The sequence below is a fragment of the Stegostoma tigrinum genome, unplaced genomic scaffold (assembly GCF_030684315.1).
Source record: "Stegostoma tigrinum isolate sSteTig4 unplaced genomic scaffold, sSteTig4.hap1 scaffold_70, whole genome shotgun sequence".
Taxonomy (NCBI): domain Eukaryota; kingdom Metazoa; phylum Chordata; class Chondrichthyes; order Orectolobiformes; family Stegostomatidae; genus Stegostoma; species Stegostoma tigrinum.
In genome coordinates this window covers 1,601,407-1,673,495 of record NW_026728643.1, presented here as the reverse complement: position 1 = coordinate 1,673,495, position 72,089 = coordinate 1,601,407, and the positions used below count along the sequence as shown (strand labels likewise).

The 72,089-nt window shown below is 45.1% G+C and overlaps 2 protein-coding genes and 1 long non-coding RNA gene across 4 annotated transcripts in view; 1 reads left to right on the top strand and 2 right to left on the bottom strand.

The window, feature by feature from the left end:
* The first annotated feature begins 19,552 nt into the window (after window positions 1-19,552).
* On the top strand, window positions 19,553-36,090 carry LOC132209184 (uncharacterized). 2 transcript variants are annotated; one of them, XR_009445278.1, is made up of 4 exons: window positions 19,553-19,716; window positions 21,076-21,149; window positions 33,060-33,147; window positions 34,082-36,090. It is a non-coding gene; the product is annotated as an uncharacterized LOC132209184 (long non-coding RNA). The 2 variants fall into 2 exon arrangements; XR_009445277.1 differs by having other exon boundaries at window positions 19,553-19,726.
* A 1,284-nt stretch (window positions 36,091-37,374) lies between these two features.
* On the bottom strand, window positions 37,375-60,219 carry LOC132209180 (uncharacterized). Its single transcript, XM_059644328.1, has 3 exons — window positions 59,989-60,219; window positions 49,246-49,759; window positions 37,375-37,819 (listed from the first exon to the last, which is right to left on the bottom strand). Exons 1-3 carry the CDS (start codon window positions 60,125-60,127, stop codon window positions 37,375-37,377), a joined length of 1,098 nt encoding a protein of 365 aa, XP_059500311.1. The 5' UTR covers window positions 60,128-60,219.
* A 10,839-nt stretch (window positions 60,220-71,058) lies between these two features.
* The window catches only part of LOC132209187 (uncharacterized), a 7,996-nt gene continuing 6,965 nt past the window's right edge, over window positions 71,059-72,089 (bottom strand). The window contains exon 2 of the mRNA XM_059644331.1: window positions 71,059-72,089. This exon is cut by the window's right edge and continues 914 nt beyond it. The gene's annotated coding sequence lies outside the window, so the exon portion shown is untranslated.

Here is a 72,089-nt window from a genome sequence, read left to right as displayed (position 1 = left end):
CTGTGGTGTGATATCACAAAATGGGACTCACTTGAATTTGTGTGGCATCAGGGAACACTAGTAAAACTGAAATGAATGATAATACAGGATTAAACTAACAAGTGGCTGGTCCATACTGGACATTAAAGATGAGGTTCGTAATTTTGAAGACCAATTGCCTGAGATAATTGCTTCAGATGAACCTAAGGGCAGTATAGTGAGGAAGGTGTTTGCTGCACTTGCTTCTATTTGTCATTGCCTTGAGTAGAAGACTTGGGAGGTCATGTTGTTGCTTCACAGCACATTGGTTAGTCCACTTTTGGAATACAGTGTGCACTTTTGTTCTCCCTGCTACAGGCAGGATATTGAAAGGGTTGAGAAAAAAAAATTGCAATGATGTTGCCAGAGTGGCTAGGTTTAAGCTATAGGGAGAGGCTGAATAGCCTGGTTGGTGGGGTATGTTTGTCAGAGAGGCATCAAAGACTGAGGGGTGACCTTATCGAGGTCTATAAAATCATGAGGCGTATGGATACGGTAAATAAACAAGGTCTTTTCCATGGGGTGAGGGAGTACAAAACAAGAGTGTATACGCTAAAGGTGATGGGGAAAGAAATAAAAGGTACATATGGGGCAATTTTTCATGCAGAAGGTCTGAGCGTATGAAATGAGATAGCATGGGACATGGTAGAAGCTGAGGCAAGTACATTCAAAGGCATCGGGATGGGTACATAAGGAGTAAGGGTTTTGTTGTGGGCCAAATGGGGGTAGTTTAATTTAGGATATCTGATTGGCATGGATGGGCTGATTGAAGGGTGTGTGTCCATGCAGCACAACTCTATGTCTGCATCCAAACAAACCAAAGGCATTATTTACTTCACCCAACCTGTATTTACATGCATTCCAGGCACCAGGAGGGTCCACTACCTGAATGGACACCCATTTAACTTTAGCAGGTAGCCCTGTACAGTGGCTGTTGCCCACTGCACCTTGGCAGCAGTTCCCCCCAAGCTTTATTGAGTCCTCATCATGAAGTCCTAGACTTTGAATGTGCCAGTCTACAACGTTGTGTGGAGGTCAACACCCTCTTCTGGAACACCAGTAAGTACCAATCAGACCAAGACCTCTTTGCCAGAAATCAGTGACAATTTGTAAGGGCATGATACAGTACCTGTTATTAACACAAAAATAGAATTTGCTGGAAAACCTCAGCAGGTCTGACAACATCTGTAGAGAGAAATCATGCCTAAAGTTTCGGTTTGACTGACTTGTCCTCCGAACAGTATCCATCACATTGTTTCAGGCAGCAGACACCTCCTGTACAGCTGTGGCGTCTGTTGCAGTTTCTCTAAACTCCTCCGGCCTTAAGACCCAATGAGTTCCTGGCACCCCTCCAGGCACACTTGCTACAAACATTTTCCGAAACCCTATTCTAACACAACATTCACCATTTTCAGCTGTGGAGACTACAAGCTCTGGAATTCCCTCCTTAAATCTCTTAAAACTTCTTTAAGATAGACAATGTAAAATAAACCTTTTTATTCAATGCTTGAAACATTTTAGTTTGATAAATATCTGAAACTTTCCATAATAATGCAAATCGTTGCTGTTATTGGCTTACACTGAGAGGAACAGGATTATCACTCAAAGGCTTTACATTCTCGGACCATCATGGCCACAATCATTTTCAAACTGGAAACTTAATCTTGACAGCCCGTTTTCAGCATTCCCGTTGTTCTAACTGACTGCAGTGTTCCGAGTCTAGGAGCTGTGAACCATGGACGAGAGCAGCTGAGACACATTTCTTCCCTAACTCACAATGAACCATCACTCCTGAACAGAGATAATGGGAACTGCAGATGCTGGAGAATCCAAGATAACAAAGTGTGAAGCTGGATGAACACAGCAGCCAAGCAGCATCTTAGGAGCACAAAAGCTGACGTTTTGGGCCTAGACCCCTCACAGAGGGGGATGGGGAGACGGTTCTGAAATAAATAAAGAGGGGGAAGGCGGACCGAAGATGGATAGAGGAGAAGACAGGTGGAGAGGGGAAAGTGGAGGTGGGGAGGGGAGAGGTCGATCTGGAGAACAGGTCAAGGAGGCGGGATGAGGTTAGTAGATGTGAAATGGAGGTGCGGCTTGAGGTGGGAGGAGGGGATAGATGAGAGGAAGAACAGGTTAGGGAGGCGGGGACGAGCTGGGCTGGTTTTGGGATGCAGTGTGGGGAGAGGACGTGCTGGGCTGGTTTTGGGATGCAGTGGAGGAAGGGAAGATTTTGAAGCTTGTTGGGATGCAGGGTTCCCAAGCGGAATACCAAGCATCCCAAAAGCAGCCCAGCTCGTCCCCTCCCTACACTGAACCCCAAAACCAGCCCAGCCTGTCTCTGCCTCCCGAACCTGTTCTTCCTCTCACCCATCCCGTGCTCCCACCTCAAGCCACACCCCCATTTCCTACCTAGTAATCTCATCCCACCTCCTTGACCTGTCCGTCTTCCCTGGACTGACCTATCCCCTCCCCACCTGTACTCTCCTCTCCACCTATCTTCTTTTCTCTCCATCTTCAGTCCGCCTCCCTCTCGCTCCCTATTTATTCCAGAACCCTCTCCCCATCCCCCTTTTCTGATGAAGGGTCTAGGCCCGAAACACCAGCTTTTGTGCTCCTGAGATGCTGTTTGGCCCGCTGCGTTCATCCAGCTCCACACTTTGTTACCCTCACTCCTGAAGCTGAGCTACAGCAGGGAAAACGGGAAACTCGAAACATTCTTCTCCCCTCCCCAAGCCCAGCGCACGTGTGATTGGCAGCGGGCTCGGCCAATAGAAAGGAAGGGGTGGGACTGGAGGACAGATCTGGAGCGGCGGGGTGGGGGCGTTCGGCGACACGTGATCAATCTTAACCGAAACAACTGCGGAGACTTTATCACCGCTTCTGTACAACTGTAGATCCGAATTAGAGCTTCTTGGTCATGCCTTTTCAGGAAACTGAAAAGGGCTGCAGGCTTCAGGCCGCGAGAGGCCCAGGTTACCGCCAGAATATTTATTGGCCCCAAAGCCCCGCGTGTTTCGGACAGAATGGTCCCTGCTTTGCACTGAGGACCTGGGGGTTGGAAGCGTTTTCTTTCTCAATGAACTACCACAGTAAATCTGTACTCCACAACTTAAAGGGCTCTCGTATCTTTTCTGACCAGAATTGGATGCAATGATTGACTGTGACCTCACCAGATCTTTATCAAGGTTCAGCATCTTTTCCGTGAGTGTGTTCTCATTACCTCTATTATTTCTTAAAGCCAGAGTCATAGAGCCTTCAGACCCTCTAGAAACAGACCCTTCAGTCCAAGCTGAACATAATCCCAAACTGAACTAGTTCCATCTGCCTGCTCCTGACCCTTCAAACTTTTCCCATTCATGTAGCTATCCAAATGCTTTTTCAATATTGTAATTATACTTGCATCCACCACACCCTTATGAAGTTCATTCCACACACAAACCACCCTTTGTGTTTTTTTAAAAAAAAGCCTCGTGACTTTTTAAAATGTTTCTCCTCTCACCTTAAAAATATGTCCCCTAGTTTTGAAATTCCCCACCTAAAGACAACTACCATCAACTTTATCTATAGCTCTCATTATTTTATAAACTTCTATCAGATTGCCTTTCAACCTGCTACACTGCAATGAAGAAAGTTCCAGCCTATCTTTATAGTTGAATTGTTCCATGCCAGGCGACATCCTGGTAAGTGTTCAGAACAATGCACAGTTTGATAATATCCTTCCTATAACTGGACACAGTATTCCAGAAAAGGCCTCACCAATGTCCTGTACAACCTCAAGATAACATCCCAACTCTTTATACTCCAAGGACTGAGCAATGAAGGCAAGAATGCCAAATGCCTTTTAACCACCCTGTGGGTATATGTGATGCAATCTTTTAGAAAGAAATGTACCTGCACCCATAGGTCCCCTGTTCTCAAACACTACCTAAGGCCCTACCATTAATTGTATAAGTCCTGCCCTTGTTTGTTACACCAAAATTCAACGCCTCACATTTATTCAGATTGAATACAATATGTTTTTTTTTGAGCCCATTTGATCAAGATCCCTTTGTAATCTTAGGTAACCTTCTTCACTGTCTATTATGCCCCTATTTTGGTGTAACCCATAAACTTACGAACTGTACCTTCTATATTCTCATCCAAATCATTTATATAAAATGACAAAAGAGGATCCAGAATTGATCCTGCTGGAACCCTGCTGGTCACAGGCCCCCAGTCTGAAAAGCAACCCTCTGCCATTACTCTCTGGCTCCTGCTGTTAAGCACACACATGCACACAGACACACACCCTTTCTATTGTTCCTACATCACCTAAAACCTAGAACAGTGAGCTGCCGTTTTGTCCATCTCACAGACAAGTTTCTGTCATAGCTATGAGTTCATCAGCTTTAACTTTAAGACTCGTTGCATTGAAAAGAAAAGTTCTTCAGAGTTACTACATATTCTGATTCTCTCATCTTTCTTTTGTAATTGCTGTGCTCTCCTCACATTCAGAACGTTCCTCATCAATCCTTCTGTTTACGCTGCTACGTATAATTCCCCCACTCCCCATCTCTGTCAATATAAAGTCTCCTTTAATGGAATGAGCAAAGCTCCCTGCTGAGATCTTGATCCCTTTCCAGTTTACATTAGACCATTCTTTGTCTTTTCTACCCCGAAAGACATTCCAATTGTCCAAAAACCTGAATCCCTGAACAATTCACGAGATCTTCACCATCGATTTGTCTCCTTTAACCTTGTTCTCCCTACCTCGTTTGGCATTGGGAGTAAACAAGAAAGCACGACGCATCAAGTTTTTTCTTTAAATATTTTACCTAACTGATCAAATTCACTTTGTAGTGCTTTTAATCTTTTCCCTAAAAATGTCATTGCTATCAATGTGTACAATAATTTCTGGCCTCTCAATCTCACCTTTGACAAGAGATTTGACATGTTTCGAGACGTCCTTAATCTGAGCACAAGGCAATTAACAAACCATCCTAAATTTACACTCACTGCTATAGAATTTCCTGTTTAAGCCTCTGACAGGAGAGTCCCCTACAAAAATAATTCTGTTAAATCTCCCGAAATTCTGCATAACATAAGAATCATTCCAAGTGTCGAAAAAGTGACTGGCCATTCCGTTTTCCTCAGAGAGACCACGTCCTTCAACAGTTCCAAAAGCTGAATATCTGGCAGAGGGATACCACCGGAGACATTCTTACTTATCCTAACAGTCACACATCTCTCCTAACAGTGCTGGGTCGTACAGCTGAACACATGTCGAACTCTGATGAAACTGCAGGTTCCATTAATGAAGCCCAAGATCCCATACAGTCTCCTCAATGCATTTTAGTTATGTTCTCTCTTCGATAAAGATTTGTACAGAGTAACTCCCCGCTCCATGCACTTTGCGTCTGTGCCATTCAAATATATATTCCCCTTCCACGTTGTTTCCCTCAAGATGCATAAACTCACTGTGTGTTCTAAAGAAGAGATGTTTATTCAAAATATTAACTGTGGCTCCACTATTCCTGCCACTTGGAAAACAGGACAGTACAGCACCGGAAGAAGCCCTTTGGCCCACCACATCTGTTCTAATATTGATGCCACTCTGAAGTGATACAATCTGCTTGTACATGATCTATATCCCTCTCTTCCCTGCCTGTTCATATGTCTGCCCAAGTGCCTCTTAAATGTCGTGATTGATCGTTTCTGCTTCTATCACCTCCCAAGAGAGTACATTGTGGCCGCCTATCACTTTCTGGACAAGAAACGTGCCTCATACGACTCTTTTTAACTTTCTGCCTCTAACCTTAATCCATTTGCCCCTAGAATTTGTCATTTTCACCTGAGGAAAAAGGCTCAGACTGTCCACTGTCTCCCTTTCAGGTCGCCCCTCAGCCCCTCACTCTGTGTAGTGATAACGATCCAAGTTTGTCCAAGCCAGGCAAAATCCTGGTAAACCTCTTCTGCAACCTTTCCGAAGCCTCCACGCCCTTTCTGTAATGTAGTGATTGAAACTGCACACATCACTCCAAAGGTGGCCGAATTACAACTTTCTATTCAGCCCCCTGACAGAAGAAAGCCAGCATGCCATAGTCCTCCTTTACCACTTTATGCATAGGTGTTGCCACTATCAGAGAGCTATGGACTTGGACCTACAGATCCATCTGTATATCAGTGCTACTCAGGGTTCTTCCATTTATTGTTTACGCTCCCCTTGCAATTGGCCTCCCAGAATGCATCACCTCACAGTTACGTGTGCGTGTGTGTATGGTCTCAGGTCTGATCCTTGTGGGACAGTGCTAGCCCTGACCTCCAGTCAGAAAAACACACTCCACAACTGTTGACGGGTGAAATATCAAACAGGAGTCTTGTGTTCTGTGTTCAGCAGCGCGGGCAACCTTTATGCGGAGCTCCTTAGCAATTCATTGTGGGAGATTTTCTGGTGCTGTCTCACTCCACCCAACCAAGTGTAACATTTTTATGCATTTCACATTACAGCAATGACACGCAATGTTATCATGTAATTGTTAGCCATATTTGCCTAAGCGATACATCCAGTCCAGTAAACGCATGGTTAATGGCTCTACAGAACTTGGTGCTCCCACAGTCTGTTGATGTTTAACTGATTCCTTTATTATTTGCCTTTAGAATACCTGTTGTTAAATCACATTTCAATCCTGACAGTTTTGTACTCCTTCCCAAACATTTACCAGCTGCACCACATTAATTACGAATAACCTCAATGCTCCGTTATCACTGAGGGCTCTTCCAAATTTGGTTGGGCTTTATTTTCGCTGTTAACCCAAATTCATAAGATTAGAAATGATATTAATTTCTACTACTTATTGTAAGTTCTTTAAAATAAACTCTAACGTTACTACAGTTCTGTGACAGCTGACAGATTGGGAACAGCCGCTCTCTCACTTGACCTGAGAAATCAAACAAACAGTCTCTCTGAATTGCAGTTCCAGTTACACACTCCAGCACTCAGATGTGGCCAGTGAGTTTTGAATCAGTATTTAACTCATGGATAAATCTTTACTGCCTCTTCTCTAAACACTCTGCATCACTAATTTTCTTTACTTAGTGAGACAGCATCAATTTGAATTTCACTCTCATCTGTGGAATTCAATCTCTTCACAAATTGACCATGTCATTAAAAGAAACTTGTTTATATTCTTCAAATTTCTAGGCGCCATAACCGCATCTTCACTCTATTTTGTAATCTGTTTCTGCCACTTTTCCGTTGATCACTGGGTGGCCCTTCTGCAGTCCTAATTCCTGCGTTTTTACAGCCATCTTTTGTCCCCACTCCTGGCTATGTAATGAGAAGGTTAAATTGTGAATTGTGTGCAGCACATGACTCTAGGAGTGATAGTGATAGAAATGGGCTTCGTGGCAGCATGGAAAGGGAAGGGGTGAAGCTGGCTGTGGCAGGCATGCAGCAGACTGAAATAAGAATGAGAGTGAATTGATTAATATGGACCCCAATAAGTATTACATATAATCAAGCCTGAATTATGGGCTTAGGACAAAGGCCAGTGAGGTTTGAATATGAATAATTCCCAAAGCGGGTGATGGCGGTGGCCACCAGCCTGTAAAGAACAGGAACCCAACACAACTTGCCATAAGGGTGAATGGTTGTGTTTGGACTTTGTATGTCTTCACTTGGGACCACTGCTTCCACTTTGGCCCCCACTTTTTCATATCTACAAGAGCGCATATCTCACTGTAATAATCACCGAGTAGGGGCTGACCCATCGTGGTCACAGTGGCACATGATGGGATAATACTTTCACCAGGACCTGATCTCCTGGATTAGGAATGCCAGCTCAGATGTTGCTATGCTCCCTTTCTAAATCTCTGATTCTCTGTCCGTCTCCAACTTCCCCTCACCGCTCATGCAGCTGTTTTGCCAGTTCTCTCTCAAATTGTTTCACCCTATTATTTCCATCGCACGTTTCCAGTTGTTCTCCTACCACACCCTCCCGCAGCTGAATAGCCTGTCTAGTCACAAATTCAAAAGGGGGTCAACCTCAGTTTCATTCGAATAGTGGGGTGTACTCTAAACCATCCTTGCCTTGTCTCTTTCAGGGTCTTAGACCAGTTTCCAGTGTTCGGTTAATTTGTTCGACGTGAACTTTGGGGCTGGTACGGGAGATGGAATCTCCATTTAGTACCTAACAGCACACGTACTGTTTAATTACTTTCCCTGTAAATGTGTCCCTTTTTGAGAATTTGCAGGGGAATGCCTCCACCCACCCAATAAATCTCGGGTGAGGCGGCCATGTAAAATTACTGATAGCGTGCGGGGATGTGCAGGCTCAATCGGTTAACCATGGTAGTTGTGGGGTTACAGGGATAGGGTGGACTGGGTCCCTCTTCAAAGGGTCTGTGTGGACTTGATGGGCTGAATGACCCATCCCAAATGTAGGGATTCTACAATCTATGATCTAAGAAAAGACTGGATCAGCTGTATTAGAGACCGGATCGACTGGGTGTGTACTCATTGGAATTTAGTAGAATGAGGAGGGTATGGCATAGAAACATAAAATTCTAATGAGCCTGGATGGGTTAGGCGTAGGAAGAGTATTCCGGACGATGTGGAAATCTCAAACTGGGGGTCACAGTCTAAGAATAAAGCCTTTGGGACCGAGATGCAGAGCAATCCCTTCACCAAGAATGTGAACCTGTGGAATTCTCTCCCACAGAAAGCTATTGGGGCAAATTAATTAGATATATTCGAGAGGGAGCTGGTTGTTTCCCTTATGGCTAAAGGAAGGAAGGAGTATGGAGAGAGGGTAGGAATGTTATGCTGAGATTACACAATCAGTCATGATCATACTGAATGGTTGTGCAGGCTCAAAGGGTCAAATAGCCAACTCCTGCATCTACTTTTCTGTTTCTGTATGTTTAGACATTCAGCATTTATTTTTCTTGGGTAGGGAACCCGTTGAATCCATCTGCAATTGTTCCCATTAGCCCCCTGGGTTATGGCTACTGTCTGCATTTAATCTTTTCCCTGACACTGTGTGTGCAGAGTCTTCGATAACACTTTATTATATCATCCCCTACTCCAGGCCACCACCAGCAATGAGGCATCTGATATTGCATTTTATACCACCCAGCATGGGCCAGCCGATGGTATGTGGTGGCACTGTCTGATCCTATGTCTTCCTGATTCCATCTTGTCCTCTCATTGCCCCACCCTTTTCCCATTCACATTTCTCGTGTTGTGGGGCTGTTTCTTGAAATGTCTTCAAACTTACTTCTCTTCCTCCAGTAACTGCTGCCACTGCCACTTCCTCAAATATCTGTACTGTTTCAGTAAGTATTTTAGCTGCCTGACCCGCATACTCATTGCCCTGTTGTTGTGGGGTTTCTACTTTCCTGTGAGCTCTAATCTTCATTACTGCTGCTTCAGTCACAAAATTAGCTGCTTCCATCAACTCTTTAATCTGGTCTTCGTGCTGTATGTGGCCTCCAGACAAGGTGACGTACCCGCGCTGAGGCCAGGCCAATATATGGTCGTGAACTATACCAAAGTCATCAGGACTGTCTGTGTATATGTTGACTCTCTGGCTCCTGACTGATGTCAGGGCTTTTAGTAGTTGTGCCAGTTCTGAACATTTTCCGCATAATTCCTACAATAATTAAACAACCCTCAAGTTTGCCTTTTTCCTTTCACGGTGTGTGACTGGGTAGTTTAAAATCGCATTCTTTTGTTTTTGCGGGACTATCCTGTGTCCCTACCTGACTGATATCCCAGACAAATCACTCCCTGTCATTCCAATTTGCTTTCTGTGGTTTAATTTTAAGCCCTGCCTGGCACATGTGACTCAATACTCTATTGAAGATCCAGATATGCTCTTTCTGACTGACTGAGGTGATGAGGTCTTGGTAAGATCAGTTTGGCTAATTCCGTGAACCATACGTCAGTGGAATATGGCTAGAATATTGTGGAATTGCCAGAACAACTGGGAACATGTGTGCTGTTTTCCTCAGAGTATTCTTATTCTGGGATTCCAGGTCCACAGGTACGGATCTGGACTGAGATAGTGTCCTGTTGCGATTTCAGCCTGTTAAGTACAGTGTGCTTTTGCTACTGTAGGATACTGTTCAGAGACAGATGTGTTCAGGGAGGTATAATCAACAGGGAGGCAATCTGAGTCATCAGGCTTCAGTGAATTAGTTTGGGATGCTATAGTATCAGTGATAATGGGAACTGCAGATGCTGGAGAATCCAAGGTCATAAAATGTGAGGCTGGATGAACACAGCAGGCCAAGCAGCATCTCAGGAGCACAAAAGCTGACGTTTTGGGCCTAGACCCTTCATCAGAGAGGGGGATGGGGTGAGGGTTCTGGAATAAATAGGGAGAGATGGGGAGGCGGACCGAAGATGGAGAGAAAAGAAGATAGGTCGACAGAGTTTAGGTAGGGAGGGGACAGGTCAGTCCAGGGAAGACGGACAGGTCAAGGAGGTGGGATGAGGTTAGTAGGTAGATGGGGGTGCGGCTTGGGGTGGGAGGAAGAGATGGGTGAGAGGAAGAACAGGTTAGGGAGGCAGAGACAGGTTGGACTGGTTTTGGAATGCAGTGGGTGGAGGGGAAGAGCTGGGCTGGTTGTGCGGTGCAGTTGCGGGAGGGGACGAACTGGGCTGGTTTAGGGATGCGGTGGGGGAAGGGGAGATTTTGAAGCTGGTGGAGTCCACGTTGATACCATTGGGCTGCAGGGTTCCCAAGCGGAATATGAGTTGCTGTTCCTGCAACCTTCGGGTGGCATCATTGTGGCACTGCAGGAGGCCCATGATGGACATGTCATCTAAAGAATGGGAGGGGGAGTGGAAATGTTTGGTGACTGGAAGGTGCAGTTGTTTGTTGCGAACTGAGCGGAGGTGTTCTGCAAAGCGGTCCCCAAGCCTGCGCTTGGTTTCCCCAATGTAGAGGAAGCCACACCGGGTACAGTGGATGCAGTATACCACATTGGCAGATGATCCCCTATTCTCAATTCCTCCGCCTCCACCGCATCTGCTCCCACAATAAGACATTCCACTCCCGCACATCCCAGATGTCCAAGTTCTTCAAGGACCGCAACTTATCCCCACAGTAATCGAGAACGCCCTTCACCGCGTCTCCCGTATTTCCCGCAACACATCCCTCACACCCCGCCCCCGCCACAACCGCCCAAAGAGGATCCCCCTCGTTCTCTCACACCACCCCACCAACCTCCGGATACAACGCATCATCCTCCGACACTTCCGCCATCTACAATCCGACCCCACCACCCAAGACATTTTTCCATCCCCACCCCATCTGTTTTCCGGAGAGACCACTCTCTCCGTGACTCCCTTGTTCGCTCCACACTGCCCTCCAACCCCACCACACCCAGCACCTTCCCCTGCAACCGCAGGAAATGCTACACTTGCCCCCACACCTCCTCCCTCACCCCTATCCCAGGCCCCAAGATGACATTCCACATTAAGCAGAGGTTCACCTGCACATCTGCCAATGTGGTATACTGCATCCACTGTACCCGGTGTGGCTTCCTCTACATTGGGAAAAGCAAGCGGAGGCTTGGGGACCGCTTTGCAGAACACCTCCGCTCGGTTCGCAACAAACAACTGCACCTCCCAGTCGCCAACCTTTTCCACTCCCCTCCCACTCTTTAGATGACATGTCCATCATGGGCCTCCTGCAGTGCCACAATGATGCCACCCGAAGGTTGCAGGAACAGCAACTCATATTCCGCTTGGGAACCCTGCAGCCTAATGGTATCAATGTGGACTTCACCAGCTTCAAAATCTCCCCTTCCCCCAACGCATCCCAAAACCAGCCCAATTCGTCCCCTCCCCCCACTGCACCACACAACCAGCCCAGCTCTTCCCCTCCACCCACTGCATCCCAAAACCAGTCCAACCTGTCTCTGCCTCCCTAACCTGTTCTTCCTCTCACCCATCCCTTCCTCCCACCCCAAGCCGCACCCCCATCTACCTACAAACCTCATCCCACCTCCTTGACCTGTCCGTCTTCCCTGGACTGACCTATCACCTCCCTAGCTCCCCACCTATACTCTCTCCACCTATCTTCTTTTCTCCATCTTCGGTCCGCCTCCCCATCTCTCCCTATTTATTCCAGAACCCTCACCCCATGCCCCTCTCTGATGAAGGGTCTAGGCCCGAAACGTCAGCTTTTGTGCTCCTGAGATGTGCTTGGCCTGCTGTGTTCATCCAGCCTGACATTTTATTATCTTAGTTTGGGATGCTGTCGGTCTGACAATTACCTGCTTCGGCCAATTGTTCATGATCACAATTGCTGCCTCCTCAGCCCCAGCTTTGATGGGGTATTGTTTTTGTGGTGGAATGAGAGGGCCCTTGATCTTTTCCAGGGTTTACAGATAATAACCCATGTTCCTGCTTGTGATTGGGTCCCAAGTGTAACTTCCCAGATTGCCTGACTGTCCCAGTCTCCCTACAGTGTCGCTACTCTGGAGATGCAGCCTTCTTTTTCCTCCTTCCCATGTCCTGCTTGGAGGGCCCCCCGTCGTAGTTCGGGAATCTACAACGTGAGATGCTCCTCATTGTTTTCAGAAATCAACCCCCAGAATGTCACATTCCCAATCTGCATCTGAAAAGGTTCACTTCATCTATCACTGAGTCATCGAGATGTGCCGCATGGAAATGGACCCTTCAGTCCAAGTCTTCTATGCCAAGCAAACATCCTAAATTCATTTAGTCCCATGTGCCAGCATTTGGCCCACATCACTTTAAACCGTTCTTGTTCATATACCCATCTAGATGACTTTTAAATGTTGTAATTCTACTTTCATCGACTGCTTCCTCTGGCAGCTCATTACATACATACACCACCCTCTGTGTGAAAACATTGCTCCTTTAAATCCCTTTTAACTCTTTTCCTCTCATCTTAAACCGATACCCTCCAGTTTTGGACTCCCAACCCTGGGAAAAAGATCTTGACCATTCACCCCAATCCATGCCCATCATGACTTAGAAGCCTCTGTAAGCACTGCCTCCCCACCTCTTCCCCCCCCCCCCACCCCTCCCCGTGCCCCCCAGCCCCAGCCTACAACATTGCAGGGAAAATAGCCCCAACCTATTCAGCTTCTCCCTTCTGATCAAACCCACCAATCATGGCAACGTCCTTGTAAATATTTTCTGAACCTTTCAAGTTTCACAACATCCTTCCTGTAACAAGGAGATCAGAATTGAATGCACTATTCTAAAAGTGGCCTAAGCAATGGCCAATATGTCTGCCCCGTGACACACTAACTCCTAGATTCAAGACTCTGACCTATGAAGGCACACGTACCAAATGCCTTCCTCCCTCCCTTGTCGACCTGCAACTCCACTTTCAAGAAACTATGAACTTGCACTCCAAGATCTCTTTGTGCAGCAACACTCCCAGGGCCTTCCCATTAAATCCATAACTTCTGCACTGATTTGCCTTCCTAAAATGCAACACCTCACATTAATCTAAATTAACCTCCATCTGCCACTCCTCAGCTTATTGGCCCATGTGGTAAGGATGTGATTGTACTCTGGAGATAACCTCCTTCACTATTCACTACACCACTGCTTTTGATGTTATCTGCAAACTTTACCTCCTATATTCACATGCAAATCATTTACGTAAATGACAATAAACAACGTCCTTTTGTCCGTCACTGTCTGTCCAAGGTTTAACTTTGATCCACAACGGTGCCATAGGCACTGCCTTCTCACACTTCCAGGTCATCCCATCCATTGTTGTCCCTCTGCCCATAAATGGGTGTTTTGTCATCCAACCCATTTGAGTCAGTGTTATCATCCTTCCCTTCCTATAACTACCGTCTTGTCCTTTTGCTTTAAGCCCTCGTGTAAGAGCTGCCACCTTTGCTTGTTCCCATTTCTCATTGGTCATATTTCTGATGGAGGCTGTCAGAGTTACAGCTGCCTTCTCATATTGACATATTTTTCTTGTCTATTCCACCAGGGTCTCTGCTCTGGTTTTAGGGCGCCCAGGTCTTAACCCTTCCTGATCATCTTCATGATCAGTTTCTTTTTGCAATCCAATACAATTTGTAACAACCACCCCTCGAGGCCTTTTTTTTTGTTGTCCTTAGGTAGGGCCCATTCAGAATCCGTTTTGGCCACCTTGGGCTTATGCTTGCCCTCGTGCCCCACTTTTCCACCACGATGTCCTGCTGTGTGGTTCAACCCCTCCCAGGTGTGGATGAGGTCTGTCAATTGTCCACTGAATTCAGCACAGCTCCCTTCTCCCTCATTGTTCTTATTATATTGCCAAGAGCGATTCTGGGGTTTACTGTCTGCCTAAAGTGTGGTAAATATTGAAGATACTTACGTGATTAGGATCCACAGCTGATCACTGACTGGTTTAATATTCTGCTCACAGAGCAGAATGTTGGAGGAGAAATATAAAAGAGGGGCTGAGAGACAATTAGTCGATATTCATGGTGCCTGTTAAACTGTACAGTGAAATATATTTACTTTGATTCATGGATATGATAATAATGAAACATATTCTGTGATTATTAGAATACAGAAGAACAAAGTGTGACATTTTAAACTTCACTTAATAATAACTTGACATTCATTTTATATATCTACAGAGCTGAACGTAGACTGATTATTAAAGTGATATTAATGTGATCACAGCAAAAAAAATCATTAGGAGCTAACAATAATTAACAAAATAAGCAATATGATTATTTGCACTAATTCTTGTATTGAAAATCCAGCCTTGTTTAATGCTTCTAAAATACTACGCTAGTCATTGTAATTCAAGAATACAGTAACAATGATGTCAACTAAAAAGAAGACTTTAATTTTAGCTTCACTGTGATAATGGACCAATGCAATAATTGGATGACTGCACTGTAAACTGTAAAGATATATAATATCGGCTCTGAGAAAAATAATTTGGTTTACAAGGTGTTCTGTACTCGGAATAATTAGAAATTAATTGTGATTATGAATTAGCCATTTAAAAGATCATTACTGTAATTGGCTAAAAATATTTACATTTTGCTAAGATAATCGGACCAAGGAGCATACAGGTTGAAAATGTGTTTATTCAACAGAATACACAAGAGAGAGTTTTCCCCAGGAACTAATTGTAAATACACAGCTCAAAGTAGCTTGAAAAATATATAGAAGCCAAATGATCATTGAATTGAAAAAGATTACATAGTTATAACTGACAGTTTAAAAGTCCAAGTATTTTGGCTACATGTTCATGTTGTTCATAGAGGCAACATGTGGATCAAAGTTAAACCTGGATGGACAGTCGGGGACAAAAGGATGCTGCTTTTTGTCATTTACATCAATGGTTTGACTGTGAATGTCGGAGGTAGGTTTGCAGATGACATCAGAATAAGTGGCAGATTTTCATGTTGGGATTCTTGTCTGTTTAACTATAATCTGTTCTGTTCTCAGTGTAAGAGGCTCTTAGAACATAGAACATAGAACATAGAACAGTACAGCACAGAACAGGCCCTTCAGCCCACAATGTTGTGCCGACCATTGATCCTCATGGATGCACCCTCAAATTTCTGTGACCATATGCATGTCCAGCAGTCTCTTAAATGACCCCAATGACCTTGCTTCCACAACTGCTGCTGGCAACGCATTCCATGCTCTCACAACTCTCTGCGTAAAGAACCTGCCTCTGACATCCCCTCTATACTTTCCACCAACCAGCTTAAAACTATGACCCCTCGTGCTAGCCATCTCTGCCCTGGGAAATAGTCTCTGGCTATCGACTCTATCTATGCCTCTCATTATCTTGTATACCTCAATTAGGTCCCCTCTCCTCCTTCTTTTCTCCAATGAAAAGAGACCGAGCTCAGTCAACCTCTCTTCATAAGATAAGCCCTCCAGTCCAGGCAGCATCCTGGTAAACCTCCTCTGAACCCTCTCCAAAGCATCCACATCTTTCCTATAATAGGGCGCCCAGAACTGGACGCAGTATTCCAAGTGCGGTCTAACCAAAGTTTTATAGAGCTGCAACAAGATCTCACGACTCTTAAACTCAATCCCCCTGTTAATGAAAGCCAAAACACCATATGCTTTCTTAACAACCCTGTCCACTTGGGTGGCCATTTTAAGGGATCTATGTATCTGCACACCAAGATCCCTCTGTTCCTCCACGCTGCCAAGAATCCTATCCTTAATCCTGTACTCAGCTTTCAAATTCGACCTTCCAAAATGCATCACCTCGCATTTCTCCAGGTTGAACTCCATCTGCCACCTCTCAGCCCATCTCTGCATCCTGTCAATGTCCCGCTGCAGCCTACAACAGCCCTCTACACTGTCAACGACACCTCCGACCTTTGTGTCGTCTGCAAACTTGCTGACCCATCCTTCAATTCCCTCGTCCAAGTCATTAATAAAAATTACAAACAGTAGAGGCCCAAGGACAGAGCCCTGTGGAACCCCACTCACCACTGACTTCCAGGCAGAATATTTTCCTTCTACTACCACTCGCTGTCTTCTGTTGGCCAGCCAATTCTGTATCCAAGCAGCTAAGTTCCCCTGTATCCCATTCCTCCTGACCTTCTGAATGAGCCTTCCATGGGGAACCTTATCAAATGCCTTACTGAAGTCCATATACACCACATCCACAGCTTGACCCTCATCAACCTTACTAGTCACATCCTCAAAAAACTCGATAAGGTTTGTAAGGCATGACCTACCCCTCACAAAGCCGTGTTGACTGTATTTGATCAAGCCATGCTCTTCCAGATGGTCATAAATCTTATCCCTCAGAATCCTTTCTAACACCTTGCAGACGACAGACGTGAGACTTACCGGTCTATAATTGCCGGGGATTTCCCTATTTCCTTTCTTGAAGAGAGGAATTACATTTGCCTCTCTCCAGTCCTCAGGTACGACTCCAGTGGAGAGCGAGGATGCAAAGATCTTCGCAAGTGGCGAAGCAATTGCATTTCTCTTCTTGTGCATGATGGGCTGTCACTAACAGTGTAATTTACCCGAGAGTCCTGGGATCAGGTTTCCTTTGCCTGCAAATCAGGCAGCCAGTAAACTATGCACCGGCTTTTCTTTGGCGCAGCAGAGATTCATTTCTCAGTGAATAAGTGTTCGATCACAAAGTTATTTCACTCAGAATGGTTTCTAGCACACACCATCCACCAGTGTATCTGGAAAGTTTTTTTTTTCTGAACAATTCCAATCTCTACCTGTCGATCTGATGGTACTTGTCAGTTTTATGAGAATTCAACCCTTTGTTGCTGAGCTATTTTTGTAAATGATTCGGTAAATCTATTGCTTCACTGTGGAGTCTGAAGTCGTTATGAGCCGGTTTCACCAGTTAGCCACACTAACTTACCCCGTCTGTCTGTATTCTACTTTTTTTAGTATTATCTTATCAGCAAATTCTTTCATTAAAGTGACGAGGAGTGATTTTTTTTTACGTGACTTTTTTTTCTGTTTAGCATTTTGATTTAAAACATAAGACAATGGTTTGTATTTGTGAGGGGGTGATATTGCTGTGTGCAACAGCCTGTCATTTATGGGATTACGTTGCCTAGAACACAGTGTTCTTTTGTCTCCAAATGACACATGATGTTACTGGAGCACCTGGAAAAAGGATGTGTTCATTGCCGTGTGAATTCCATCAATGTACTTTGTAGAACCTTCTGAAGCCAGAGATACACACATGTGTGTAGATTTGTTTTCCACACTTAAGGAAGCAATCATTAGCATTTGAGTGATTGTAACACAGGGGTACCAGACTCATTCTTGCAACTGGAGATTATAATGAGGTGCGACTGAGTAGGCTAGATCTGGATATCCTGTATTGCATGTGAATAAAGAGGTGTTCTGTTTGCACTGTATGTTATTACCAAAGACAGTGACAGGGTACATGTTGGCAGCTATCTTTGCTGATAGGAATGTAGCGTTATGGATCAGTCTGAAAGTGGTAGAACAGCCTGAGTGCCTGAGATAAGCAGAAATATCTTCACTCAAATACCTGTGAATCTGTGATCATTTCCACCTCAAGAAGTGAATCTCTGACTACATTCCAGAAAATGGTTTGCAATGTTTGTGATGCTAAGGGGATCAAAAAACGTTGCAAAACCTGGATGAGTGCTGAGAAGTCAACAATGATTTGACTCACATGAAGTGTGGATGCTGGCAAATTGTAATAAAACAGAAAATGCTGCAGAAACCTCAACAATCTGGCAACACGTGTGGAGAGAGAAACAGAGTTCAAGTTACAGGCCTGATGTAACTCTCCTTTGGAACAAACAATGTTGTTAAACTGCAAGTCAGGCTCCAGGTGTGAAATAATATAAATCTGACTCAGTCTCTGAAGAAAGGTCTAGGCCCGAACCGTCAGCCTCCCTGCTCTTCTGATGCTGCTTGGCCTGCTGTGTTCATTCAGCTCTACACCTTGTTGTCTCTATCTCTGAAGTTCTTTTTCAGAGAAACAATCTTCCCTTTTGTTTGATTGTGGCACTGAGAGTGCACGACTGAAACAGAAAAGATGCTTTCTGTGTCTGGGTATAAATTAGTGTCTGTTGTTCATCGCTGAGACTGGACGGGAGTTCTGATACACTGGAATCTTCAGTTGAAAATTCTGTTTTTTTTGTTGAAGATCAGGAAGGCTTTCTCCTACGCAGGGAATCAGGGCACGATCACTGATCTTCGCTGACCATGACAGGACTCAAACCTAGAGGCTATTTTTTTTGTCATTAACACAGTCAGATGTGCTCGACTGTACTCAAACAGTCCTGTCTTTCCCCACACCCCAGCTTCATGATTCTGAGTAAGACGATCTCAATGTAGACACATTCCCTATATATGGGACAAACCAGCATAGACCCACTATCCACATTTTCCCTCAAACACATTCCTGACAAAATATTTAGTTATAGTGAAGTCGCGACTGCTTGAAGTGCCGTCACTGTTCTCACAGAAGTAATTGAACTGTGTTGTCTGGATTGTTCATTTTAATCACTTATGGATGTGCCTGTAGTTTTCATTTCAAGTGGGAGCTGGAATGTATCAGCCCTTAGAGGTGTTTCTGAGGAAACATATCACTGTTTTCAGGGAGCTCCTCGGGAAATGTATCAGTGCTTTCTCGGAGTTGGGGGGGGCGGAAATGTCAGTGTTTACGGGGACGATCAAAATGTGCCTGTGGAAAGGTGTCAGTGTTCATTGAGAATCTCCAGTGAGTGTATGAGTATTTACAGAGTGTCTGTGGGGAATGAGTATCGGATTCTGGTCTGCAGAACTTTCCTGATGTCTAAGCAGCTCCCAAACCTGTGATTCTGAACACTGGATTTATTTATGGGGATGTGAATGAGGAGAATTTAGACAAGTCTTTCAGGGCAAAGGAATCTCTCTTTATTTAGTAGCATAAAGGTAATTCAGTAAATTCTATGAAGTTAATACAATACACTATGGAAAGAGACCACCACTATTAGACATTATTTACTGACACACAGAAAACAAGCATTTACACTGTCTGCCTGAATTGCTCCCAATAGGGTCCCAATGCACTGCCGCCGATGTTGGAATTTGGGATCTCGGGGTTTATGCTCCCATCCCAGAATGCGATTTTTGAAGTCCTGTTGGTCCCTCTGGATTACCACACCGAGAGCCTGGATGAAGACTTGGGACTGTGTGGGTTTGTACGTTTGGGTTGAGTCAGCTGATGCGCAAATGTGAGTTTTGGTGAGTAGCCGTTTCTCTTCACCTTTTGGGTTTTCACCTCAGTTTGTGACTGAGGACTCGTGGCTTCGGTGAAGTCAATGATTGCTTGTGCTAGTCAGTGTCTGGTTTGGATGGCCTGGGTCAGGTTTTTGCTGATGATGTTCTTGGTTCAGAAAGTTTGGATCCCGTGTTCGGAAGCTCTTTGTTCAGTTTCCTCCTCCCATAAGATCGGGGCTGGCAGTTATACTGACTGAGAGTCCCGCTATCTTCACACCAGATCTGTAGTTTTCACTCTGCTCTTGATGTTCTTTTCTGAGGTTAATTAGCTTTCCGATGGTTAGAGCGTGTGTGAATGGATTGGAATGTCAAGTATCTCTGTAGGCTCCATACTATCTGTGCTGCATAGCCTGAGGTGTAAAAGCTGTTTTGGATCAGGGTCTGTCGGTTTTGGTTAATTGTCCTTTAAGTGAGGAGGTGCAACATGGGATTCCAGGCCGAACAATAATTTTCTGAAGAAGGGTCGAGGCCCGAAACGTCAGTTTTCCTGCTCCTTTAATGCTGCTTGGCCTGCTGTGTTCATCCAGCTCCACACCTTGTTATCTCAATAAACCCACACAGCAATCTCCGTTCCCAGGCATGATTGTTGTGTTGTGTCTTTCTCGCAGATTCAGTCCAACTGTCTCTTTGAAAAGTTTGGAAGTCTAGGATTCTGCCCAAAAACGCAGGATTGGTCGAAATGTTTTACAATTGGCGAATTTTTTTTTAAATCTGGGTCCTGCTTGAATCAGTACTTGTGCAGGTTTCCCAGTGAGTGTGTCAGTCTTCAGTGAGCCTGTGGTTAATGAGTCAGTATCTATAGACTTTTTCCAGTGATTGTGTGGGGTGCTATTTACAGAATGATTACTTGGAACTATCTCAGTACCCCAGGGAGTTGCTGGGGAGATTTTCCTCACTGCAGTGAGTGAAAGGTATTTAAGGTATCCTTGGAGAGTGTGACAGTATTGGCAGTGTGTCTGGGGTATTCATTCAGTATTTACAGTGGGTCCAGAGGGACTTTGTCATTATTTACTTGGGGGTCCCTGGTAGTGTATCACTATTTACAGGGGGGTGTTTGGGGAGATTCTGATGTTAACACAGTATCCCTGGGGAGTGTGTCAGTATTTACAGGGAATCGTTACAGCATTTTGATGGATCCCATGCAGAGGAGATTGAGGGGAAACCCGACAGGTTTAAAAGTCCTGAGCGGTATTGATAAAGTGAATGGCAGATTGCAATTCAAGAGGGTGGGGATTTCAAGGCCGGGTCATACTTGCCAGGGGAGAGGAGAAAGATTTTAATAAATGCATGGAACTTTATTTTTGTTTACACAGGGTTCATGTACGGGATGGCCTTCCGGAGGAAGTACTGGGTGCGGGTATCGTTACAGCATTTAAAAGGCAATTGGGTAAGTACGTGAATAAGAAATATTCAGAGGGGCATGTCCCACCTTCCTGTGCTTGGCCCCAGTTCAGTTTGGGTTTATGGTCGGCATGGACTGGTTGGACGGAAGGATCTGATTCTAGGCGATGTGGCTCTGTATCTCTAAAAGCAGTATCCACAGGGAATCCAGGATGAGTGTGTTAATATTTACAGGGGTCCAGAGGGGATGCATCAGTATTTACAGCATGTCCTGGGGAGGATTTTCAGCATTTCCTGGGTGTTTCTGAGGAGGGCATTGATATTTAAAGGGCATTCCTGAGAAGGGTGACGTACTTTTACAGGAAATCCCAGGAAAGTGCATCAATATTTACAACAAATCCATTGGGAGTGTTAACAATTTCTGGGGACCTGACTGGAAGTGTTTCAGTATTTAGAGGAGGGACTGGGGAGTGAGTAATGTTGAGAGAGAATTCGTGCACGATGTGTTAGTATGTTGAGGGGTCTCTGGGCAGTATATCAGTATCTGCAGCGAATCCAAAGGGAACGTGTCAATAATTACTGGGTGTTCCAGAGGGAATACAACAGTCTCTACAGTGCATCTCCAGGGAAGTCTGTCAGCATTTACAGCCGGTCTAGGGTGACGTGGTGATAACACGGTGTGAGGCTGGATGAACATAGCAGGCCAAGCAACATCCAAGGAGCAGGAAAGCTTGACGTTTCAGGTTGGGACCCTTCTTCTGATGTTGTTTACTTGAGTTCAGTGGGACTGTCAGTATTTACAGGGGATCTTTGTGCATGTGTCAGCATTTTAAAAAAGTGTTCCAATGTAATGAGGCAGAGTTCACAAGGAGTCACCAAGAAGTGTGTCAGTTTGTAGAGGCTTCTCACAAGGAAATTGTTAGTATTTTCCAGGATTCTCACAGGGTGTATTTCACAGAATGTTGTCGACAGTGTGTCATCATTTACATAAGTTGGTGTCCATGTTTACATGGGTCCGGGGGTGGTGTGTCTGTGTAATAAACTTCCACAGAGAGACCACAGTGAGTCTCCAGTGACTGACCGTAATTTTCAGGTGTGTCCAAGGACAGTTTCGGGAATTTGTGCCTTTTGGAGTGTGTTCGTAATTTTAAAGGATTTGTCGGGTAATGAGTCAGAGTGTGTATAGAGATTCCCCAGTGAGCGTGTTCGTATTTACACAGTGGGTGCAGGTGCAGCAGGGGTTGAAGAAGGCAAATGGTATGTTGGCCTTAGTAGGGAGAGGATTCAGGGAGATCTTGCTGTATTTGTGCAGGGCCATTGTGAGACTGTATCTGGAGTATTATGTAGAGTTTTGGCTTCTGTTATCTGAAGAAGGATGTTCTGACCGTAGAGGCAATGCTTGCCAGACTGATACCAGGTTGGACTGACATATGAAGAGACGTTGGATTGATTAGGAGAGTATTCAATGTTGTTTATGAAAATGAGGGTGGATCTCATGAAAATGTATAAAATTCTAACAGGTCCAGACATAATAACGGTAAGGGCAATATTCCCGATGACTAAAGAATCTGGAAGCAGGGCTCACAGACTGAGGACACAGGATAGGCCACTTAGAACTGAAATGAGGAAAAATGTCTTTGCCAGAGATTTTTTTTCACTCATTCATGGGACGAAGACGTCTCTGGCTAGGCAGCGTTTATTGCTCATCCCTAATTGCCCAGAGGGGAGTTAAGAGTCAACCACATTGTTGTGGCTGTGGAATCACATGTAGGCCAGCACAAGTAAGGATGGCAGTGTCCTTCCCTGAACGACATTAATTAACCTGACGGGTTTTCTCAATAATCAACACTGGATTCATGGTCATCATTAAACTCCAAATTCCAGGTATTTGTTGAATTCAAATTCCGCCCTGTGCCATGGTGGGATTTGAATCCATGTCCCCAGAACCTATATTCCCCAGAATATCATCTGGGTCTGTTGTTTAATAGTCCAGTAATAATGCCAATAGGCCATCGCCTCTGAGTCTGTGGAATTCACTGCCACAGAAAGTGGTTGAGGCCAAACCATTCAATGTTTCCAAGAAGAAGTTTAATCGAGTTACCGGAATAAAGAGAGCACATGATAGAGGGAGTCAGCTAGATGAGAGGACTGAGTTCGAGAACCAGCCATGGTCATAGTTATTGGTAGCACAAGTTTGAGTGGGCAGATATCTTCTACTTTTGCTCCTCATTCATATTTATGATCTTACGTATGTTTCGGGACTCCAGTGAGCAGGCCAGGATGAAAAAGGGACCATGGGGAATATGTTAGTATTTGCGGTGGGTCCCATGGTGCCCTGGGGATTGCATCAGTTTTTACTGTGGGTCTCAGGCCGTGCGTTGGTGTTTCCAGTGGGTTCCAGGTGTGCTGGGGATTGCATCAGTTTTTGCTGTGGGTCTCAGGGAGTGTGTTGGAGTTTCCAGTGGGTTCCGTGGGTCCGAGGGATTGCATCAATATTTATGGTGGGTCCCAGGGGATGCATCGGTCTTTCATGGGTATGTACAGAGTGCAGCACCATACTGGATGAACTGAAGCTGTTTCCACTTTTACAAGGGTCTCAGCTCGTGGTAGGTGGATGTAGTGTGTGACTTTAAAAAGGTTATTTCGTCCTTTTTTTTTGAAGATTGCTTGTAAATGCAGAAGTGGGAAGTGTTCGGGGGTTTTAGGAGGCTTTTGGGTTTTTTGTTTGAAAAGCAACTTAACAATGGAAGAGGAGTGTCCAGTTCAGGCTCTCTAGTTCTATTCGAGCTGTCGCAGCCATGAGATTTGTGCGTCCAGAAGGTTTGCAAGCTTCAATAAATAATTTCTAACTGGCTTTCTCGGAAATCTCTCTCTGGATGTTGTTCCCTCCTGCCTTTAAGAATCTGTGTTTGGAATTACCTTTTAGCCAACGGGTGTGTTTATGGGATGTGACAAGATTGGAACAGTTAATTCGTAATAGTTACTGTATTGGGTGTGTTAGGCTTTCCGATATTTTGTTATTCTAAATTCCACTTTCTTCTGTTCATGTTTTAATTGTCGTGTTTAAATAAATTTGTTTTGCTTCAAACCAAGTGCATCATACCTGGAACACCCACATGACATCTGCCTCTTTAAAATAAGAAAGTTAGGGTCGAAAGGTAAGTGTGGAGTTGGAAGAACACAGCAGGCCAGGCAACGTCAGAGGAGCAGAAAAGTTGGCATTTCAGGTTGGAATAATGGGAACTGCAAACGCTGGTGAATCCAAGATAACAAAGTGTGGGGCTGGATGAACATAGCAGGCCAAGCAGCATCTTAGGAGCACAAAAGTTGTCATTTTGGGCCTCGACCCTTCATCAGAAACGACCCCTTTTCTGATGAAGTTTCTAGGCCCGAAACATCAGTTTTTGTGCTCCTAAGATGCTGCTTGGCCTGCTGTGTTCATCCAGCCCCACACTTTGTTATCTTTCAGGTTGGGACCGTTCTGACTATCTCAAAATTAGGGTCCAGGCTACTTTGTTAAAATCTTGAGGAAATTCCCGCCTGGCCCATAACAGATTGGGCGCTCTTGCCACAATAATTCTACAATTCCACTTTGGGTTTCGGGTTAATTGACTCCAGGGTGGTGAGTGGTAGTTGTCAGTGTCTTTTGGTTCGGGTGTTGCATTCCCTTGGTTTAAACAGGGCGTGCCTTGTGTAGGAATGGCTCTTTCAGTCATCACTCAGATTTCTGGGGGTGGAAGCATTGACTTCGGCGTCTTTGCAAAAAGTGACCACAGCAAAGCTGTTGGAATTGGCAGACAGGCTGGAGTTGGGGTTACCCTCATCTGTGAGGAAAGGAAAGGGACTGACAACACTCTTTGGAAATGGCTAGGATTCAGTTGCAGATGAAGCAGCTTGGACAGGAAAAAGAACTCAAACAGCCTGGATTCTGGTTAAAAGCAGAGGAAGGTGGAAAGAAAAGAATCACCCGAGCAGATAATGTGGATAGTCAAAATCTCTTTCTCCAGTGAAAAAAATGTCAAATACTTGGGTGCCCGGGATGGATGAAATTTCAAATGAGATGTGTGGGGTGCATGAATGAAGTTGTGTGGGATTGAGACAAATGCAATAAACAGGCAGAGGATTGAGGGATATGGACAATGTGCAGGCAGATGGCATTAGTTTAGAATAACGTTGTGGTAGGCACAGCCACGGTAGCCCAAAGGGCCTGGTGCTGAGCTGTACCGTTTTATTTTTTAATGCCGTTGAAAAAGAAAACTAAGAATCTCAGATATTTCATTATATTTCTCCCTCCTTCTTCTAAATGACAATGCGATAAACTCAGACTACTTAACCTGTCCTCATTAGAAAATCCCTCCATTCCCAAGATCAGCCCAGTGAACCTTATCTGGCCTGTCGCTAATTCAAGAATCTTACCAAAGGGCTGTCATACTGTTCATAATATTCTTGGTATAGTTTGACTCAACTTATTTATTTTAGCAAGGACTCCCTATTTTTAAACTTCATTCCCTTTTTAATAATTGTCAGAATTTGATTTGTCTTCTCTATTACCTGCTGAACCCGTAAGCTCCCTTTTTCAGATTGATACTTATGGATTCCCGAAAACCTTTGTGCAGTCAGTCTGAAGCCAACACTGTGAGCCTGACAGTAAGTTAGAAATGTACCAGACTGTATTATAAAGAATATGACAATAAACAATAATTGCACCCTTTGAACCAAAAGAAGATACATGAGCTTATGAAAGAGAATTTTTTGGTGATCCTGTTCGATTTCTTTTTTTAGGTGTGGCTATCATTTGCAGAATAAGTATGGTGAGGGAGGGGATTGGCATTAAGTTAAAATATGGTTACCTTGAATTTTCAAAATCATTTTGACGCGTTTGTACAGGGGCTGGAGAGTATGTAGGGAGTCAATAGGGCCTCTTCAAGATCAACAAAGCCATTATATGTGGGACAACTAGAGATGGATGCAATCCCAAACAAGTATTTCACTTCAGTATTTACTGTGGAGAAAAACATAGCACCTCAGGAACTTAGTGAAATAAATAGTGATGACTAGAAAAGAGTCCACAATTGAGAGCACGAGGTGTTAGGAGTCTTAAAATGCACAAAGGCAGATAAATCCTCAGGCCTTGATCAGGTTTATCCCAGGACATTGTGGAAGGCTAGGTAAACAATTGTGAGCTGCTCCAGCAAGATATTTATATCATCAACAGCCACGGTGAGATGTCAGAAGACTGGAGGGTGGGTAATGTTGTTGCATCACTCAAGGGGCTGCAAGGCAAAGCCTGGAAACTACAAACCAGTGACACTGACGTCAGTGGTGGGTAGTTTGTTGGGGGAGATCCTGAGAGACTGGCTCTTCATGCATTTGGAAAGGCAAGGATTGATTAGGGCTCGACAGCACGGCTTTGTGTGTGGAAAATCGTGGCTCAGAAAGTTGATTCATTTTGCTTTGAGGGGGTAGCCAGGAGATAGATGAAGGCAGAGTGGTACATGGTTCTCAGCAAGTTTAGATCACATGGCGTCCTATGAAAGCTTGCCAGTTGTGTACAAGATTGGCTTGACAGTGGGTGCTGGCAGAGATTTGTTGTTCTTCCTGGTGGCCTATGCATGTGCCTGAGTGAATCCCTTCGCACACACTGAGCAGGTGATTGGCCTGTTGGCCATGCGACTCTATTGGTTTCTGGCTCAGATGGGGAGGTAAATTCTGTCCCATAGTACCCACATTTCCACAGTTTCTCCCCAGTGTGATTGCATTTGTGGTGTGAGGTCGAATGATTGGCTGAAGCCTTGTCCACACATGCAACATGCATACAAATTATTTCCGCTGCAAACAGCGCTTTCTCCATCCACGCTTAAAGTCTGATTTCTGGTAAATCAGGCGACTCCATCAGACCATATTGTGACGGTTGATTTGTAAAGTTTCCCTTTCTAACATTCTGTGAAATTGATGTCAAACGACAAACAAGGGAGTGAGCGAGCATCTCTCTCAAGATTCTGGCTTCTATGTGAAAATAGCGACTGAAGCGGGAGGGGGGCTGGATTTTCGTCACCTACATACTGCCCACAACTTTGACATGAACAGTCCAAACACTCAATCTCCAATAGCTAGAAGGAGCAGGCCAGCAGGTGGATGTGACCGCCATCACCTCCAACGTCACACACTATCCTGATTGCTCTGACAATCCAGTCTTCCTAGAAAGAAGTTTCCTCCAAATAAATAATGGCAAAGCCAACGCCTTTGTCTTCAGTGTCCAAAACAAACTACACTGCCTTGCTAATAAAGTGTGAAGCTGGATGAACACAGCAGGCCAAGCAGCATCTCAGGACCACAAAAGCTGACGTTTCGGGCCGAGACCCTTCATCAGAGAGGGGGTGGGGTGAGGCTTCTGGAATAAATAGGGAGAGAGGCGGAGGCGGACCAAAGATGGGGAGAAAAGAAGATAGGTGGAGAGGAGAGTATAGGTGGGGAGGTAGGGAGGGGATAGGTCAGTCCAGGGAAGACGGACAGGTCAAGGAGGTGGGATGATGGTAGTAGGTAGGAAGTGGAGGTGCCACCCCAAGCCGCACCTCCATTTCCTACCTACTACCCTCATCCCAACTCCTTGACCTGTCCGTCTTCCCTGGACTGACCTATCCCCTCCCTACCTCCCCACCTATACTCTCCTCTCCACCTATCTTCTTTTCTCTCCATCTTCGGTCTGCCTCCCCCTCTCTCCCTATTTATTCCAGAACCCTCACCCCATCCCCCTCTCTGATGAAGGGTCCAGGGCCGAAGCATTAGCTTTTGAGCTCCTGAGATGCTGCTTGGCCTGCTGTGTTCATCCAGCTTCACATTTTATTATCTTGGATACTCCAGCATCTGCAGTTCCCATTATCTCTGATACACTGCCTTGCCACTGACTCCATTCCCTCTCCCTGGCAACTGTCTGAGTATAAACCAAATATGTCCTAACCATGGTGAAACATTTCATCCTATGATGTGTTTTGAAACACATATCCTTATCATCACCAAGAATGCCAACTTCCAACTCAGTAGCATTATCTGAGGGCTCATTGTCCCTGCTGATCTGCTGCCGAAACTGGCATCCATTCTTACGTTAGCTCTGAACTGAACTACCCAAATGCATGCCCCACTCTCCTCTCACATTCCCCTGTCTGCAATTGTCTAACTTCCTTTTCCTCTAAGAATGGGTGTACTTAAGTGCTGTTCAGTTTTTATTGTTCCTTCCATTGCCTCTGTCTGAATAAAATTGTTAACCACTACCCATTCTCCTAATCAAGCTTTATTTTCACGCACAAGCTCTGACATTGCTGTGAGGAAAGGAGTTACAGGTTATTCACCAAGTGATATTATCCTCCGGTCATCCAAAACTCTGGTGCCTGCGTGAGTGTTCACACCAAGTTGCGTTCAGCCACCACGCCATGCTCACTCAAATAAATTTTCAACTTTCCATCTTTTGGAAAAAATCTCCTAAGAGTTAGAGAGGAGACCATCTCTATAATGTCCTCCAGCCATCTCAAGGAAAATTGGGGATGGCCATTAAATTCTAACCCATTCAGCAATGCCGGCATCCCGAGAATGAATTTCAGAATGCGCTCTGAGACATCTGCGCTCCCTCTAATTTCAACCTCAATTTTAACTGATCCACATTTTGTGTCCTTAACCTACAACTTCCAAGGCTACAAAATATGAAATCTTCTCATTGAAACTCTCCTTCTCTTGACCTCAGTTTTGTACTTTGCAGTATTGTTTGGAATCCACATATGTGACCATAAAACATTACCACCTCTCTATAACTTATTGTATGACACTGATCGGAACTTGCTCAATAAGACTCTTGAGGAACAGCTTGGGAGTTTAGCCAATCATCAGAACTCATAAACCACAAATGCAGTAACAGAGCGGGATAAATGAGGGAGTTGTGAGGTGGAATTCATTTCTCCATCCGAGATGAAAACTGATTGATGCAGTCACAAGCAGTTCACCTGCTCAGTGTGTGGGAATGGATTAACTCAGTCAATCAACCTCCTACATTATGTAACAGACACTTAATAGCTGTAAGTTCATTGTCATTAAAGTGAACATTGATTACATTTTTGGAAGGTACACTGGTTAGCAAGATTAGATCACATAGAATATTGGGAGAACTAGCCACTTGTATGAAGCACTGACTCGGAGGTAGAAGACAAAGTGTGGTGGTGGATGGTTGATTTTCGGGCTGGGGGCTTGTGACCAGCAGTGTTCCACAAGAGGTGGTGCTTGGCCCAACGATTTTCATCATTTAAATAAATGAAATTAATTTGAAAGTAGACGGTATAGGTAGTAAGTTTGGAGCTGATACCAAATCGGAGGTGCAGTGGATAGCAAAGAATGTTACGTCAGAGAACAATGGAATTTTGATCAGATGGGCTGCAGAGTGTCAGATGGAGTTTATTTTAGTGAGGTACTACATTATGGAAAGGCAAATCAAAGTAGGACTTATACATATAAATGGTAAGATCCTGAGGTGTGTTGCTGGAAAAAAAGAGACCTTGGAATGTAGTTCATATTTCCTTCTAAGTGGAGTCACAGGTAGACAGGATAGCGAAGAAGGTATCTGGAATGCTGGCTTTTATTGGTCAGTGTATTGAGTATAGGAGTTGGGAGGTCATGTTGGGCTGTACAGGGTATTGGTCAGCCACATTTGGAATATTGTGTGCAATTCTGCATCTGCTTGTTGTCGGAAGGATGTTGTCAAATTTGAAAGAGTTCAAAAAAGATTTATTGGGATGTTGCCAGGGTTGGAGGGTTTGAGAAATAGAGAATGAAAAAGCTGGGGCTAATTTTTCTGCACTATCGGAGGCTGAGGGGTAACCCTGTGGAGGTTTATAAAATCATGAGGGTATGGATAGGGTCAGTAGACAAAGTATTTTCCTTCGTGTGAGAGAGTGTAAAATTACAGGGCATTGGACGAATGCGAGAAGGGAAAGATTTTAAAGGGACCTCAGAAGCAACTATTTTTTACCCAGAGGGTGGCGTTCATATGGAATGAAAGGCCAGAGGAAATGATGGAGGCTGTTACAATTAAACATTTAAAAATGCATTTGGATGGCATGTCAGTAAGAAAGATTTAAAGATATATGGACCAAATGCTGGCAAATGGGATTAGATTTATTTAGGGTATCTGGTGGAGATGGATGAGTTGGACCAAAGGGTCTGTTTCCATCCTGTACAGCTCTATGACTCGAAATCAAAGTTCCTTCATCATCACTTGGCAAAGGCATCCGTATCAAACAACATTGTGGGAGCTGCTGAGTGAGGATAACTCCCAGCAGTAAATGAACAGTGGAAGTTCCACAGTAAAATTCTCATTTAGACAGTCAATGGGATTAACAATGAAATACCTGAGACAATTACACCAATTAATGGAGGGAGAGGAAGTTAGAAAATGGCAAAGGGTTGATCAGGAAGGGCAGAGATGAAAAACAAGCAATGGATGAACATTGATTCAGATCCATAGTAAATGTATCACACCAAATACAGAGCTACATCAAGGTTTCACAGACAACTGAGAACAGTACCAGCAGCTGAATCATGTAGGTTACCAGTAATGATTACTGAGAAAAAAATCATTTTTTTTCAACTTTTCTGTCAAATCCTGGAGTCTGCAGATTGCAAGGTATCAGTGGGGTCATAGGAAACTCTCACAGCTGAACAAATACCCTGGATTCAGGGTGACATTTCCAAGTAATTTCTCATATGTGGTAATATCAGCCGCATGAATGCTCAGTGTTTGGATCTGTACGAAAAAGTGATCACCACAAAGGATCTGAAACAGTTGAGAAAATTAAATGGGGATTGAATAGAATGGTTCAAAGAATGGGGGATGTCAGTGGTAAGGTCAAATTGGTGAAGCTGGAGATGTTCTGCACAGAGCAAAGCAGATTGAGATGAAATTTGATAAAGGTTTCTTCATTTATGATAGATTTAGAAAGGTAGATAAACAACAGCTCTCCCTGTTAGCTGATAGTAGAAGTATTAGAGACACAGATATAAGATATTGGACAATAGTTACTGGGAAGTGTAAGAAAGGAATTTTATGTTCGTTTTATTTTACTCAATTGTTACATTCAAAAGCCAATAATATCCAGTCCTGAATGATAATGGGTAAGGTGGCACACTGGGATCGTTTTATGTTGCTCAGGCTGATTTACCAAATGCAAATCCTCTTCTAACGTGCTGAAAAATAAGTTACAAAAGCCATCTCAGTCAGTCTGAGACAAAAATTCAGAAGAGACAAATATTTCTGTTCTTTGGAGTTTGCTCTGTGCAAATCCTCTCCTCTTCAACCCTGCACAAGGAGTTTATAAACTTCCAGAAGACACGTTCATAACATATATCTCCCTGGGTAAGGTGACCACACAGGTCTGTTGCTGCCATTTACTCTCTACAAAGGTAGCAGCCAAATATTGGAATCTGTTGCTGAGAGGGAGCCTTGATTTGGCCTGTTTTGTGAAACACAGACAGGAACTGTCTTTATAAGGGGTCTATCGCATCTACAAAGTGTTTACGAAGTGGTCTCGTCTAATCACCCAGTTCATTGTCCTCTCTGCTCTGCCTCACTATTAACTTTTTTGGAGCCTACAGAAAGAACAGCCATTCCTCGGGATCCCTCCAACTGTACATGCTTTTGACTGTTGGTCAGTGGAAAGATACTGCACACACATGGTGATAAGCTATTTGTAAAATTCATTTGTGGGTTGTGGCCTGCATTTCTTCCCCATCCCTAGGTGCCCTAGAGAAGGTAGTGGTGAGCTGTCGTCTTGAACTGTTGCATTCCTCATGCTGTGGGTTTACCCACAATGCTATTAGGGAGGGAATTCCAAGGTTTTGACCCAGCAGCAGTGAAGGAATGGCGATATATTTCCAAGTCCAAGTCAAGATCATGAGTGACGTGGAGAGGAATTTGGAGGTGAAGGTGTTCCAATACATCTGCTGCCCCTGTCCTTCCAGATGGACATGGCCGTGGGGTTGGAAGGTGCTGTCAGAGGATCTTTGGTGAATTTCTGCCGTGCATCTTGTAGATAGTGCACACTGCTGCTACTGAGCGTTGGTGGCAAAGGGAGTGAAAGTTTGTAGATCTAGTGACAATCAAGTGGGCTGTGCACAGGGCATTTTGACCAGTGCAGGGTATTCTGAGTTAACTGGCTGCTATTGTGGAACTTATTTTTGTTTGTTTTATCAATACATGCAATCTTCCTGTTTATCACATAGAAGGGTAACTGGTATGTACAATACTTAATAGAGAATAGAATGTCCCTTGCGCTCCCAGGAATATACTATCATAAAGTCTGACACTGAGCTATTCATTAAATGGTGAAGTCACCACACTTGACCTTGACCAAAGGGCTGTTTTCTTTTGAGACAGATAGAACTGGTGGTGGTTTAACCTGAGGGACACCACACCTCAAGTGAGCAGACAGGTTGAGAATGAGAGTCATTAGCAGTAACCTCAGACGGCATGGGATTGAAAACCACACTGTTGGCTTCATGGTGGAAACTAGCAAATGGCTGTGAGAAAAAAAAAACAAATTTTTCAGAACTGTCTTCAAGGAGGAACATGTAGATTTCATGTTCTAGCAAACAGCAATGTTTGCTGTTATTTTTTTTGCTCCATGGAAGCCCTCAAAACATTGAATAACTATTTCGATGAGAACTGGTAATGTCAGAGCTGACAAGCCCTTTGAGCCAAGTGCTGTAAACTGGATTTAGAATCCATATGTTTGATGACTGGCCTTCATATCACGCTCCAACAGGCCTCTCTCCGCACTGTTAAAAACTCTATGACTCTCTCTCATTTTGCTACTGACAATAAAGTCAAAAGCAGTAACAAGGAAAGGTGTTAACATTGTGTGCGCCTTCTTTGGTGCTCTAGTAGGTAGGATTCAGCACTCTCACTGTTGTTTCCTAGGTTTGATTCCCCGTCAAGAAATGAGGATCCATGGTTCCTGTATAAACTGTTAAAATGAACAAGAATTCCTGACATTAAGAACATCAAAGTAAGTGCCTCTGGTAGAATCAGTGAGCATGTCACATTAGAGATGAAAGCAAATGGGAAGAAAGACTGAAATCTGTTGCTTTTGCCTGCTCTGTCACATTATTCCTACAAAGAAACTTGCTCTTTAGTGAAACATACAGTGTTCTTTATTGACAATTAACGGGTTAGATGCAGAAAGGTTAGTTCCCTGTTTGGATAGTATTGGACCAGAGTGCATAATATCATATCGGGTGTCACCCATTTAAGACAGAGATGAGGAAAAAAATATTCTCCCAGGCTGTGTTATTCCGTGAAATTCTTTACAGAAGGGGGCTGTTGTGTCATTAAGTAGATTCAACGCTGAGATTGACAGATTTTTAATCAAGGTATTACTTCCAAGTCGGGCAATTGCAGCTGACATTGTTGTGGAACTGTCACATGCATTGAAGTGATTCTGACTGGTACACAACATAATTCTGCTTCTGAAGGTTAGTCAGTATTTCATTGTTATGACTATGAATGATAGATAGCCATAGACAGGCCATTTGCAGTGAAGGTGCTGAAAATTAGATTACCAGGGAGGATCTCAGTTTATATCACACTGAGCACTGTCTGGTTTGGCATTGCATTCTCCCATCCTTTTGCACCTGATCCCCTCGACTCTGTCTCAGTTTTGTTTTGTCTTGTTTTATTAATACACAGGCTATTAAATAATCGATTACTCCCAGTTTTGAATGCATGCATGAGGCTGCTCAGTCACAGCCAGACACCCTGGGTCCATAGCTCAGTGGTTACAGCACTGGCATTTTGACCCCAGGGTCATGAGCTTGATTCTCACTGAAGCCTTTTGGAGTGCTTGTACAACTGCTGCATCTAACAACCTAAGGAGCATTTCAAATATTATCTCTGAATGTCACTGCGTGTTTGAAATGCCACATTCATGTTTATTCTTCCAGGAACTTGAGGAAGACCGTTTGGAAGGGTAGTAATCAGCTGACGTGTGCAATGCTCCAGTTTCACAGGAAGAACGAGGTGAGGCAGTGTAAACTGCAGAGTGACCATGAAACAATGGGAGAGGAACAAGGGAGCGGACATATGCTTCCTTCCTTTGCTCTATCCAGACTCTGGGTTTGAAGTCTGAAGTGCGACAATATAAGCCAAGTGGGTGAAATCCTTGCTTCCTGGGGGTCGGTTTCTTGCTGAGGCTTCAGTCACTCTCGTGGAAACGTGTCCATGTATTTCCCTCTGTAGGTGAAAATAAGGTTCAGCTCCTGAGGGGGTGTGAAGGCAGTTTGACCATCTCAAACTTCAATCCCATTTATTGTGTCATTTGAGATTAAAATATTACAGCGAAAGTATTATTGAGATGAAGACCTGAAACATCAGAGCACACAAGGTTACAGTCCAAGCGCTGGAAACTGGGATGATGGGCCTCGTTTGTAATTCAAAACCCGATGAGTCGATCATTTTGGAGGAGAATTTGCACTGAGAAACAAAGTCAACATCTGTGTCATTAAAAAACGAGAGAAATATTTCTGTTGTCATGCTTGCTGGTCTAGTGGTTAGGATTCGGTGCTTTGGTTAAAAAAAAAAGTGGCCTGGGTTTGATTCCCAGTGAGTAAATCAGAATTTATTGTTCCTGACAGTGACAACAGCAAAAAGCTGAGCAGACCTGATGAGAAACTGCTCAATGCCTCGGATCAGGTAATATCCCTGAGAACATCAGAGTTAATGTCCCAGCCTTGTTAAAAAGGCGAAGGTGCCTTGACTCTGCTCACTTGGACAATTCACCTTTCATTCTCATCTGATTTCGCTTCCCCAAAAGTTCCCAAAGCCAAAACATGGCTTTATGTTTCATCTCCTTTTCATTCCCAGAAAACGGGTCAGTGAGTTTGGGAAACTGCAAGGGGCTTCTCAGCAGTTTGAGATTATTTCGGCTTCCTCTCCTCTGGTGACCCTGGTGTTTTCAGTGATATTTACTGACGAAATACAGTGAAAGAATCCCCGTTCCTGCAGATCAGCAATTCAAACCTCATCAAGGTTTCAGGACAACTAGAAAGGTGAGTTTGGAGGTATGAAGACGTGTGTGAATTACGCTCAAGCCAGAGAAGGAACCAAACCTACAATCTCCTGAGTGGCAGTCAAACACATTATCCATTGTGGTTGTGGTGATAATATGGCCAGGTAGCATTCACAAGACGAACAGCCAGTGAAAGATAATCGCCATCACTGCTTCAATTCAACTGTCCCCATTTCGCGAAGCAGGGAATTTCACAGGTAAAGGAAACACATTTTCCCTGAGGAGGCTGCTTCCGTGTCGCCTCTTTTGTATCATTTTATTCACAGTCACACTGCTATTCTATGACCAACTCCAAGTGAAGTGCGCACTCATGATTTGTGTTATGGTGCCTTTGAGTCAAGGCCCTGAAAAAACACAACAAAATCAGCAAGAAGCTCCTGGCCATTTCTAGCCTGGCTCTGGAATTAGACGAGTTGAACCATATCTTTATGAGTGCCGTCTCTTTACTGCAGCCTCAGAACAGGCACGTATTAGCATGAGCCTGTTCTCTATCTTCCTGCAGTACATCTGCTGATCACCTTCAGGTTATCACAGCTCGACTTTCTCCACATCGAAACTCGAATGACATTATGAAATGTTTCGAAGTTTAGAGAGAGAAGCATTTCAGGTGAAAGTAGTTCTGATGTGAAGAAATGACACAAGGATGTGTGCAAATCAGGTCACAAGGGTTACTCTCAGCAACACTAGTGTTCTAGCGGTTAGGATTCAGGACTTGCATCAACCAGGCTGGGACACAATTCCCAGTCAGGAAATGAAGATTTATTTCTCTGCTTGTGGACTACCTGGATTAAAATGGATTCTTGATTACAAAGTAGGGTCTAGGCCTGAAACATCAGCTTTCTGATGCTGCTTGGCCTGCTGTGTTCGTCCAGTTCTACACCTTGTTATCTCACACACCCTGAATCTGCAAGAATCAGTCCGGCAAGGATAATGAACTGCAGATGCTGAAGAATCCGAGATAACAAAGTGTGGAGCTGGATGAACACAGCAGGCCAAGCAGCATCATAGGAGCACAAAAGCTGGCGTTTTGTGGTCTAGGCCTGAAACGTCAGCTTTTGTGCTCCTACGATGCTGCTTGGCCTGCTGTTGATGGAAATTAAGATTATATGGGCAGACTAAGGGTTAAATCTTACAGTGATCAGCAGGATGATGTACTGATTTATGGAACGTTACAATAATCAAAAGAATGCTGTACCTTAACAGAATGAAGCGCTTGAGCATAGTTCAAGGGAGTGTAAAACAATGGTAGGACACCTAGGTTAGCTATTAACAGCAGCTTAATTAGGTTAATTAAAGCATGTAACATAGAAGTAAGGACTAGCATGATGTAATGGGGTCAACCCGAGGCGAAGGACCATTGTGGCAGATGGAGTAATAAATAAGCAAGTTGTATACAGGCACAAGATGGCTTCTCGATGCAAATTAGCAACAAAATAGCTTCTAGGCTATGAACTTTACTAATTCTGCTATTACCACATAAATCACTAACCCTCAGTGCCCTGCAAAGGAAGACAGTAGACAATGCGCCTTTCAAAATACAGCAGTAACCTGACAAGATAGAGGAGTACTAACCGCTCTAACTGACCTTCAAGTGCAGGTGCAATGGCTCTCTGTTGTGAGATAGAAATGATCTGAGAGCAGTGACATAAGTTGTTTACCAGTTAATTCCATTGGGAATGCTGATAATTTGAAGGAAAATAGGTTCGCAAAAAGGTATAAAAAATGACGAGCTCCGAGAATCGGTGCGAATCGGGAAACCAATCTCTGATTGTAACAGCTTTTTTTTGCAAATAAAAGTTTAACTTCCTGAAGAATTCTCCACATCTCCTGGTAGTTTCTCCACTACAAATTTGGCACAATGAGCAGGGTCGTGAAAATACCTACCTGTAGAGGGGCGGCAGCAACAGGGCGCTTCCCGGCCCGCTGGGGACACTCCTGTGACTGACAGAATAAGGGTGCACCCACCAAAAAAAGCATTTTTGCTTCTGATTCGGACCAAATTCTGTTCGCTTGGGGGTCCTCGGGGACTTGGAAGTGTGGGGAAGCTTCCGAATGGTCTCTCCGACTCAAAGATCCAAACAGCAGAAAGTAACTTAAAGTTGAAGGAGACGTGGAGGCCTGTTCAAGTAAACTGTGCATTGGGGTAAGGGACAAATAAGTGAAAAAAGATCAGTTGAAGTAAAATTCCACATGGTGTAAGTAAGTACCTGTGGATACCGCCTCGTAGGAACCGAGGGGCTGCACGGGCAGGGCAGAGAATTCTGCTGATACTGCCTCGTAGGTAACGAGGGGCTGGATGGGCAGGGCAGAGAGTTCTCTGGATACCACCTCGGAGGTAGCGAGGGGCTGCATGGGTAGGGCAGAGAATCCTGTGGATACTGCCTCATAGGTAGCGAGGGGCTGAACGGGCAGGGCACAGAATCCTGTGGATACTGCTTCATAGGTAGCGAGGGGCTGGACGGGCAGGGCACAGAATCCTGTGGATACTGCCTCATAGGTAGCGAGGGGCTGAACGGGCAGGGCAGAGAATTCTGTGGATACTGCCTCGTAGGTAGAAAGGGTCTGGACGTGCAGGGCAGAGAGTTCTGTGGATACTGCGCTAAAAACCAGAGGTCTGTACGGACAGAACAAGTGAAGCAGAGAGTGCCGTATTGCAAGTATTATTGAACCTGGTTTAAATTAAATGACGATAGATCGTTAGTAATTTGCTGGAACAAAACAGCAGGGAACAGTAGCAGTTTTAGAAGTAGTATCAGATTACAGAGCTCTGCAGAGAGAACAACTATTTTGGACAGTTGGCCTTAGTAACTATCAAGAATCACTATTATGTACTGATTAGTAATTGTGTGAGTATACCCTGTGATCACACCTTGTAGCCTCCTTTAAGAGAAGTATAAAAATGTTTTTGTATTAACCTGTGGTGTGCAGCTCCTCTGAGGAATACGGAAGTGCTCAACTTCTGTGTTAATAAAATGTGAGGCTGGATGAACACAGCAGGCCAAGCAGCATCTCAGGAGCACAAAAGCTGACGTTTCGGGCCTAGACCCTTCATCAGAGAGAGGGATGGGGTGAGGGTTCTGGAATAAATAGGGAGAGAGGGGGAGGCGGACCGAAGATGGAGAGAAAAGAAGATAGGTGGAGAGAGTGTAGGTGGGGAGGTAGGGAGGGGATAGGTCAGTCCAGGGAAGACGAACAGGTCAAGGAGGTGGGATGAGGTTAGTAGGTAGCGGGGGGTGCGGCTTTGGGTGGGAGGAAGGGATGGGTGAGAGGAAGAACCGGTTAGGGAGGCAGAGACAGGTTGGAATGGTTTTGGGATGCAGTGGGTGGGGGGGGGAAGAGCTGGGCTGGTTGTGTGGTGCAGTGGGGGGAGGGGACGAACTGGGCTGGTTGAGGGATGCAGTAGGGGAAGGGGAGATTTTGAAACTGGTGAAGTCCACATTGATACCATATGGCTGCAGGGTTCCCAGGCGGAATATGAGTTGCTGTTCCTGCAACCTTCGGGTGGCATCATTGTGGCAGTGCAGGAGGCCCATGATGGACATGTCATCTAGAGAATGGGAGGGGGAGTGGAAATGGTTTGCGACTGGGAGGTGCAGTTGTTTTTTGCGAACTGAGCGGAGGTGTTCTGCAAAGCGGTTCCCAAGCCTCCGCTTGGTTTCCCCAATGTAGAGGAAGCCGCACCGGGTACAGTGGATGCAGTATACCACATTGGCAGATGTGCAGGTGAACCTCTGCTTGATGTGGAATGTCATCTTGGGGCCTGGGATGGGGGTGAGGGAGGAGGTGTGGGGACAAGTGTAGCATTTCCTGCGGTTGCAGGGGAAGGTGCCGGGTGTGGTGGGGTTGGACGGCAGTGTGGAGCGAACAAGGGAGTCACGGAGAGAGTGGTCTCTCCGGAAAGCAGACAGGGGAGGGGATGGAAAAATGTCTTGGGTGGTGGGGTCGGATTGTAAATGGCGGAAGTGTCGGAGGATAATGCGTTGTATCCGGAGGTTGGTGGGGTGGTGTGTGAGAACGAGGGGGATCCTCTTAGGGCGGTTGTGGCGGGGGCGGGGTGTGAGGGATGTGTCGCGGGAAATGCGGGAGACGCGGTCAAGGGCGTTCTCGATCACCGTGGGGGGAAAGTTGCGGTCCTTAAAGAACTTGGACATCTGGGATGTGCGGGAGTGGAATGTCTTGTCGTGGGAGCAGATGCGGCGGAGGCGGAGGAATTGGGAATAGGGGATGGAATTTTTGCAGGAGGGTGGGTGGGAGGAGGTGTATTCTAGGTAGCTGTGGGAGTCGGTGGGCTTGAAATGGACATCAGTTACAAGCTGGTTGCCTGAGATGGAGACTGAGAGGTCCAGGAAGGTGAGGGATGTGCTGGAGATGGCCCAGGTGAACTGTGTTTCTGGATGCTCTGTACCCGGCTGTATTGAGAAATAAAGGGTTCAGCCTTAAACAGCCAGACCGACTGCGAGTACTCATTGACCGATTGCGGAAGCAAGACGCCCCTCTGGGGGTGGAGATTTTCATACGGTGCCGTGACTCGGATTCGGTACGGACGGATTTGGGACAGCGGTGTAAGAGCCTCGAGTCTTTCACTATTGACTGTAGAGGAATCGGCTGGCCAGACGTGAGTATTTTTTTTCCAGAGATAATGGGAACTGCAGATGCTGGAGAATTCCAAGATAATAAAATGTGAGGCTGGATGAACACAGCAGGCCAAGCAGCATCTCAGGAGCACAAAAGCTGACGTTTCGGGCCTAGACCCTTCATCAGAGAGGGGGATGGGGAGAGGGAACTGGAATAAATAGGGAGAGAGGGGGAGGCGGACCGAAGATGGAGAGTAAAGAAGATAGGTGGAGAGAGTATAGGTGGGGAGGTAGGGAGGGGATAGGTCAGTCCAGGGAAGATGGACAGGTCAAGGAGGTGGGATGAGGTTAGTAGGTAGCTGGGGGTGCGGCTTGGGGTGGGAGGAAGGGAGGAGTGAGAGGAAGAACCGGTTAGGGAGGCAGAGATAGGTTGGACCGGTTTTGGGATGCAGTGGGTGGGGGGGAAGAGCTGGGCTGGTTGTGTGGTGCAGTGGGGGGAGGGGACGAACTAGGCTGGTTTAGCTATGCAAGAGGGGAAGGGGAGATTTTGAAACTGGTGAAGTCCACATTGATACCATATGGCTGCAGGGTTCCCAGGCGGAATATGAGTTGCTGTTCCTGCAACCTTCGGGTGGCATCATTGTGGCAGTGCAGGAGGCCCATGATGGACATGTCATTTAGAGAATGCGAGGGGGAGTGGAAATGGTTTGCAACTGGGAGGTGCAGTTGTTTGTTGCGAACTGAGCGGAGGTGTTCTGCAAAGCGGTCCCCAAGCCTCCGCTTGGTGTCCCCAATGTAGTCGAAGCCGCATCCACTTCACCAACACCTTCCACCCCAACCTTCAGTTCACCTGGGCCATCTCCAGCACATCCCTCACCTTCCTGGACCTCTCAGTCTCCATCTCAGGCAACCAGCTTGTAACTGATGTCCATTTCAAGCCCACCGACTCCCACAGCTACCTAGAATACACCTCCTCCCACCCACCCTCCTGCAAAAATTCCATCCCCTATTCCCAATTCCTCCGCCTCCGCCGCATCTGCTCCCACGATAAGACATTCCACTCCCGCACATCCCAGATGTCCAAGTTCTTTAAGGACCGCAACTTTCCCCCCACAGTGATCGAGAACGCCCTTGACCGCGTCTCCCGTATTTCCCGCAACATATCCCTCACACCCCGCCCCCACCACAACCGCCCTAAGAGGATCCCCCTCGTTCTCACACACCACCCCACCAACCTCCGGATACAACGCATCATCCTCCGACACTTCCGCCATTTACAATCCAACCCCACCACCCAAGACATTTTTCCATCCCCTCCCCTGTCTGCTTTCCGGAGAGACCACTCTCTCCGTGACTCCCTTGTTCGCTCCACACTGCCGTCCAACCCCACCACACCCGGCACCTTCCCCTGCAGCCGCAGGAAATGTTACACTTGACCCCACACCTCCTCCCTCACCCCTATCCCAGGCCCCAAGATGACATTCCACATTAAACAGAGGTTCACCTGCACATCTGCCAATGTGGTATACTGCATCCACTGTACCCGGTGCGGCTTCCTCTACATTGGGGAAACCAAGCGGAGGCTTGGGGACCGCTTTGCAGAACACCTCCGCTCAGTTCGCAACAAACAACTGCACCTCCCAGTCGCAAACCATTTCCACTCCCCCTCCCATTCTCTTGATGACATGTCCATCATGGGCCTCCTGCACTGCCACAATGATGCCACCCGAAGGTTGCAGGAACAGCAACTCATATTCCGCCTGGGAACCCTGCAGCCATATGGTATCAATGTGGACTTCACCAGTTTCAAAATCTCCCCTTCCCCTACTGCATCCCTAAACCAGCCCAGTTCGTCCCCTCCCCCCACTGCACCACACAACCAGCCCAGCTCTTCCCCCCCACCCACTGCATCCCAAAACCATTCCAACCTGTCTCTGCCTCCCTAACCGGCTCTTCCTCTCACCCATCCCTTCCTCCCACCCCAAGCCCCACCCCCAGCTTCCTACTAACCTCATCCCACCTCCTTGACCTGTCCGTCTTCCCTGGACTGACCTATCCCCTCCCTACCTCCCCACCTATACTCTCTCCACCTATCTTCTTTACTCTCCATCTTCGGTCCGCCTCCCCCGCTCTCCCTATTTATTGCAGTTCCCTCCCCCCATCCCCCTCTCTGATGAAGGGTCTAGGCCCGAAACGTCAGCTTTTGTGCTCCTGAGATGCTGCTTGGCCTGCTGTGTTCATCCAGCCTCACATTTTATTTTCTATTTTTTTTCCATCTGGTTTTCCTCTCATTCAAAGCAGCGATTGACTCCACCCTTTGCTGCCTATAGTCTAAGTCCAGCCCGAAAAAGCACCGGTCTTGGAATGATGAGGGAAATTTGAAATGAGTAAAGAGGGAGTCGGCGACTCCATTTCAAGGTCTGGGTCCTACGGATCGGGGATCCAGAATAGAGTCGAGGACTCTAACATTGTGAAATGAGAGACAAAAATAGACAGGTTGGAGACCTGGCTGTTGAAGACTTTAAATGAGTCAGGGACTCAAATCTGGTCAAATTGGCATTGATTAAAGTGATTTCTAAATTAGTCGGTGAAGTGAGAGAGAAAAAAAAAGACAGGTCGGAGACCTGAGTGTTGAATACTTTAATGAGTCATGGAGTCAAATCTGGTCAAATTAGCATTGTTTAAAGTGATTTCTAAATTAGTCTTTGAAAGGTGACACTAAGGAGTATCGTGGTATGTTACAACAAGGCTGACAAGTTCTTTGGAGTAGTGAAGCTTTTTGTGGAAGTAGTTAATTTGCTGTTCGTTGACAGATGGTTGATTAGTAGAAGTTTTGGGTCGACATTATGACGGAAACTTGTTTAAGATTGGTAATAATGGTAGATAAGACGGAAGATCTATCTTCCTCACGGTGAAACGATGTGAAAAGTATCCAGATAAATCTGAAGACCTGCAGTCGGTCTGGCTGTTTAAGGCTTAACTCTTTATTTCTCAATACAGCCGGGTACAGAGCATCCAGAAACACAGAAGTTGAGCACTTCCGTATTCCTCGGAGGAGCTGCACACCGCAGGTTAATGCAAAGACATTTTTATACTTCTCTTAAAGGAGCTATAAGGTGTGATCACAGGGTATATTCACACAATTACTAATCAGTATATAATAGTGCTTCATTGATAGTTACTAAGGCCAACTGTCTGGTGCCTTAAATAAGAAATTAGATTTTGAACAGTGGCTACTAAGCGGCCCCAAAAAATAATCAATTGGCTAAATCAGCCCAGTAGTTGCTTTGGCGATGAAACATGGACTCAAAAAATGAAAGAATGGAATGGACTGTGGCGACAATTTTGTGATGAAAGCCATAAACAATTGGTATTAAATTCATGACAGGAGTCTGCCACGAAATTGGGAATGGTACCATAAAATTAATTGAGGTCCTCAAAAACAAATATACTCAAGTCAAATGTCAACAGAAATAAAAAGAAAAGTCACTGGTTATTGACAAACAAAAAGAGTTGTGTAATTCAATGGTTGGCTTTGGTTGGGGTGCGGGAGACAAGGAAAATTCGGATTTGGATGATTGGTGTTCCTATCTGCGCCTCGCACCCCTAAGCAGGAGTAAAGTAGAATAAGTATTCGGTATAAGTGTAGGATAAGTACAGTGTCTGTCTGTCTCAAACACCCTGCCTTAGACTGGTTGTTAAGAGGGGAAATCCCCCACGTGAAGGTCACGACCCTGAAGTGGGCGTTGAGACCAAGGACACTTTTGTAGGATATAGAAATAAGCAACAAGGTAAAAGCGCTAAAAATGGGGTAAACCTTGGATAAATCCGGCACTGGAGCTCCTCTACATCGAACGTGCTGAGATACTTCTGAGGATGAGGACCGATTCAGATGTCTGTCAGCATGCCTTAATAACAAATTACGGAATGAAATATGGCCAATAGGGGGAAGTTGGGATGTAGATAAATGCATAAAATTGAAAGAAACAATTTGGAAATGCAATTCGGGGACAAAATGAAAAATTTTAATATCCACATGGAGAAAAGCTACTGAGGAAATAACGAACAAATCTAAACTGGCGAGTTGGGAGAATAATGCATGTCGAAGAGGAATTAGACTATGTGATCATGAAGGAAACTTTAAATCGTGGGAGTTGTTGAAGCAGCAGCTTGAGGATTATGATTCGAGTAAAGCAGAGCAGGAAAGATTGAGCAAGCAAATGAAGAATAAAGAATTAGGAGTGAAACACCAGCCTGAATGACCATACTGAAATAAAACAGAGGTACCTCCTGACATATCTGGCTTGTCGATGTTTTTCCAAAGTAATGATATAAATGAGTAAGACCAGGAGGACTGGAGAAGGAAGTGGGCAACTTAAAGTAAAATGTTACATGTGATGTTGATTATGTGAAACAGTAGAACATGCAGATGCCCAAAAAATTCTACTGTTAACCAAGATCATGAGAGCATTACATTCATATCTGTAAGAAATTCTGTTTGAAGTTCAATTTGTTAATTTGGTCTTCCCTGCCCAATTAATGCTTCTGCAGAAAGGTCTAAAATATAAAGTAACATTTGGCTCAACTACAAATAAGGATGTGATTTAAAATCTTCTGGCAAACCTTACTCTGCAAACATTTGCAAATTAACCACTTTTGCAGAAATTCCGCCAATACTGAGTTGCAGATCTGACGAATTGGTTTAAACTTCCTGCTAACAATGTAGAGATTTAGCTGGGTCAGAACTGCCTCATAATACAGCATCAAGGGGCTATTTCCGAGCAGAAGTTATTTTAAAATAATACAGTCACCTGCCTTTGGTTGCCCACAATTGGAAGACTGGAAGAATACAGTTCGTTCATGTAGTCATTTTCAGATTAAACATCAGTAATGCATTTATACTGTTGTCTGGCAAACCACATTTTATGTACAAGCCACAAGATAAAGAATACAAGCCCACGGCTTATACAGACCTTACCTCCCGTCGTACTAGGTCTAAAACTAAACAGAGAAACCTGAAGTGGAATACGGGACAGAGTGCTCGTGAACAAAAGGAGGGAGAGCGGGATTCTTTTAAAACTCACAGGAGAGGCCTGAGAAAACATCCTCAGGTACACCCATCCAGAATTCCCTGTATGTTAAAACCCTTCTCCAGGCAATCCTCCTCCCTAAACATTTGGCTATTATCAAATGTGCTGCCCATCCCTCCGATGATTCTGTGGGTAAAGCTCGGGTTGATAAGGCTGCCGCAGATCAAACTTTTTGAGTGCCCTCTATGAGCTAGCAGGCAATAAATTGCTTGCCTCCTTCAAACATGCCGGGCGTGCCAGATACTGCCACTGTTCAGCGTTTACCGGGGGGCGCCCCTGACTCTGAAAAACGATTATGGAAGACGCATTGGTGTTCGTGCGCTGCTTCAAAACACCGTTGGGTCACTCCAGTTGGCCAAGTGTGTATTCCTGATGCGTTGTTACCAATGCTTATTGACTGGTCAAGGAGTGCAGTGCATAACAGGAAAACATTCTTGCTTGGTTGTCTATTTGAGTGCATTCAGCTTGATTTTATTGAATTGCCGCATGTACATTGCTATAGGTGTTGTCTTGTTATTGTTGATGTACTTAGCAGATGGATTGAGGCTGTTCTAACCACTAATAATAACGCCTTGACAGTGATAAAATTAAAAAATAAACAACATTGTGAAAATTTCTGAGAAATGGGCAAAAGGAACTGAGAAGTTAATGACTAAATGGCCAAAAGTGTGTCCTTGTGATATTAGCGTATGTGAGGAAATGGAAGGGTTAATGAAGACCTACAGATCAACAGATAAATCGGAGAAAATAAGTTAAAAAAAAGAACAGGAGATGGAAATATTAAAACTATTTAGCAAAGAAGGGGACGAGTTGAGAAATGCGTACCAAGCAGCAGTTGTGATCAGGAAGGGTGGCAAAGAACAGATTTATCAGACTACAGAAGTAGAAGACCCAGAAAAGAAATCCACCCTATACCCAAGCTTGGAGGGGATGGATAGACCCCCCTCCCTATACAAACAGTGAAAATGCGAGGCAATGCCCTGTAATAAGTGGAACGGTGAAGATAGAGGGAGAATTAGAATGGGACAGGGGTGAAAAAGAGAAGAATATCTTAAAGTAAAAAGAGAGGCAGAAAGAAAGATAAGGCAGGAAGAAAAGGAAGCTATACAGCATGGAGAGCAGGAATTATGACAAGGGATGGGGAGGGAGTGAGGGACAGGACAGGGACAGACAAGGAGAGGGGGCACAGAGAGGGAGCAAAGGACAAGGAGGGAGGAACAGGAAGAATGTGAGCGACAGGGAGGGAGCAAAGCAGCGACGGATGGGGAGGGAGCGACTGAGCTGGAGTGATGGAGCGAGGGACAGGGAGGGATTGAGAGAGGGACAGACGGGGAGGGAAGAACAGGTAGCAGTGGAGCAAGAGACGGTAAGTGAAGGATGGAGATCGAGGAAGTGAGGGACGGGGAAGCATGGAGCGAGGAACGGATGGGGAGTGGGGTTGGAGTGAGTGAGGGATGGAGAGGGACAGGGAGGGTGTGAGAGGCAAGCATGGTGACAGGGAGGAGGGAGCGAGGGACATTGACTGGCAGGGACAGGGAGCAACAGATATGGTGGGAGCGAGTGACAAGGATGGGATGAGGGATAGCAAGGGAGCGAGGGACAGGGAGGGTGCAAAGGAGCGAGAGATGGGAAGAGAGCGACTGAAATCGAGTGAGGGAGCAAGTGACTAGGACGGAGTGATAGGGATGGAGTGAGGGGCTGAGGGATGGGGAGGGATTGAGCCAGGGACAGATGGGGAGGGAGGGGGAGGGTTAGAGGGTCAGGGAGGGAGGGACAAGTAGCGATGAAGCAAGGGACGGGGAGCAAAGGATGGAGGGTTAGCAAGTGAGGAACAGGAGAGGACGGACAGGGAGTATGGCAGGAGGTTGGGAGAGAGCAAGGGATGGGGAGAGAGGGACAGAATCGAGGGATGGGGAAGGAGCGAGTGAGGGAGAAACGGGAAGTAGGGCGGACGGGAGGGAATGAGTGAGGGCACAGCGAGTGAACGAGGGCCGGGGAGGGCACAAGGGAACAAGGGATGGGGAAGGAATGAGGTACGGAGACAGAGACAGGTAGGGAGTGAGGGGTGGGGATTGTGACAGGGAGGAGTGCATGAGGCACATGGACTGGGAAGGACAGGGAGTGAGGGACGTAATGGGAACGAGGGTCAGGGAGTGGGCAAGGGATGGTGTGGGAGTGAGGGACCAGGGGGGAGCGAGGGAAAGAGAGGGACAGGGAGGGGGTGAGGCAGCGAGAGATGGGGAGGGAACAAGGGAGAGAGCGAGGGAGCGAGGCACAGGGATGGAGCGAGTGAGGGACATGGACGGAGCGAGGAACAGAAAGGGAGTGACGGACTGGGAGGGAGCAACTGGGAGGGAGTGAGGGATGGGGAGAGATTGAGAGAGAGGCGGACGGGTGGGAGAGGAGAGGGAATGAGAGACGGGGAGGGAGGGACAGGTAGCGATGGAGCAAGGGACATGGAAGGAGGGACAGAGAGTGAGGGAGCAAGGGACTGGGAATGACGGAGTGAGGGAGGGACGGGGAGTAGGGTGGGAGGGAGCGAGGTGGGATGGGGAGTGAGCGAGGGGCAGGGATGGTGACAGGGAGGAGGAAGTGAGGAAAATTGACTAGGAGGGACAGGGAGCGAGGGACGTTGTTGGAGCGAGGGACAGGGACGGGGCTGAGGCACACCGACAAAGCAGGAGGGAGCAACTGGGATGGAGTGAGGGAACGAGAGATGGGGAGAGATTGAGAGAGGGACAGATGGGGAGTGAGGTGGGAGGGTGCGGGTTTCGGGGTGGGAGGGACAGGTAGCGATGGAGCAATGGACAGGAACGAGGGATGGAGAGGGAGGGAGCAAGGGACTGAGAAGGACAGAGGAGGGAGGGACTGGGAGTAGGGCGGGAGGGTGTCAGCGAGCTTTGAACGGTGAGGGAGCGAGAGGAAAAGAGGCTGGGGCAAAGCGGGATGGGGCCAGGGAGCCTGACACGTGGCTGGGGGCCAGGGGGATGGGGTCAGAGACCCAGCGGGTTACAGAGCTAATTAAGGGACTTGGAGTGAGAGCAGAGGACGAGAGAGAGAGAGAGAGAGAGAGAGAGAGCAAGAGAAAGAGCACGAGAGAGCACGACACAGAGAGAGCGAGCGCGAGAGACCGAGAGAGAGAGAGGGCGAGAGAGAGGGAAAGACAGAGACAGAGAGAAAGTGGGTCAGAGATAGAGCGGTAGAGACAAGGGAACAAAAACCACAGTGAGAAGTGAGAGCGACGGGGGGAGACAAAGATAGACAAAGGTAGAGGGGGGATGGGGAGAGAGATGGAATGGAGGAGGGGGACGAGAGAAGGAAAGAGTGTGATAGGGGATGAGGGAGAGGTGGGGTCAGAGGGAAAAATATAGAGTGGGAGAGGGGGTTCACACAGACAGTGGGTGAGAGAAGCGGGTGCTGCCATTCGAGGAGGAGGGAGAGAGAGAGAGAGACAGGACTCAGGGAGAGAGGAAGGGAGTGGTTTGGAGAGAGTGGGTGGAAAGAGAGAATGAAGGGAATGGAGACAGGGCTGGTGAGAGGGTTGGGGGTCAGAGAGGGAGAGAGTGAGCAAGGAGGGACAGGAGAGAAACAGACAGAGATATGCCCGAGGTGAACAAAAGGACAGAGTGACTTGAACCCAACTCCTGAGCTCAGTCCCGAAATCCTCCCATTCCCTTGGGGCCGAGTCTGTCTCTCTCCAGCTGAGCTTCTTCAACACAGAGACAAACAACAATATAGTTTGCTGAGCTGCTTGGCACTTTTTAATGAACGTTAATTACATATTGAAGTTATGGATGCAGTCAGTGGAATGGTGCCTTTTCTCTTTGGACTGTGAGTTGAGAGAAACATTGACATGTGTCCCTGTAACCCCCTGTGGGATAAGGTTGGATAAACCAGCACTACCCTCAGTCTGTTACCATAGCGACAGGCTGCTTCATTGCTGAAACATTGAACTGAAATGAGAAAATCCTGGATGGATTGATTAATGAGTGAATTTGATTGATGGATGAATTTGGGTAAAGGGATATTTCAGCACATTCTTCAGCTGCTGCCTGAACTTAGTCTGGGTCACGGCATAAATCGCGGTGTTTGTGCAGCAACTGAGGAGCTGCAGCATGAAGCCCAATTCCCGCACAAATGTATGTAAATGCACAGACTCATACCCTAAATTATACATCCGGTTCCATATAGAAAACACCATTAATGTTGACCATAACAGGATGAAATTGGCCGAGATCACAAACAGTAAAATGATGGATTTTCTTCGATTTCTCATTTCTGTGTCACACTGACCGTCCCCATTGGTGTGAGCCCGGAGTCTCCTGCGGGCTCTGCTGGTCACTAAAATGTGTCTGACAGTGAAAACAGTGAGCAGCAGAATCAGGAGAAATGGGAGAGCCGGGGTTAAAATGTAGTGGAGAAACTCGACTGTGCCCCAGACACGAGAGAATTCAACACCAACAGTTGCATAACAAAACCAGGGGCTGTTCCCCATCCAATAGCGAACTCCGAGCATAAAATACCAGAACATGTTCTTTAAACAGCTCAGCACAGTCACTGTTCCCAGAACCACAGCCGCCGTTTTCTCACTGCAATATTTACTTTTCAGCTTCTGGCAACAAATGGCCACAAATCGATCAAAGGTGAAAGAGACAGTGAACCAGACAGAACAGTCAGTGGCTGCATAAAGCAGGACGGCGTGGATATTACACACGGGGATGTACCGCAGGAAATCAAACTCTTCCCGATAAACAATGGGAATGTGTCTCAATATCAGGTCGAGGATAATGACCAGTAGATCCGCCACTGCCATGGCCCCCAGGTAACGTCTGACACATGGAGACAATCCACAATCTTTATTTAGCAGGACATAGACCGTCACTACGTTAACTGTGAGGAAGAAAAACAAATAAATTATAGATCAACCTGGAGGCAAAGTTACCAGTTTGATTGAGAACCCAGTAATATTTTCAAATGTATCATTGATTTATTGGAAAAAATGGAGAACAAGTAACAAATATCAATTTCTCTTTTTTTAAAATGAAAATGTAATTTAGCACACAAGAAACCCTCCCTCCATACCCGTTGTGGCTACCTCTACATTGGGGAAACCAAGTGGATGCTTGGGGACCGCTTTGCAGAACACCTCCGCTCAGTTCGCAACAAACAACTGCACCTCCCAGTCGCAAACCATTTCCACTCCCCCTCCCATTCTTTAGATGGCATGTCCATCATGGGCCTCCTGCAGTGCCACAATGATGCCACCCGAAGGTTGCAGGAACAGCAACTCATATTCCGCTTGGGAGCCCTGAAGCCCAATGGTATCAATGTGGATTTCACAAGCTTCAAAATATCCCCTCCCCCACTCTATCCCAAAACCAGCCCTGCTCGTTCCCGCCTCCCTAACCTGTTTTTCCTCCCACCTATCCCCTCCTCCCACCTGAAGCTGCACCTCCATTTCCTCCCTACTAACCTCACCCCACCCCCTTGACCTGTCCGTCCTTCCTGGACTGACCTATCCCCTCCCTAAATCCCCACCTATACCTCCTCTCTACCTGTCTTCTCCCCTGATCCATCTTCGGTCCGCCTCCCCCTCTCTCCCTATTTATTTCAGAACCCCGTTCCCCTCCCCCATTTCTGATGAAGGGTCTAGGCTCGAAACGTCAGCTTTTGAGCTCCTAAGATGCTGCTTGGCCTGCTGTGCTCATCCAGCTCCACACTTTGTTATCTCCATAAGAACAGATAGTTTCTGGAACATTCCAACAAATCAATCACTTGATAGCAGACACAGTTATAGTTCCTAATATGGAGAGTCGGGATGTTGCCGTCCTGAAAATATTCTCTCCCAGTTCCTTGAAGACAAACGGAGGTTGGAAATTGCTGTCTTTTTGTCTAAACTGTCGGTGACAGAATGTGATGGAGTCATAAAGATCCACATCACAAAGGCCCTTCTGTCCATCAGTTTTGGTGAGACCCACTCAGCCTCACAGTGGAAATCTCTCCCCAAAACTCAACTCAACTGGCACTTTACATACGAAAATAATAAGATTAAGGCAATGCCTTTATAATTTGATGTACAATCCTCTTTTATGATCATACAAATATCATTTCTTATTCATAGATTTCTGCTACTTTCTTTTCATTTTTCATCAACACTCCCAAATGTAATTGTTCTGGATATTCAGTTTGCAACGTCGGGCACCCTGCAGCCATGTCTCTCCCATGTCATTAAAACATATCCAATTACCTCAATGTATGCAGTGAATTCCTCAATCTTTCGTGAAAGTACAGACACATTCAGATACAATGCTTTTCATTCAGCTTTTTAAGCCATTAATTTCTTTTCCATTATATCCTTTCATCCTCATTTTGACCGATCAGGAAACAGACTGACATTGTCATACCCACAGAATCAGACCAGGTAAGTAATGTTTCATGAAGCACCATGTCCATCCCTGGATATACCCTGTCCGCACTGGGAGGATAGACTCACCAATGGTGTTGGCATTGTGGTGCACAGTCAGGAAAGGAGCTTCCCTGGACTTCCACAACATTAACTCCAGAACCCGAGAAATCTCATGATAACAGGTCAAAGATGGTCGAGAAAATCGCCTGATGAGGGTCATCAACTGCCGTTCACACCATCCCTCAGTGATAAATCAGTTCCCCACAACATTGGAAACAAATCGGATAAAGCACTGAGTGTGACAAGGACACAGAATGTACCTTGGGTACGATACTTCAATGTCCATCACCAAAAGTGTCTCTGCAGGCCCACCACTGACTGAGCAGGGCAGGGGTAAATACACAGCAGCCAGACAGTGGCAAGTGATGGCTGAACAAACAAGGTGAAACAAACGACTTGTTACCGATGTACTTGTCATTAATAGTACCTGTCGGACCACCAGCACACAATCCTGTAGAAGGTAAAATCTCAGCGTCATACTGAAGGTACCGCCCACTGTGCTATGCAGCAGTACCTCCTGCGAAGTACAGCACACTTCTAAAGGACCAGGCAAATTGAACCTGGGCATCCATTTGGCACTGTGTGCTGTCGGCAGCTGCAGCATCAATGGCCTTCCCTCCATCATCAAGTAAAAGGTTGGCCGGTCACTGATGATTCCAAACTGTTCAGTAACTTCCACAACTACACCGATACTGAAGCAGTCTGTTCAGTACGTGGAGAATGTTAAAACAGGAACGTAAGGAGGCCACTCACCCACTCGAACCTGTTCCTCAGCAGTTGGAGCAGATTTTTTAATCTCTCATGCTTTACAAAGCTGCTACATATGAATAGGGGAAAGACCAAGTAATGAGCCAGAATCAGGGATAAATTTGTGATAAAATAGTTTTTATCAGTTTAAAAGAATAAACAACTGCAATGACACAGTAACCAGTGCTGGGTCCACACTATTAACCACCTATATCAACGATGTGGACAAATGGAATAAGTGTATTATAACTGAATTTGCCATTGATTCCAAGACAGGCAGGAAATGAAGTTATGAAGAGGGGGTAGAAAATGGATAAGCAATGGATAACAATTTGGCAAACGTAATCTAATGTGGATAACTGTGAACCTGTGAATCTTTCAGGAACATTAAAGGCTGTATATTACTGAAATGGAGAGAGATTACAGGACATTGTGATACAGTGTGTACTGGAGGGTTCGCTCTGACCCATTCAGACATCAGAAGCATTACCCCATCTCCCGACGGTCTGTTCCCTGATGTTCCCAGTGGCTCCATTTGTCTCAGTACACACAGGATAATTGGAAGTGGTTGGTTGGCGGTGGGGAGTGGTGACAGGCGGGATATTTTGAACTGTGTATCAAGGGAACAGCCTTTATCCGAGACGCCACCCTTTCTTTCTACATGGAGAACTGAAGATGATGAGAATAGCTGACTGCTTCTGAATGACAGGGCAGTGGGTATTCATAAGCATGACGTACTGTACATGGTTACACTGCAACATTAATGGCGTAAGTGTACCCTCAGTTCCTCTATCTCTGTGCATTGACACCACAGAACCAGGTACGCCATTGGGAATCCCATTCTGCTGGGAAAGCAAGGATACAGCCGTCAGCTCTCCTCTGAGGGAGAAAACATTTTAATCACATTGTCCATTGCAAAGGGTGACATACTGGGAGATGGTCGATACGTGACAAACTCCTCCCTAGAAAGTTCCACTTTGTAGAAGATGAACAGAACTGTGTTCCTAACAGCCACTGACAGCGCCGTCCTCCCCTGGGGTGAACTTGCAGGACCTGTTAAAGGAGGAGGCAGCTCTGTGATCAGCTCCTTGTTCAGTCAGGGTCCTCTCATTCTCTGCTCCTGAGTTGAGTGTAGCTTTGGAAGCTGCTCTTGGAAAACCCGGGTTAGATACAGCAGATCGATTTCTCTACACACTCGCTTTGTGGTTTCAGAGCTTCCCCTCTCTGCAGCACTTGCTCCATTTGTTGTTAATGTTGCAAACCTAGGTTCTGTAACTACAGTCCCATGTTCCGCCCAGTGTTGGGTCACCACATCCTCACGTCTCCCTGATTGTTTGAAGCAGCACAAGCACAACTTCCAGCCAAGCATCCACACCATCTCCACTAACGCTTCAATTACAGAATCACCCAGAGTCCTCTCAGCTACAAGTTGGATGCCTGGTAATTAACAATATTACTCAAAATCTTACTGACTACATGATAAGCTGAGGGGGACAAACAGAGCCTTTCAGTCGACAGGAACAGACCAAGTTTCAAAGACACTGAAGCAGTCTCAAAGTGGCTGAAATCCCTGTCCAATATGGCAAACCTCATGGGACACATCAGGAAGTGAACCACAGCCTGACTCTCACCATTTTATTATTTCTCAGCTTCACAATGTCAACATTCGATACACTTAGGAGCTAAAAGCCAAGGCCAGGGAAAGTTACAGACAGACAGAAAAAAATCACATTAAAGATGGAAACAGACAGTTATTTCAGAAATTATTGTGGAAATATGAGGGAGAAAACAGCTGAGTTGGAGTAACTGGACCAGTGAGACCTTGGAGAGTCCAAATCACAAGAATGAGAACATTGAATAAAGACACTGCCAGATCAGTTGAAATGGTTTGTTACATCAAATTTTGAATCCATCCGCAGAACCACCCTGGACACTGTGAGTTGGTCCAAGACAACAGTCCAGCATGCACAGCAGGCCAGACTACTGTATTGACACCAAGAAAGGCATTCATCACGTTGTCAAGTAGTAGCAGAGAATCTGCAATGGGGAGGTTAGTGTTCACCCAAAATTGTATAATATGAGTTGTAGGAAGTTTGTACTTTGATGGAATAACAAAATAACTGCAAACAATAGGAGAGATTGCAGAATTTGAAAGTACCCAGGAATTTGAGTGTCCTGGCACATGACAAAAATAAACGTAGACTGCAGTTGCAGTCGGTCATGTGGATGATATATGGAATTTATTTACAGTGGTTATCAGTTATGTCAATAAAAAAACATTTTAATGCATCTATACAGGGTATTACTGAGACCTCACCTAATGAACTGTGTTCAGTTTTGGCTCCTAAATTGATCAATGAAAAATACAATTTTTTTGAAGCTTTTCAAAGTTGTTTCACTTTACTTGATCCAAACATAAAGGCCATAAATTATGAAGGATTAATAGTTTTGACCTGAAAGTTAAAGATGCTCCTATTGATCCACATAAGATCTTGAGGAGAGCGTTTCAGGAGCTTATCTGTTAATGTGAAAGTAAAGGCTGGCATGAGGAAGGAACACTGGATGATGGAAGATAAAGGAGCTCTTCACACGTAGAAAAGAAAAAAAAAATGAGGCACGTATCACATATCGGCAGTAGTATCAGTGAATAATTTGAGGAGTACAGGGGATGTGGCAATACACTTAAGAGGGAAACCAGGAGGGAAAAAAAGGGACATGAAATAGCTTTCACAGATAAATGAGAATCTAAAGAGATTCTACTCACATATTAAAGGCAAAAGAATAACTCGGGAGAGAATGGGGCTTCTATTTCATCTATGTGTGAGGTGATGATGAGGTAATCAACAAATATTTTGAGCCAGTATTTACTGTGGAGAAAGAAACAGAGTCTCAGGAACTTTGTGAAATAAGCAGCGTTGTCTTGAAAAGAGTCCTTACCAGAGAAATTTGCATCATTGATGGTCGCAGGTGAGGTGCTAGAAGACTGGCAGAGAGGGAGGTTTGTGCTGGTTAATGTTGTGCCTTTATTTAAGAAAGGCTGCAAGGGAGGGCGATAAAACTACAGAACGACGAGTCTGACATCTGTGGTGGGTAAGTTGTTGGAGGAAATTCTAAGAGATAGGATTTAGATGAATATCAAAAGGCAAGGACTGATTTTGGACAGCCAGTATGACTTTGTGTGTGGGAAATCATTTCTCACAAACCTGATTCAGTCTTTGAGTTGACCAAGAGACAAATGAAAGCAATGTGGGAGACATTGTCTACTTGAACTTTAACAAGGCCTTCGACCAAGTCCCGCATCATTGACTGGTTAGTAAGGGTAGATCATATGGGATCAGGAAGAACTAATCAACTGAATGCAGAATTTTCTTGATGGGAGGAGAAAGAGCGCGGTGGCAGAGAGTTGTTGATCCAGCTGGAAATCTACGACCAGCGGTGTGCCACATAGATCTGTGCTGGGTCCACTGTTGTTATTTATAAAAATGACTTGGATGAATTTACAGGAAGTGTGGATAGTCAGGTAACACCAGAAATGATCGAACTGCTGACAGCGAAAAATGTGATTTAAGAGTTCAACGAGGTCTTGGCCTACTGGGCAAATGGGCCTGGATTGGTATAGCTTGAGAAGCTGTTCTTTGAAAACTCGGGGTGGATACAGCCGATCCCTTTTCCCACATGCACTCGCTTTGTGGTTTCAGGGCTTCGCCTCCCTTCAGCCCTTTGCTCCATTTATTGTTCATGTTGCAGACCCAGATGTTGTAACTACATCCCCGCCCACCCAGTGTGGGATCACTAAATCCCCACATCTCCCTAAATATCAGGAGCAGCTCAAAGCACATCGTCCAGCAAACCACCCACCGACTTGCAATAACAGGAGTCAGTCAGAAGCCCCTCAGCTACAAGTTAGATACTTGGCCATTTGCAATCATACTCAAAGAGCTTCCCCATGTTACTGACTGCACTGACAAGCACAGGTGTTTTGTGAAAAGACACAGACCAAGTTTCAAAGACATGTCTCAAAGCTGGTGAAAGCCCCTGTCCAACAATAACCTGACACACACCTTTTCATTGTTTCTGTGTTTCACAACGCCAGCACTCGATACATGAAGGAGGCAAAGGGAAAGGCCAGGGAAAATGTACAGTTGGACAGAAATATTCACACTAAAGATACAAATGGACAAATAATTAAGTGAGAACACGTTGTGGAAATATGGGGTAAGAGACAGGGGAGTCGGACCTTGGAAGTTTCAATCATCAGAATGTGATACTAGAATTGAGCATTATAGGATTAGTTGAAATCATAGAAACCCTCAGTCTGGAAGCAGGGCATTTGGCCCATCAGCTCCAAATGGACCCTCTGAAGTGCATGCCACACAGACGCAAACTACAACTATATCCCTGTGACCCTGCATTTCCCATCGCTAATCCACCTAGCCTGCACATTCCTCACGCGATGAGCAATTTAGCTTGTCCAATCGACTTACCTTTTACATCTTTTGATTATGGGAGGAACCCCACGCAGACACAGGAAGAATGTGCAAACTCCACACAGACAGTCGACCGAGCTGGAATTGATGCTGGAACCCTAGCTCTATGCATTTCACCAAATTTTGAATCTGCCTCACAGAATCTGAGTGGAAACAGTAAATTGGGACAGATGATGGCTCAGCATGGAGAGGCATGCAGACGGCATGAGCGAACTGCTCTGTTTACTGGACTTTCTGCTCAGCATGGGGAACATTGCAAACATTTGCCAGTTTATTGTGAAGTACTTGCCCTACTTGCCGCATGAATTTATATCCACCATCCTGACTGCAGTTTCCATACTGCTCCATGTGGAAGTGAAGGGTCCTCTTCATTAAGTATATACCAGTACAAATGGACTTGAGACAGAATATTGCGAGGCCTTATGCTTTGTAGCCGGTACTGCTCCCTACTCTGTCTGCTATATGGAAAATCAGATCACAGAACTATGTTCCACCCCCCAGCTTAAAGCAAAAATTAAAACTTGAGGACACAGCATAGACAATAGTACAGTGCTGGTTTGAGGTAGCGGACAGCTTCTATGGCACTGCTTGGAATGAGTAATAGTCACAGTAATGGTCTGTGTTCTAGTACTCAGCGGCCATCCTAGCTGAGTATGCCACCACCATCATGGGCTTCATTAGCAAGTGTGCAGAGGACTGCATTCCAAAGAAGTCAATCCGTATGTTTCCCAACTAGAAACCATGGAAGAACTGGGAAATCCATTGCCAACTGAAGACCAAGTGTTGTGTTGTTGAAGTAAGATGACACTGAACTTTCCAGGAAATCCAGATACGAACTCTGTGTCATCTGCCGCAATAGCCTCAGATCCACCTGACCCCGCACTGACTTTGCAGACATCACAGTGGCCTTTTTCAAAGTGAACCCAAGGAAACGAATTGGCCCAGATGGAGTCCCCGACTGTGCAATGAGATCCTATGCAGACCAGCTGGTGGGAGTAGTCACTGACACCTTTAACTTATCCTTACTACAATCTGAAGTCCCCACCTGCTTCAAGAAGATCACCATCATCCTGGAACCAAAGAAAACTCATGCAACATGCCTCAATGACTACTGCCCAGTGTTTTCTGATCTTCATTATTATGCAGCACTTCGAGAAGTTAATTATGGCTTCTATCAACTCTACCCTCCCAGCCTCCCTTGATTCCTTGCAATTCGCCTACCATCGCAATAGGTCTACAGCACACATCACCATCCTTGCTCTACACTCATCCCCGGAACATTTGGATAAAAAGAAAACCTCCGTCTGACTTCTACATATTGACTACAGCTCTGCATCCAACACTATAACCCCCATTATATTAAGCTCCAAATTCCAAGATGTAGGTCCTTGTTCCATTCTCTGCAACTAGCTCCTCAATTTTCTGACACACAGACTGCAATAAGTGAGGATAGGCAACAGCACCTCACCACAACAATGTTTACTCCAGCACCCCACAGCACAATGTACCAAGCCCTTTACTGTACTCCCTGTAAGTTCATGATTGTGTGGTCAAATTTCGTCCTGACTCCATCTACAAGTTCTGTGACAACACCACCGCTGTTGGCCAGATATCAAACAATGACAAGGTAGAATACAGGAAAGAGATTGAGTGTGTGGTGGTGTGGTGTAAAATAAACTACCACTCCTTCAACGAGAGCAAAGTGAAAGATCTGATCATTGACGTCAGGAAGTAATGTGGAGGACACACTCCTGTAGACATCGAAGGAGCTGAGATGGAGATGGTCGAGAGTCTCAATTTCTTAGGAGTGGCGATCAGCAAAATTCTGTCATTGGCAACCCACGTTGATGCAATGGTGAAGAAAGCATAAAACAATTCTCAGAAGGCTAAGGAAATTCAGCATGTTCTTAATGACTCTAACCAACTTTGAGAAGCACCACGAAAGTATTCTATTTGGATGCATTATGGCTTGGTAGGTAAACGAATCTCCCAGGCCTGAAAGAAACTGCAGAATGTTGTAAACACAGCCCAGTCCATCCCACAAGCCAACCTTCTATCCATTGGCTCCATCAACACTTTCCACTGCCTCAGAAAGGCATCCAATATCACCAAAGGCCCATCCTACCCCTTTTGCAATCTCTTTCAACTTCTTCCATCAGACAGAAGACAAAAGCTTAAACTCAAGTGCCAACAGTTTCAAGAACAGCTTTATCCTCACTGTTATTAGACTTCTGAATGGACATCTCAAATTTTGAATCTAATGCTGATTTTGTTTTTTGTACACCTTCTCTGCAGCTGGTACAATTAATTCCTTGCCCTGGTTTATCACTTTATAAACTTTGTATGGTCTATGCTGCCTTTATGGCACACAAAACAAAATAAAATTTTCACTATACCTAGGTAAATGGAATAATAGTAAATCAAATCAAATATTCATAAAATATTTGCACTAGCTAACTGCCTAGTGAGGGAATTTGCAGCCCCTACTGTGAGTGAGAGTAAACGGAGATCCCACAAATATAAGTCTCTAAATCTCCATTGCACTAATACATGGTGAGGACTTTTGTTGAGGGTGGTGGGGGTGCGGCAGTGGTGCATGTGAAAACCATTATTGAGAGAGAACACACATGGAGGAAATTTGTTTAAATGTGAACAACTAGCCGGAGTCTGGGTAATCAACAGAGAGAGAGACTGAGGGACGTTTCTTGGACAGATGTGATGATGCGCTTGAGAATATTAGAATAAAGGCATTGCCAGACCCGATAACAGTATAGATCAGTGAGTGAAGGAATAATGGGTGGATGAGGTTTTTGTGTGAGTTTGGATACAAGCCGTGGAGCATCGAATCAGATTTGCTTCTGCAGGTTTGAAGCTGGGAGTGTTAGCAGCAGACTATTGGCATCATTAAGCCTGTATTTTCATAGCTGAAGCTTCAAACAGCAGATGGCATGAGTCAATGAAGAACATTCTGGAGGTATCGGTAGTTAAAATTAGGAATTGGCATGGCATGGTGTCAGGAATCAGCTCATAGCCAAAGGGATCACTGCAGTTGTGAAATGTCCGGTTCAACCCCAGATATTGGCTAGAGATGGGATGAAGTCAGAGGAATGAAATGGAGTTAGCAACTGGAGGAGAAGACCGTGATCTTCATGTTTCCAATATTTAAGTATTAGGGACAGGTCTACAACGAATCTGGTTCACAACTGGAACTGAGTAGGTCAACAAAGAGACTTTGGGACACTGTCAGAGGCAAAGATGGAGAGACTGAATGAACAAATTCACTGATGCTGTCCTTAATACTTGGTAGAGTGAATACCTTGATTCAGAGTCTCAGTAGCAAGGATTGTAGAATAAATGGAAAGAACAACAATACCGTTAAACATGCCTTACAGTAATAATAACTGGTCTGTAAGACTTACCAGGGACACCAACAATAGCCAGGATAGGATAATAAAAATACTGGATAATAAAAAGTACATAAAAGATCTTCCGTGATAGTGACCATCGATTGTAATACACAGAAATATACCAAACATAATTGGATAAACTCTTGTCCATTGTTGTCACAATCCAGTGTAATGTTTTCAGATTCTGATCTCTCTTCCTCCTCTTTCTGGAGCTGCTGATCCCTGTTCGTGATGTCGGTAATGCTCCTACTCATACTGTGGGATAATCCATTGAAAGCAGCCCATTTATCATCAAAAAAATCGAAACCTTCCATAGGGATTTTAGAATCCGTGGAGATTGACATTAATTACAGTCACTGAACAAACAGGTTCCGTTAGCGCCTTCCTTACGTCATTCATTCATATCACAATAAAAGGGAACATTTTCTAGGTCTGGATGGAATGTATGAGGGTTGCTGAGTTGGTCCATAAAATTTTCAATCTTTTTAATCTTCCTTCATTGCATATGGGAGTAATGCTGGAACACTGCAGGAGTGTATATGTCCCACCCCGTTTATAAAAGGATACAGGGATAAAATAACAGACCAGCTGCATAAAACGACTGGCAGGAAAATTTTTATAGACCATAGCCCAGGGTGACAATAACTATTACCCATTGATTTTGTGTAATTTTGCCTCGTTTTAAGTGCCTTCTTATCAAATACTTTCATTAACTTGAGATGTCAATCAGAGCATTGACACTGCTTCTCAGGAACAGGGAAATCAATTCTGTCCCCATGTGCCTGTGACAGAGCGTTGGGAGGAGGCCATTCAGCCCACCCTGACCTATTACCACTTGAAAATGTGCAATGTGGGAACGTTTGCACATTTTGCAAAAACACTCATTCAAAACAGAGCGAAGTGTTTCTGCTGCAGTATAAAGCTTTCCTGAGAGGACACGTGTAGCACATTGTATTGTTTGTGTTTCTGTAACTGAGAAGGGAGAGGTCTCCATCACATACAGTTTAACATCAGTTCTTCATACATGGGTTGTTGCCTTATTTACTGTCTCAAGCCTGTTACAGTGGGACAGAAGATGGCCATTCAGCCACTCGAGTCTGTTACACAGGAGCAGGAAGAGACCATTTACCCCCTCAAAGCTGTTACAGGGAACAGGAGGAAGTCTTTCTGCTTCTAGGCACATTACATATTAATTATTCATTTTGAAATTGTTATGGGAAAGGATAGTCCTGATGTTAACATTAATGCCCTAAATTGGAGTAAGGCCAATTTTGAATGTATTAGGCCAGCACTTTGAAAAACTAATTGAGAGAAGTGACTCGCAGTTAAGAGGGATAGCTGGAGAGTGGGTTGCCTTCAAAATGAGATTACAAGAGTCCAGATGCAATACATTCCTGTCATAAATGTTGATGTAATCTGAAACAACTCACTGGCGGAGGAGGCTACACAAATATGTCCATCCTAGTGACGGACAAGCCCAGCACATCATTACGAATAACATCTATGAAGAATCTGGACAATCCTCAGCCAGAAATGACGAGAGTATGATCCATCTCACTCTCACCATGCTGTTCAAAGAATCACAGATGCTAACTTCAAGCAATTTGATTAACTGCGCGGGACATCAAGAAACAACTGAACACAATATACGCAACCAAAGCGATGGGCCCCATCTCTATTCCTGCAATAGGACTGAAAACTTGTGCTGCACAACAAGCCGTGCTCCTGGGGAGTCTGTATCATCCCAGTTCCAACTCTGACATCAACCTGGCAATGTGGAAAATTACTCAACTACGTCCAGTCCCCTAAGAGGAGAATAATAACAATCTGACCAATTACCACCCCCTTTACTCTCATCACAATACTCACATCATGATATTGGTTGAAGTTCTTTTTGACAAAGCAATCAAGCAGCACAGAAAGGACCTTCTCAGTGTGTTTTCTATTATGTCTCCATGTAGAGATGGTGTTGTTGTCGAAATATCACTGGATTACTAATCAGACCAAGCCATTGTTTTGGCAGCCGGAGGAAGTTGAAAACAGTTAACAAAATATCAAAATCTAAAAGCTGATGTCAGTATTGGTGATTTCGAAGCCAATGTCGACTATGAACACCATTTGGTTCACCAAAGCTCTTTCAGAAAGCAAATCTATCGTACTTTCTTGGTCTCACTTACAAGTGACTCCAGGTACACAGAGAAAGTGATTAACTCTTATCTGAAACGTTCAAGCAAGACATTCAATTATGATCAAACTGTTCTGAGATCATAAAGGATAACACCAGGCAGAATGCCTAGCATCGGCTGAGGTAACAGCAGAGGGAAAGAAACATGCAGACATGTTGACCTGCCAGAGGACCCTTTTCCAATTCCTGAGAGATAGTGACAACACTTAGAGCTTTCCCACAACCTGCATTGGGAAAAAGAGTAAGCCAGCGATGCTTCCCATTCTTGTACAAGGCTAGTTATCTCCTGAATTCACGTTTACCTCTTTCTTTACATATCCCTCTAAATGAAGAGAAATTCGAAAAAATGTAATGTAGGAGCTGCAGTAGTGTCTTCGCTCTTTCGAGTTTGCTCACCTTTTCTGCACTGTGCCTTTGCATCCACTGCCTTATGAAGGAGAGAATTCCAAAGGTTCACCAGTCTCTGAGCAATGATGTTCATTCTCATTAATTCAGAGTAGCCTGCTTGTATCTACAACTGTGATCCGTTATTTTTGATATCCTGCTATCCCTGTTTGCAATCTGCTCGCCGTGTCCGAGTTTTATATGCTTCTCAGAGATCTCCATTAATTTTTTCCTTAACTTGATGGAATTGAAGGTCCAGTCAACCCAAACTCTGCTCAGACAACAAGCCTATCAACCCAAAGATCAGTCTGGCCATCCTCCACTGCACCCCATTAACAAAGGACAAACCTGGCACCGAGGGAATGAGACACATATTCCCCTCCCCTCCCTTGTTCCCCTCCTTCCTCTGCTGGATCATTTCCCTCTGGTCCACACTTCCTTCCGTCTCAACATCCTTCTACAGCCTCATGGTACATTCCGCTACAACCGTTGAAGGTGTAAAATCTGCCCAATTAACTCCTCTCTCCCCATCACTCAAGGGCTCAATCATAGCTTCCAGGTGAAGCAACAATTTGCCTGCATTTCCCACAACCTAGTCTGCTGCACTCGCTGCTCACAATGTGGGTTCGCTACACTGGTGAAACAAAGCCTAGACTAGGTATCTGTTTCACAAAACATTTACGTTCTGTCCACACATAAGACACTGAGCTTACAGTTGCCTGCCAGTTCAACACACCACCAAGATTCCTGGTCAACGTCTCTGTCTCAAACTTGCTGCAGCGCTCCACTGAAGCTCGGCACAAGTGCGAAGAACAGCACCACTTTTTCTGCTTGGTGTCCTTGCAGCCTTCTAGACTCAATAACAAGATCAAAAACTCTAAGACTTGAGCTCTTCCAAGTCTTTACCGTGATCGCCCTTTCCAAGTTTTGTTATCCAACATTCTGCTATTACATACGACCCATATGGCAGCAGAGTGGCACAGAGGTTATCACTGCTGCATCACAGTGCAAGGGACCTGGGTTCCATTCCACTGTCTGTGTGGAGTCTGTGCATTCTCCCCATGTCTGTGTGTGTTTACTCCAGGTGTTCCAGTTTCCCCAAACAGTCCAAAGACATGCTGGTTAGGTGGATAATGGGGAAATGCCCACAGTCTCTAGTGATGTGTAGGCTGGTGGGTTAGCCATGGAAAATGCAGGGTTACAGAGATAGGGTAGGGTATTGGATCCCGGTAGGATGGTCTTTGGAGCATCAATAGTTAATGGACTATTTGGCCTGTTTCCACATTGTAGGGATTTTATCGAATATTAGCCACTAACAATCCACATGAATAGACATTTACCCACCTATCCAGATCATCTTCCCCTCCTTTGTCTGTCCAGCTGCTCTATTCCCTCTTGGTCTCTAATCTCAACTTTCATCTATCCTTTAGCACCTCCATCGCCCTATATTCTGCTAATAAACTGACATTTACCTACCTACCATCAGTCCTGAGGAAGGGTGACTCGACAAGATTCATCCCACCCACAGCCTCTGACCTCATCAACCCATCAGCCCCCCACCACCCGTTTCTATCTCCTTCCCAAAATCCATAAACCTGACTGTCCCAGCCGACACACTGTCTTTGCCTGCTCGTGCCCCACCGAGCTTATCTCCATTCAACTTGAATGTGTATCTCCCGCGGGTCCGGAAACTCCACACCCACATCCGGGACAGCACCCACACCCTCCACCTCCGCAAACACTTTCCATTCCCTGGCCCACAACACCTCTTCTCAAGGGGGTTATTTTGTAGCTGCCAACAGTATAGGGCAGGTGCAGAGTTTGGGTCATCAGATTCTTTGAAGAATATACTGTTGGCCAGAGGGACAGAATGTTTGGAAAGTTGGAGGAATATCCCTTGCTGGGTGCAATATATAGTAACTCCAAGCTTGCAGAGCGCTTGGTGACCTAATAGGCTAACAGGGGGATGTTTGACAATTACAAATGTCTCATTCACACTATGGTTTCTGATTTGGATACGAACAGGATGGGATAATGGGTCAACCATACGAATTCCGGCTACTCCTATCGTGAAAATCTCTTTAGAACTACATGGCATGTCCACAGAGGGGGGCACAGACGAGATGGTTGAACCGGAATCAATCAGAAAGTTTACTCATCTCCCTTCGATCTCAATTTCAGTCACGGGGTCCTCACGGGGAGAGGAGGGCAATCTGATCATTGCAGCATGTAAGGCCGCCCCTCCATGGCAACCCTATTGTCCTTGAGGGAAAGGGTTATTAATAAAAAGGTGTATTGGGTATCTGATTGACATTTCATGCCCCATCTCTCCCATTATGACAATCCCGAGGCCAGCGGCCCTTCTGGCCGCATCGCTGGCAGACATCCTGTCCTTTATCCTACCCTGCCACCGCTGACCACGATTCTCATTTTGGGTTTACAGTGGCTTTCCGTGTAACCCCTGGAGTGGAACTTCTAGGCTAATTGGCCTTTAGGCTCACCAGATCGCTTTTTGAACAAAGGCTGCCTGTCCATATTAGTCAGGGATTCGAGGATTTAATTCCATCCCCACTGCTGCCAAGTCAGGTTAGACAATTTGAAAGCATGGGCTATGTTAGCGTCAAGGGAATTCAAGAGGGTTTGGATGCCAAGGGGTTCACATTGCTCTAGTACCACCCTTGCTGAGGATTCCCATGTACCCTTAAACTTAGCAATGACGTCTATCAGCAACTCCCCCTTTCTGTCAACGGGTCACTTCCCTAAAGTCACTACTTTGACTTTGACACTAATCTCCATTAGTGATGGCATCTTTAGCATGTGTCTGGAGCTCAGTATCTCTATTCTCATTTCCCTGATTCTGAAGATCATCATCAGGGGCCCAGTCAAAACCCTCAAGCCCCTGTGGGACGGCAAACGAATCTTTAACAGCTGGCCAGGAAGTGCTGCATGCAACCTTCAACAGCAACAGCACATCACCGGACAAGAGGTTATAAATTTGACACGTCTGTACTTAATTATGAAATGGTACGGGCTTTTTCAGGGGTTTGGGGCTTTATCTTACATACTTCGGGTTGCTGAGGGGGTCCGGGGCATAATACAGCAACTTCCCCAATCATTATGCGAGGATATTGCTCAACCGTGCGCTAGTGGTTTCCTCAGAAACACTGTCGGGGGCTCCTTCCCTTTTGGCTATCAGTTGCCTTTTGGCCTCTGCCCCGACTGTGTCCAAAAGGATGGGCTGATCAGCGGGTCAGAGTTTCAGGGAGAAGGAGGAGCAGGAGAATCCCTAAGAGCAGCTGCCAAGAGAATACTGATCCATAGCCTGATCCTTGCTTTTGTCAGACTTGTCTTAATTTAACTTACATTCCCGGGGCAGGACCGCTCGGCTTCATCTTCTTTCCCTCACCAGCAGCCTTTTTATTTAGGTTTCAGGGGTTGGTGATCCCTGGCCACTTCCAACAATTGTCAAAACAAGTAATCATCTCAGTATAATCACAGTTTAGGTCTCCGTTCCCAGTCTCTGGCTCACTTTTCCAAAATTGTATCTTTTTTTTCAAATCAAGCAGCCGTACAAATTGTTAAGAGTACGGAACAGAGTATCTGCTGTCTCCTGTGTCCAGCCAAACGTTATCAGCTGTTGATCTGGGAAGAACCAGTGGGTTCCCAAGCAGCTTGCTGTTTATCAATTTCCTGAATCCTCCTTGAAGTTGCCTTTTTCAGTTTCACAGGAAACTCTTTTACATCGGGTCTCTTGGCTTCCTTGCTTGTTTTGTTACTCATTATTTTAACAAGTCCCACTTACGAAATTATCCGATTCCGAATTTAAATGAGTGTTAACAATTTATAATTACGTATTTTAACTCTAATTCAACCTTCCCCAGAACCTGGTTCATACCTCAATCCTCGAAGCCTCCCAAGCTGTTTTGTTCGTCCTGTCCAATTGTCCTTACTGTTTGTTTAATTCTCAACGAGTATTATTCTACCTCACGTGATCTTGCCTCACTTGTCTTTCCCATCTCCTCGAGATCAGATCAGGGCGGCACAATGTGGGTCACTGGCCTAGAGAAACTCCAAATCCTCATAAACTTGTTTATATTTCCTATCAATTTGTTCGGATCCTGCAAAGTTAGGGATCCTGCCAACTGCTCCAGACTGTCGGAGATATTGAAAACCAAAAGAACGGCCGATGCTGTAAATCAGGAACAAAAGCAAAGTTGCTGGAAAAGCTCAGCAGGTCTGGCAGCATCTGTGAAGTAGAAAACAGAGTTAATGTTTTGGGTCCAGTGACCCTTCCTCAGAACTGGAAGGGTCACCGGACCCGAAACGTTAACTCTGTTTTCTCCTCCACAGATTCTGCCAGACCTGCTGTGCTTTTCCAGCAACTTTGTTTTTGCGTTGAATATATTAATTTAGTCACACACCATAGCTTTAGACTTCAAGGTGAAGAGGCTTTATTCATGATATCAACGGGGAGCCAACGCTGACAAAAGCTCGGGTCCATTGTCTCTAATAAATACAAAAACAGGGCAATACTTATAAACACCGTTATAGATTGACACAGTTGTTAGAAGCAGATAAGCCCGGATAGTTTATCACATCCCCTTAACACAGGCCATATAAAATGTCATACGTCATGGTTCCACAACTCATGGTTGATAACATAAGAACATAAGAATAGGAGCAGGAGTATGCCATCCGGCCCCTCGATCCAGCCCCGCCATTCAATAAAATCATGGCTGATCTTTTTCAGACTCATTTCCACTGACCCGCCCACTCACCATAACCCTTAATTCCTTTACTGTTCAAAAATGTATCTCGCCTTGCCTTAAAAATATTCAGTGAGGTAGCTTCAACCCCTTCACTGGGCAGAGAATTCCACAGATTCACAACCCTTTGAGTAAAGAAGTTCCTCCTGACCTCTATCTACTTCTCTTTCTTTTGAGGCTATGCCCCCTAGTCCTAGTTTCCCCTGTTTGTGGAAACAACTCCCCTAACTCCAGCTTATCTATTCCCTTCATAATCTCATATGTTTCTACAAGATCTCCCCCCAATCTTCTGAATTTCAATGAATAAAATCTCAGTCTATTCAGTCTCTCCTCATAATCCAAGCCTCTCAACTCTGCAATCAACCGCATGAAGCCCCTCTACTGCCCCTCCAGCGCTAGTATATCTCTTCTCAGGTAAGGAGACCAAAACTGCAAACAGTACTCCAGGTCTGGCCTCAACAGGACCCTACATAGCTGCAGCATAGCCTCCCTGTTTTTAAACTCCATTCCTCTAGCAATGACAGAAAAAAATCCATTTGTCTTTTAATGATGATACTTTATATTTAAGCAGAATGTGTTTTAAGTTTGAGGTCAACATTGAATCAGCAATTCTAAGTTTTCTACAGATACGCAACAATTTGTCGCATATTCTTACGTGACCTATTTTGCCATCATTCCAATCTGAACTTTAGATACTTTCTACATCTCTTCCACATAAATGACAAAACCACAGAAAATTGTCTTTCCATTGAAGTTTCTTTTTATCAATGCTATACTGTGTCCTTTTCCTGAGTCTGATATTGTAATAGTCACTGGCACATGTCAGGAAAAAGCTGCTACATGATGTTTGGTCTCACAACCACAGTATCTAAGTGGATCGACAGGTTTCAAGGTTTCGTTGATAAATCTGGATCATGTTCACTAAGCGACCGTGACCGTAGCAGGACTGACTGAACAGTGTCAATGTAAAAATGAGTGTTAGATTACACAGCGCCTTGGTGAAGTGAAACAAACAAAGTAAAGGAGGGTTGGTGTTTGTGCAAATGAGAGAAATCTCCAAGAGCTGAGTTTGAATTCTGATACATCAAGCACAGATACATGAAATAGCGAGGGTTTGAAGAAAGAAAAGTATCACCTTGTAGAATATTTTCACGTAAAAATGTTTTATATTTTGCTGCATTTCTGTAGCACGTGTCACAAGGAATGAAAAACACAATTGTTGAGCGCATGGTCTCTCTGTGTTGGTATGAAGGCGCGTAAATTGCTGAGCCTGAGCTCTAACCTCACCCGGAACAACTTTTTGAGGCATAGAACAAGGATTATTGTGATGTCAGGATTTGGGAAAACAATTTTAACCTGAAGCAAAATATTTTTCATCAGCACAGATATTTGTGAACTCAGGGAATATCTGTCCATGAAAATATCTCAATTCTGAAGAAAAATGCCGTAAATATTCAACTCACAAAGAGAAATATCTGCGCACGAAGAAATGGGGGTAATGTTCTCGCTCTGAACTTTCTCATATGGTTGACTCCACACTGGGTTAAATTGCAGGAAGGGCTTTTTCGCTCGTTTAATATTATTCAATTTCCTGTAAACACATACAGGTCATTTAAGTAAAGTAACCTCCCAAAAGATAACGGGAATATACGATGTTGCAATTAAGCTTGAGTTTTCCTCATGTTGTGGAGGAAAAGCAGGAAAGTGGAGTTGACATTTAATAGAACATTACTGATTTCATTGAATGGGCCAGCGGACTGGATAGGGTAAAGAGCAACTCCCTGAGGGCAAAGGTGTTTTCTTTGCCCGTGAAACGCGTCGCATCACAAAGTTGGGGGCCGTGGAACTGAAGCTGTCACGGTGATTATCTTTACTGGCTGTTCACGTGATGAATGTTACTGCTGCTACTCGTATCCATGTTAACACCATAACAGCAGTGTGTAAGGGGCATGCATGCAGTGGGTCAGTGGCACAATGGATTATGCACGTGATTACGGACCAGGAGATTGTAGGTTTGACTCCTACCGAGCTCAGTCTCAATGTAAAAGCTCATTACACCTCCTGACCGCTGTTTTGGGCGTTTGACTTTTGAATTTCTGCACAAATGCGAATCCTTTCTGACTCCAATCAGTGATTGTCATCAATGTCCCAGCCTCGTGGGAGTAAAGGGCACCTGAAATTGTCCCACAAGCTGCCCATGAGCAACTTTTATTTTCCCAAATCCACTGACCCAATCATTGCAGCTATTGGGAATGACAAGGAAACTAAATAACTTGCCCAGTCTCAGCTTCAAGAATCTTTAGAATCTCTTTGGGAAGTGGAATCAGAGGAGAATGAAGGGTGACCTGTCTGACAGAACAGAGAGAGGTCAGGCACCGTTCCCATCCTTAAGAGTCTGCGACATTGACTTTCATGTTCTCAGGGACGGTAAATGATTCAAACTATTGAAAGGATTCCCGTCAGCGCTGTTTTACCTCTGCTATTTTCCATGTCAGGAACAACAATCCTGATTCCCTAACTGGGTATCACACCCGGCCTGCGGTGGTGAAAGTGTCAAATCCAAACCACTAGGCCACAGGAATGACTTCAGAAGTATGTGCATTGTTTCTTAATGATGCAGTTTTTACTTCTTTTCTCTTCCAAAATGTTTGAATCACAGCCCCTCAATCCCAGTTTCCAGCACTTGGTCTGTAGCCTTGTATGCTGTGGCGTTTCAAGTGTTCATCTCAATAATACTTTCCCTGTGACATTTCAATCTCAAAAGTCTCAATAAATGGGACTGAAGTTTGAGATGGTAAAACTGTGTTCTTGTCCCCCTCGGGGAACTGAACCTCATTTTCACCCACAAATGGGAGCAATCAGATACGTTCCCCCGAAAGTGACACCTCAGGAGAGACCAACCACCAGAAAGCAAGGATTTCACTCATCTGACTTATATTGTTCAAATTCAGATTTAAAATCAGACTCTGTTTACACCAAAGAAGAAAATTATTCGGTCACCTCCCTGTCCATATTACTGCCCCATTGTTTCCTCATTACGCTGCAATTTATACTGCTCCATCTCATTCTTCCTGCTTAACTGGAACATTCCTCACATCAACTGCATCCGAAATACCTTTCTCAAACACCTGGAAGGACAAACAAGAATACAGTATTTCAAACGCATTTCTGGCTGGTGGAGTTAATACTGTTGCATCAGAAATAATTTTAAACAAAGTTTAAAGAGCTCCTTTGGATGTTGGATGCAGCAGATGGTGAAAATTCTCACAGGTCCCAGAAAGAAATGAACTTACAGCCTCTCGTTGAATCAACAAAATACAGACTCAACACTGCAAGCACAGGTGTCATCTGAAAGAGGGTCTCATGCATGAGGTACTGCAATGTAATAGATGAATGGATAGTCTGTGCATAATAGACCAAGGCAGTGTAAAAAGTAGGGTCAGTGGCCCACTGTTTTTCTGCGGTGTGGCAGTTATTACATTCGCCTTACAGTGCTGCTCCCTCATTATCCGAACAAGTTGTGTTTTTCCCTCCCTTTCATTAAATGTGAGCAGAGTTTTTTTATATATTGTTGTTCTCATCAAAAAATCTTGTTGCTTCTAATTTGGAGATAGGCATTTGGGCAGAAAGGTTCCGAAGACAGGGAAAATCTGCTGCAGCCATTGTCAAATTTAACAAAAGCTTTTTCAACTCTTTCACAGGAGAAAAACCGTTCACTAGAAATGAGTTTCTGTAAATTGTGTCCCAGGACGAGCAGGAAGCCGCTGATCGAAGCTGCAGTGGCCGCTTTCTACAGGCAGCGGGGAATTACGAAGAGGGGTCAAATCCCGCTGCTTGTCTCTGTCTCACTCTGTGTGGAGCAGGGGAAGAGAGGGTCCTGATGGGTGTATGTTGAATTCAATCTTGTCATGAATTTTGCGTGGGTTAAATTGGAGAACTTGACCCAAAGCAATGCATCCGCATGGCCCCGAGCTAGTATCTTTTCAATGTACATTCTGATGTTGATCCGTTGATTCAGGGAAACAGACGTCAGCAAACTGTGCAAAATCACCCGCTGGGGACGGGGTTGGACTGGTGCAGGCAAGGTCAGAAATTACGTGACACCAGGTTATAGTCCAACAGGTTTATTTGAAACCACAAGCTTTCAGAGCATCACTCCTTCATCCGGGGTAGTGAGATAGGTGTCAGATACAAAATGTAAAATCAAAAGATCAAAAGGGACACACCACTCTGATTGGACAGTACGGTATCACAGCCGAGTGGAACCGAGGTGAAGCATTGATGGTGCTGTGTAAATGCAATCTCATAATAAAGGTCTGGTGGGTGAGAGGTAGATACGTCGTTGCTATAATTGTTTGAGCTGAACCTGCAGATACAGTGTATGTGGGTGATCTCGAGCTCCAGCCGTTTCAGTGACTGACCAGTTGAGAAGCAGAAACTGGCACCAACGTGATGTGCAAAGTCCCCAAGCAAAGATCTGAGGAGGTACTGTACAATTGGAGGTCTACACTATTCTCGGGACTTGTTGCCCATTTTACTGTTTTCATCACCGAAACAATCAGAGGCCTGAGGAACTACAAACACAGAGAAGAGACGACATCACATTTTTGATGTTGCCTAGTTGCCAGCTAGGACACATCACAAATGAAACTAGGATTGGTCAGATTCATATTCACGATGGAAGCTGATGCCAAGAGGTCCGAGTAGTCTGGCAGTCATTTCGGAAATGTTTTTGATGTAGGGGAGCGTGGTTATGGTTTCTGGGCCCGTTTTGTCTG

Coding starts and splice junctions, on each gene's coding strand:
- LOC132209180 (XM_059644328.1), bottom strand. CDS start 60,127: ATGGACAAGAGTTTATCCAATTATGTTTGGTATATTTCTGTGTATTAC. Junction 49,760..59,988: donor GGCTATTGTTGGTGTCCCTG/GTAAGTCTTACA, acceptor TCTTCCTCACAG/TTAACGTAGTGACGGTCTAT. Junction 37,820..49,245: donor CTCCCATTTCTCCTGATTCT/GCTGCTCACTGT, acceptor CTGTCCGTACAG/ACCTCTGGTTTTTAGCGCAG.